The sequence below is a fragment of the Magnolia sinica genome, chromosome 3 (genome assembly GCF_029962835.1).
Source record: "Magnolia sinica isolate HGM2019 chromosome 3, MsV1, whole genome shotgun sequence".
Taxonomy (NCBI): Eukaryota; Viridiplantae; Streptophyta; class Magnoliopsida; order Magnoliales; family Magnoliaceae; genus Magnolia; species Magnolia sinica.
The window spans coordinates 59,176,417-59,248,505 of NC_080575.1; the positions used below are offsets into that span (position 1 = coordinate 59,176,417).

Consider the following 72,089-nt stretch of genomic DNA (forward strand, 5'->3'; position numbering starts at 1 on the left):
ATAGGGAATTCATGAACAAGGAAGCTGATGATGCGTGGGATTATTTTGATAAACTTGCTAAGAACGCGCAATCATGGGATACCTCGTCCAGAACCACTACTTCTAAGCCTAATCAATCAAAGGAAAGGGGAGGAATTTATGTTTTAAAAGAGAAAGATGATATAAATGTAAGAGTGGCCAATCTCACAAGAAAAATCAAGGCCATGGAACTTAAGAAGACATAACCTGTCAAACCTAATAAGGCTACGGAAGTTGTTTGCGATATTTGTGCTTGCAACATACATACAATCGAAAATTGTCCAACAATTCCTGCTTTTTAAGAAATATGGAATGAGCAATCAAATGCCATGAACAACTACTAAAGACCTTTCAGTGGACCCACCTCGAATACATATAATTCTAGTTGGAGGAATGGATAAACGACTAACCCACAAGAGGCCCTTACTTAACTCTTAAATCAAAAGAGGCCTCAGGAGATCCAGTTTTAAAACACATCCAAAACCAAGAGCTCTTCAATCAAGGCACATTATAAGCCTGTCAAGACCTTACCAATGGCATTTAACGGATTGAATCGCACTTAAATATTAGAGAGAAAGGGACTCTTCCAGCCCAACCTCTACCAAATTTAAAACCGCAATATGAAATTAGTGACCCAAGCTCTTCAAGACAAATAGAGCAAACTAAGTCTATCACCGCTCGTAGGAGTGGAATGACAATTGAAAAATCTATTCTGGTGAGGGCTAAAAAGCCTAAAGACCCGGAAGAAGATGAGAATGATAAACCTAGCATTGCTCCACAAGAGGAAGAACCAGAAAAAGTGTGTAAGCCTATTGAGCCATTCCGTCAGTAGTTGATTGCACCAAAACCTATAACTAACTCTCAGGATATTCTAGAGGTGTTTAAGCAGGTAAATGTCAATATTCCTTTACTAGATGCCATTAAAAAAATCCCTTCATATGCTAAAATTTAAAAAGATCTATGCACTACTAAAAGATGACAAAATATTTAAAAGAAAATCTTTTTGATAGAAAAAGTGAGTGCAATCCTCAAGCAAGATGTGCCACAAAAATATAAAGATCCCGGTAGCCCAACCATCACTTGTGTAATCAAGAACCACCAAATTGAAAACGCACTTCTTGACTTAGGGGCGAGTGTAAATCTGATCACTTCTTGACTTAGGTTTAAGTGAATTAAAAGCCACTCGAACCACATTACAACTTGCTAATCGATCGGTTCATGTACTGAGAGGGATGATTAAGGATGTGTTGGTCCAAGTTGATAAATTCTACTATCCAGTAGATTCTATTGTCCTGGACACTCAACCCATCATTGATGTGAGTACTTAAATACTCGTCATTCTTGCTCTCTCATTCCTTGCTACATTAAATGCCATCATTAATTGTAGGAATGAAATTATGAATTTATCTTTTGAAAATATAACATTGGAGCTTAATATATTTTTTAACATGAGTAAACAGCCAGAGGATGAGGACGATACCCATGACATTAATATGATTGATTCTTTCATGAAAGATAGAGCACTTTTGACTCTATACTCTGACACTTTAGAGATGTGCTTGGCCCACTCCCCTGATTTAGATGATGACATGATTAGGGAGATGGATGTCATGCTTGATGCTATGCTGGTACTTAAAGTTAACCGGTGGAGGCCACAATTTGAGAAATTGCCCCAAACCGATGTAATGCCTCTATCGTCTAGCCTCAAAGTACCGAAGCTTGAGCTAAAACCTCTACTCGCTGATCTTAAATATGTCTACTTAGATCAAGATGAGACATAACCAGTGGTGATTTCTTCCCACCTTGGTAAAGAATAAGAGAGTATGCTTATTTCTACTCTCCTTGAGCATAAAGGAGCCATTGGATGGTCGATTGTAGACCTCCAGGGAATTGATCATTTGATTTGTACTCACTATATTCATCTTAAGGATAATTTGTAGACCTCCCTACAACCACAACATCGATTAAATCAAACATGAAGGAAGTGGTTAAAGGCGAGGTACTTAAGTTGTTGGTTGTGGGTATCTTTACCCTACATCCGATAGTCAATGGGTGAGTCCAACTCAGGTGGTTCCTAAGAAGTCCGGAATCACCATCGTAGCCAATGCCGACAATGAACTCGTGCTAACTAGAGTAACTACTGATTGGAGAATGTACATTGCCTACAGGAACTTGAATATCGTCACAAGGAAGGACTGCTTTCCTTTGCCCTTCATTGATCAAAATTTAGAAAGGCAAGATGGTCAATCTTACTATTGCTTCCTTGACGGCTATTCGAGCTACAATCAGATTGAGATATCCCTTGAAGATCAAGAAAAGACTATGTTCACATGTCTCTTTAGCACATTTGTTACCGAAAGATGCCATTTGGACTATGTAATACCCCCATCACCTTTTAGCGATGCATGTTGAGCATATATTTTTGACGTAGTGGGGCAATATTTAGAGGTCTTCATGGACAACTTCTCTATTTTTGGTCTATCCTTCAACAAATGTTTGGAAAATCTTAAATGTTTGTTAAAGCAATGTGAGGAGAAGAACTTAGTTCTAAATTGGGAGAAATGTCATTTTATGGTTCCCATGGGAATAGTGCTTGGACATATAATTTCATTTAAGGGAATTGAGGTAGATGAGGTTAAAATTGACCTTATCTCTAACCTACCTCCACATAAGAGCATATGTGACATGCGATCCTTCTTAGGACACACTGGATTTTATAGACGATTCATAATGAAATTTAGCCATCTCTCTCATCTTTTATGTAATTTTCTTCAAAAGGATGCACCATATGAGTGGATTGAGCAATGCCAAGAAGCTTTCACTAAGCTCAAGGTTATGTTCACAACTGCTCTAATCATGCAGCCACCCAATTGGAGCATCCCTTTAAAGATTATGAGCGATGTCTGACTATGCTATTAGGGCGGTAATAGGCCAGAGAAAGAAGAAGAAGCCCTATGTAATTCAATATGCGAGTAGAAATCTAAATTCTGCCCAAGTGAACTACTTTACTACGGAGAAGGAGCTCTTAGTCGTAGTGCTCGCTTTTGACAAATTTGGGTCCTACTTGATCGGATCTAAGATCATCATTTACACTGATCATGTGGCACTGAAGTACCTTCTTTCTAAGAATGATGCTAAGCCCCGCTTGATAAGATGGATCATTCTACTTTAAGTGATCGACATAAAAATACGTGATAAAAAGAGAGTAAAGAATGTAGTGGTTGACCATCTCTCTAGGCCTGATCTTCCCAATTCCCTTTAACCAACTCTGATAAACGACATGTTCCCTGATGAACAATTGTTTAAACTCTCCCAATTACCTTGGTTTGCTGACATTTCGAATTATCTTGCCACAAGTTTCACGCCAGCTGTTCACAACCCCAAGGGTAGGGTTGCGATGCAGTAATAATCTCGGTGAGACCGAGGTCGAATCCACATGGACTAATCTCATGTGTATTTTGAAAGCAACCAGAAGTAGAACTAGAAAAAGATATGAATTTAAATTGGAAATAAAGGAAGTAATTATGAGGGATTTAATTAAAAACTTAAGAATTCAAAGGTTGGAACTAGGGTTTTCAAGGATCCACATGTAACAATCAAGGAGATCTATTACTTAATTCAAGGACATAATTGGATTCGAAGTCCTATCTTGTCCAGTTAGAAGATATAAAAATAAAGATCAAATCTGAATGTCCACTAACCTAATTCTCAATGGATGAGAGGTATGAGAATTGGAAGTGATTTCATCACCTAGCCATGCCTAGTAGATTATGGTAAACAACAGGATATACCAATCCCACAATCAAACATAGGAGAATTATGAAGATTAAAAAGGATTCCATTATCCAACCATGCTTAAGGGACGATGGTGAACAACATGATTTCCTAATTTCACAATCTTAAAGCATATAAAGGAAATACTCAAAGCTATTGCAGATCTATTGCAATTTAAGTCACAACAAATCATTAAAAATGAAAGTATTCCTTGAATATCAAATTAGAAGCAAAGAGAATTTAACATAAACATGAATCAAAGTAATAGAAACATCCCATTACACTACAAGCTTCACCTTTTAGCCCTATCTAAGAGGTTTAGCCAACCATAGACATGATTGGATCTAAAACCCTAGAAGAAAGCATGAAAAACTAAGGAAGAAAGAAGAAAAACGCTTGGCGACGGCTCTCCACCTTTGTGCTTTTCTCCTCCAAACCCTAGATAGATACTTAGGGATGCCCTGGGGACTCCTATTTATAGTTGAGCAATACCTCCTTTCGCATCGACTTGGAAAAATTTGGAAACCGCCTCATATTTATGTACTCTGCGTAACTTTGCGTAACTTCGCACAATTCGTTCGATGACATCGAACTGGCTTCGATGTCATCGAAGGTGCCTTGAACCCATGCTTTTTTTGCGTTGTTGTAACTTCATCCTAACTCTATATCCTTCTATGTCATCCAACCTACCTTCGAAGTCATCGAAGATGTCTTTGATGTCATTGAGCATTGTTCGAGGAATTGATAATGCGTCCAAAATAGTCCAGCGAGTTATTTCAATTTCTTTAATAAATTCAATGTCATTGAAGAGGCCTTCAATGTCATCGAGTAGGTCTTCGAGTCATCGAAAAAGTCCTCGAGTCCTTAAAAAATGTCTTCAATTTTTCTAGCGACCAACTCGATTTTCTTTCATAAATTCGATGTCATCGACCCGTGTTCGAGGTCATCAAATATGTCTTTGATGTCATCGAATGGTGATCGATGACACAATCAATTTGAATTCTGCACATGTTCTTTTGACTTCTTTCCTTCTCTACTTGGTTTTCTTGAATCTTGGGACCTTGAAATCTTCAATCTTTGTCTTCTAAGATCCATTCTTTGTCATGGAGATCTTTGAGCATCAAATCCATGCTTTTAGCACCTTTTTTAATCCAACCTCTTAAATTCACCTTGCAACACAAACATGAGTAAAATAGGACATTAAGCCGTATCATGTTCATAAAACCAAGATATACATGGGGGATAATATGCAATATTTAACCCTCAACACCAACATATTGGACTGCACAAGATAAGAGGAAATTCTTCACCAAGGTATGTAAGTTTTTTTGGGATGATCCTTATCTATTTAAATATTACCTGGACCAAAGTTTAAGGAGATGTGTGCCAGAGAATGAACATCAGAGTGTTATCTCCTTTTGTCCCTCTCAGGCCTGTGGGGGTCACTTTTCTGCTAAAAAGATCATGGTTAAAATTCTATAATGTGGCTTTTACTGACTCATTATGTTCAGAGATACTCATGAGTTTTGCAAAGCTTGTGAGCGTTGTTAAAAATTGGGAGGATTGACCCGTTGAAATATGATGTCACTAAACCTAATTCTTACCATTAAAGCATTCGATTGCCAGGGCATCAATTTCATGGGGCCATTCCCCCAATCATTTGGAAATATTTATATTTTATTAGCAGTAGACTATGTCACTAAGTGGGTCGAAGAGATCCCGTGTTGGAATAATGATTATAGAACGGTCATTAGATTCATAAAAGAAAATATCCTTTCTCGGTTCAGACAACCTCGAGCCATCATTAGTGATAGAGGATTACACTTTTGTAATAGGCCATTCGAGAACTTAATGAAGAAATATGACATCTCTCATAAAGTGAGCACTCCATAACACCCATAGACAAGTAGGCAAGCTGAGATCTCCATTAAGGAAATTAAATAAATTCTAAAAAAAAATAGTTAATCCTGATCTTAAGGATTTGTCAATTCACTTGATCGATGCTTTATGGGCTTACCGGACAGCTTCTAAGACCCCCATTGGAATGTCTCCCTTTAGACTCATCTATGAGAAAGCTTGTGAAAGGATGAGCCATAGATGTCCTAGAGGGGGGGTGAATAAGACTATACCAAATATTTTGATACAATGCGGAATAATAAAGCAATTAAACTGAATTGCTTAGAGTATTGAATTCTTGATATCAAATAGTTCGTAAGACAACCTTCATCTAAAAGATTTAGGCAGGACAACCTTATTTCACGACGTCTTTAAAATCAAAATATCAAACTTTAGCAAGAGCAAATGAAACACAAGATAAGCATATAAATAATAAAAGCAATCACCAAAATGCACAAAGGAATTATAGTGGTTCGGTATATAAATGCAAACCTACCCCACTCCTAAAATTACTACACTCGCAATTTTCGCTTTCACTATCTCAAGGTTTTCTCAGGATCACCTTAAGAACCTGATACAGTTATTGCGATTTTAAGAGGTATCACAACAGAACCTACTTTGTGATTTTCACGGAATCACCACAAAGAAACCCGTTAGATTTTTAGGTTATCTCAGAAAAACTCAAACTGAAATAAAAGTAAATCAATACTTATCTTTGATTGGCGAGTTGAAACCATAACTATAGCTTGAATGCAGCGATCTTCTTATTAGGATGTTGATGAAGTCGTGTATGAGTTCAATTGTAACACCCTGTGTTTTCAGGACCCAAGTATATGACTCGTTTCCTAAAAATCTTAGTGTTAACCTTAAAGGATGGTCAAATTTAAGTGTGTGTGTGTGTGTGTATATATATATATATATATATATATATATTTTCTTTCCTTTCATTCAGAGTTAACAGTTTAGCGTAGAATGGACAAATCAACATAAAGGAAAATTTTCATTTATATTTAGAATGTATAAGAGACTGCCCATAATGACTTATACAAACCAATGTCCCCATTCTTACAACTACTAAATGAAATAATATAGCATGTGAAACAAAGTAAATTACAACAATCTTGAGCTGTAAAATCACATAGCAACCCTTAGTAAATACAATCATGCACCCTTGTCGTTTAAAGCCTTCTCTTCATCAATATGAACCTGAAAATCACTTAAGCCACCTATGCTACCTATACGGTCATATATTTGATGGATGAGTGACCAAGTCTGAGTGAATTCCCCTTAAGATTACACACCGCCGCATTAGGTAAGAATATTTATAAAAACATAACAAGGCATACAAAACAATACATGATGCAATCTTATTAGATGCATGGATGCATGAATGCATTATCGCCTAGGGATGCTCATCCATGCGGACATTGGGCTCGTCACCCATGCAATCATCGACTTGAGGATGCCCATCCAGTCAGACTTGGGCTCGTCACCCCAAAATAGGCTGATAGTTGGTGGTCTGGGAGCTAGCGAAACGATACCCCGATAAGCCAAGGGCATGTGCTACAATATCTAGAATTAGCCACTTGTCATCGCCAATATGCTATGAATGCATGATTAGCCAACTCATTATTAGTCCAGTTATAATCAACCAATTTAAATAAGCTCAAGGTCACTACGGGGGCTTGTCAACAGCGTAGGCCGACAGCTCAGGCATAGTGTCCCATTCCATCATCCTTGGCCCATGAGGCTACCACTTTATAATGTTTAATGGAAACCCATCGGCTAGTGGCCAATCATATTCTAGAATATGGGGCTTACCATCATATGGTTGCATAAAATAATGCATTAAACCCATCTAGGACAAATACCAAAACAAGGTGCATAAGGCGAATATTAAAACCAAGCCACATAGGGCCATTATTAAAACTAAGCCACATAGGGCCATTATCAAAACCATGTGATAAAAGAACATCCTTAAAAACTGCTTAGACCTAGCAACCCATGGATGGTAGGCCCACATCGATATCCAGTTTAAACCATCATTCAAGTAACCACTAAATCGAAGGCCCATTATAAACACTATCAGTCAAGTTACATCCCAAGTATGGGTGTACATTTATAAGTGCGGGTTTCCCACTGATGTACCAGCTTAAGTCCCATAAGCAATCCACAAATAATCCACAAGCATGAAATAAATATATAGGATAAATATTTAGCATGTAATATAGCAATTTAATTCCAACCATTAACACATGAGATTCATAAGATGGAGATATCAATTATCACTTGAAATTAAAATAGAAACTATCACTTAAGCTAATGGGAAAATGGAAAGCTTAAGGGGAAGAATCATCACCTTTGAGCCTTATTTGCTTGTTAGCGTTGCCATAAGGTGTGCACGCTCCTAGGGTCGGGTCTTTTCCTAAAGTTTTCATTTATAGAGTTAGGTTCAAGTCTGTTTCAATCATAGAGTTATAGCCCACTTGGGTTTTGAGTTTTCCTTATTTTATTTTATTTTTGGGATCTCTTCCTACCATGAGCAGGAGAACTGATGGAAGAAGTGAATTTGAAATGGATGTCATTGTGGGCCCCATAAAGCTTTATATTGCAACTCCCTGTAATAGGCGTTGCTGAAAACCGTCTTCTCTTTATATATATATTAGCCTTAGGTATCCATTTTGCTGACACTAGCAACTCTTAGTAATTGAAACGAATATGTTGTTAGGTAGGTAGTCACAAGGGTGCTCATTGCTCACACTGTGACATAGTTGACAAGGAAGCCCAACATGCCTTTTTTCTCATGTTTTGTAAACATCACGTATAAGTAATGCACAAACTATCGAAACTTTGATTTTCAATGTGAAGATAAAATACTATCCAAATCATACTAATTGAATGATCAACTTTTGATGTTAAGATCTTCCATGTCCGACCAATTTAATGCTTGATGGCTGGGACAATGCGACTTACCTGACATCATGTACTATCACGCGTGTGTGTGAGTGGACCCAGAAAACCTTTAGGTCACAGGCTGAGTTGAATGGGAGTTCCAACGAATTTCCCGCTGATTCCTGTCTGTGTGTGCAAAGTCACATACCACGTGTGAGTGTAGCAATCTTAATGTGGTTGTTAATGGTGCAGGGCCATGGGCTGACCAGTCATGAAAGAAATTTGGTGATGTGGGTATTAATGGTATTTGTTGGTGGTAGGATTTTGGGATTGAGTCCGGACTTGACTCAGTCCAAAAACTCGTTCGAACGACAGAATTTAGCCTGCACCTAATGAAAGGGTTTTTCATCAACATTCAAATGGTTGGACTCACTTAGCCAATAGAGATGGGGCGTTTGAGCATTACCTGGGCCTTTCTATTTTCTCTCTTTTTATCCTTTTCGTTCGTTCTTCCTTTGCCAGAGACATCTAGAAGCGAGCCGAGTAAAACCAGGGTCCAACCATGTCGACCCGATGCAGCAGAACAATGGGGAAGATGACACCCATTAATGGCGTATTTGAAAACACCACTTCTTCCTTAAATCTACTTCCTTTAAACAGACCATATGGGTCCTAGAAGGCTTATGGATGGGCTCTTTTGAGGCTTTAAGAGGGTTTGGGTGGTGGGTTCGGATTTGGGAGAAAGGAGTGGCCGTTTTGGTTTTTGTTGTGGAGAAAAGAAGACCGAAGCCACTAGCTAGAATGGCCAGTTGAAAAGGCTCTGTTTGGGACGGCCCGGATGAGCTCTTACCTGCTCACGCAGATCGCTGAGCTGGAAGAAAATAGAACTTTCTGTTTTCGAAAAAATGATAGCGTAAACAGCCTTCATGCACTGGTGTTTGTGAGCACATGTGCGCACTTCATCGCATGTACCAACCATGGTTTTGGTCAGCCGTGGACGCTCTATTAGATGGGCAGTTTGGATCCCTCAACTGGGATGAGATGGTGGGCCACACATTGATCAAACGTGGAAGAAAAAACACAAATATACCGTTTTTGAACGGCAGCAGGCAGGAACATCTCCCATTTTTGGCAATTATCGGGTCAACATGGTTTGACCGTGTTGACGGATATGGTGCACACTGGGTGCGCACCTTCTATGTGTGCATGCTGCCCTAAAAAGGGGCCCACCAATGTGGTTGGACAATCAATGCCATCCATTTGATCGGTAAGGGTTCCTTATGACCCTAGATCAAGTATCAGTCCAACTCTCAATGTCAGTGGGCCCTATAACTTGATTTAGGGTCCTACTTGGGGATTTTAAAAAGGCCGAGCTATATGTCCTAGAGGGGGGGGGGGGGTGAATAGGACTATGCCAAATAAAAATTAATAAGAGGAATATAAATAATAGATAACCAAAAAGAATGCAAATAATAAAAGGAAATAACAACCTCAAAAATCAAGTATTGAGAGGTTAATACAAACTTGGTTCTAAGGACAACCTAACACCAAAAACCAATGGCTTATGGCAGGACAACCTTACTAGAACGTGGGTGAGTATCAAAAACTTAAACTCAAGAGGATATGAAAGAAATAGAAACTAATCTATTACAACATTCACCACACAATGCTGAAATATAAAGATTACAACATTTACATCCACAAATACATCCCACAATCTTAAATCATAAAAGATAAAGAAATAAATCACACATCCACTAAACATAAAGAATTATAGTGGTTCGCCTGTGTGTACACCAACTGTTAAACAACAGCCACACAACTACACTCCTAATATCATCTCCCTCAGGATATTAGTGTTCACTAATCAAAATAGGTTTTTCAAGGTTCACCTAAAACCTTCACAATTGTGTCTTTAGATGGGCTTACACAATTAAAAAAAACCCCTTGCTTTGAGATTTTCTGGATCACCTCAGACAAAACTAAAATAGAGATTTTCTGAAACAATCTCACAAACCAAAAAGGAATTGAATTACACAAAAAGAAAAATACTTATCTGTATGAAGATTCTAAAGCAGCCCAGTAAAACCAACTTGATGACGATATAGATGTTCAACGTTCATTCTTACAAGTGTATAGGGTTCTAAGTCTAGATGATTTTTAATTAAATCAGCAAGGGCTTTGTATTAATTTTGATCTCAAGAAAGGGTAAATCAAATATCCCTTTTCAATATAAGAATGGAATAGAGATTCAAAATTAAATTACAAGAGCTACTATAAAGAATCTTAAATATGCAAAAATAGCTTAGATGTACTCAAAATTATCTCAGAGTGAATTATAAGAATTGAATAGATGTAACATTTTAAAAAAAAATCCATACAATGACCCGAGTACCACCTCAGGCAGAAATCGTTAAGGATCGAATCCTTTAGAAATTAGACAAAAATTAATCAAGTACTAAACTAAATTAATCGGTGAGTTAATTCGAATCACTTTCTATACGAACTGCAAGGCCCAAAACCAATAGAATTGCTAGCTCTACATTACTTAAAAACCTAGGAACAATCGCAAAACCCAGTTGCTCTTGGGAGTATCTTGAAACTCCGTATCGGACCTGGACCACGCGTTGAAAGTCCAATTACCACGAAGCTATACAGTTATAACTGCCTTATTGGGCTTGACAACCATCTTAGGAATCAAGTCCAAATAGCATCTAGAAATGCACAACTTGAGCCCGGAGCGAAGTGTGTGAGAAACGCGAATATCTTTAGAAAATGAACTAAAACTTAAGTAAATTGGGCCGTTCGCTTGTAGGCTGAATTTAAGATTTCAGGCCATCAGATTCTGACCCAACTACACCCTTGGATCAAGGAAATTTCCCAACACATATCAGTGTACTTGTGGCCCTGATCGAGTGACGATGGCCGTTGAACTGAAACTGGTCCTCCACGGTCCATCTACAAATCTGATCAGACCGAAACTTTAACCTAGTTTAGATCCATGGTTAGGGAACCTTGTCCAGACCGTATATAGGAAATGGACCTCTAGATGAGCTCTGTTGGTCCAAAACAGCCACTCTTTGGCTATAACCTAATTATACCATGGCCCAGGGGCCATTGACATCAGTTATAGGCCTATATAAAACCCTTAACCCACCCCTCTCTCATTCCATACGAAATTCCAAAACCCTAAGAGAGAGAAAAGAGAAAAGAGAAGGAAAAAAGTAAGGAGAAGAGAGAGAGAGTGAGAGATAGTTGCTGGGATCCGATCCCACCGCTCCACGTGCCAAATCATCCTACCTGTATCGCTATACCGGCGATTTTGACTCCACTTTTTGGTAAGGAATCCTAACCCTAATCTGCTTTAGGTATCCAAATAGGTAGATCGGTGAAATAGCTAACCTATTTCATGATTTAAGTAGCAATTGTGCTGTAGACAAAGGCGTAGTGTTCGAACTGAGTTCGATAAGAGTTTACTGATGGAAGGTGCGGACTGCAAATATTTAGGTTATGGTTTTCAAGGCTTTCAATGTCAGTAATGATTTATGACTGACTTGATTGCTATCACATATGCTTAGATGTGATGTTTTTCGCATATTGCATGTATATATGAACTTGTTGAAATCAATGCATTCCATGTGTTTGTTGAAAAGTTTGTATGAATATGGAATTATAATTTGTGCTTGCCATGATTGTTGTTTGGGAATACATATTGTTGTACATGTGGCAACTCTCTTATGAAAGGATTTACTATAATATACGTTATAACTAATTTATTACATGTATGTTGATATGTGTAGTCTAAGTGTTTGATAAAATGCCTGAATGAGAAAATGCTTGTTGAAATGTATTTAATGAGGGTGTTGAGATTGGATTCTCAATTACCTTATCTATTTCTACAATTTCCTTTATGTAACCTCTCTTACTACTATGTGATTTATGGATGAAATGCCTATGTATAATAACATGTGCACTATATGTTTATTAAAAGGCTCAAATGAGATTTATGTTTAAATTGGTTGTCACATGCTGCTTGGACTATCACATATGAATGCCTATTATGTTTGAGTACGGTTGGGACTAATACGTAGTCCAGGCAATCGGTAATGGTTTACGATCAATGGCCGAACTAGTTTCACCATGACGGATACGTTCGATAAATCCAAGTCGTACAATGATTATCGACAGTGGTTAGGCCACAAGGAGTGCGTGTGAGCTCCATGTCAATTAATTCAATGTATGCTCATACCAGTCGAGCTTGTCAAGTAACCCGATTGGCCTAATGTATGTTCACCATGTATGGACGCTACTGTTTGAATCTAAGGTACCACTTACCATTGAAAAACCCGTTTAACCTTGGTACCACGATCTGCTAAGACTTATGAGTCAAGCATGGTGGTTTGGGACACCATGGTCGAGATGTTAGCTTACGCTGGGGTGATGAGCCTCCCCGTAGTGTCCAGTGAGCAAACCAAACTTGTGAGCCGAATACGGTGGTATGGGATACTGTATTCGAGCTGTCGGCCTACACTAAGGTGACGAGCCTTTCTTGTATTAACCTCGAGTATAAAACATGCCTACGATCAGGTGACGAGCCCCTCGTAGTGACCTCGAGTGTGAATTAAGCCTACGCTGAGGTGACGAGCCTTCCGTAGCAACCTATAGTGTAAACTCGCAAACTTGCCTATCGTATGTGATTAACTAGGATTAACGACCCTAGATGGATTATTGTTTGGGTAAGTGATTAAAGGGAAGTACCTTAGCTTTCCGAATCTACTGTATTAATAGGTCTAATTAAGAACTTGGCTAACACGACCATGCACCACATTGCATGTGCCTTTGGTGCGGGTGTTGAGCACAGTGGGAGTTTAGCATGCGTGACCATGAGATCATGTCGCAGAGGGAGTGCAGGCGAGGGCATGCATCATTAATACATATCTTCCTTGCATTAACCAGAGTACTTAGGAATGCTTGTTGTACTACTTTATCATTACTGCTTGATTGAATTGATAACATGTTAACCTTTGCCTTATAGCTCCACTGAGTTGATCACTCACTCCCACTCTGGGATGGTGTTTTAAAACACCAACCACATTCTGTTGTAGTTTCGGATGATGGCGAGGCTTACGAGTTAGAGCCGACCTTTTATGACAATGAGGAGTTCTCCTACTTGCAACTCTCTGGTTGGTCTATGTAAACCTGGAGTTGCGTCACCGAGGCTACAGGGATATGGATTTGATGACATTACACTTTATCATTTTGTATATTTTGGAACTATACATGTAATTATTCAGCCTGGTGACATGATCATACTCTGGGGTTTATATCTGCTTACACGCTTTATATATCTATCACAGTCTTCTGCTTACTTAATTTAATCACCTTTGGAGTATGATATGTTGATTTGGTATAATCCCACTCATGTTTAATGCACAAATATGGACAACATTTAATCATCATTATCTATGTTGCATAAGTGATGCGTTGGAACTCGAGAGTTGAGCACAATTTATAGGTGAAAAATCAGTTCGCACGACTGGCCTTTGGTTAGCTACGACTGGCCTTATCCAAATAGATTTTTAAAAATTCTAACGTGATAAGATTTTTCAGCTACACGACTGGCCTTATGGGTCCCATGACTGGTCGAGTGGCCTGCTCAACTGGTCGTGGACACCACACGACTGGTTGTGTGAGTCGAGATTACTCACTGGAAAACGAGACAAGTATTCCACGACTAGTCAAGCACTATTCACACGACTGGTCGATCAGTTTCCAGGACTGGTTGTAGACCAACAAAAAATTCTGAAAATTCATACAAATCCTGGACAGGTAGAGGAAATACTAGGACTGGTCGAGCCAGTGCTAGGGCTAGTCGAAAGAACAGAATTTTACACTTATAAAATGACCAAAATGACCGACCGAAAGTATGAAATGATCTAATCATGATATAAGGTCAAACTAGGTCAATCATACCTTACTTGTGAGATAGAACATATGAACACTTAATCTATTAATCACTTCAGTAGCTTTAATTCTTATGATCTTCAAAGCTTGAATCTGACATACCAAACATAATCTTCAACTAGGTCTTGAGTTCTAGGACTTTTCTGGTTCCAGATCTTGAATCGCAATGTTCTTGAAAACTCTGTCTTCACTCAATATATGAAAGTCTTCACTTTCATCCAGTTTGAAGATCTCGGTAAGTTCGTTGTAGATATCGGAAAGATAGATTCAGCACGAACAAAATGAACGTCGAAGATTCAATGTGAACAGATGCACAAACTTGATACAAATCAAGATACAAACTTGAATTGGTTTGTCACACCAAAATTTGACAATACTTAGGGTTTATCAACATAGCAATTTCAGATTCCCATCGATCTACTGGTCGGATCTTCTTGAAATCGAACATCAACGGTTAAAAGGTCCTAGTGGATCATTTGAAAGTCTCTTATGATATATTGTTAACCGTATATTAATATTAATATTACTTTTTTTTACCATTACTACTTATTACTATCATCATTTATTTCTTTATCATTATTATTTTTTTACCACATACGGCTGCATTTTTAATCATGTTGTGTGTCCCACTCTGTAGGTAATTAAGATTACCCATCTTATGATTTTATAGTATTTAAACATTAGTTTTTATTATTATCATAGTTGTTATTCGTTATATCTATATATATTTAAGATGTGGGATCTTCTTTCTATACATCATTTGATTTCATTTCTTAGGGTTAGGATTGCCCAGCATAAAAGTGGGGTCACTCCTTGTGATCATCAAATCTTAAATTCTCGACATACTGCTAATTCCCTTAATTCGACGGTTAGATCGCTTAATCTAAGGATGGAGGTTACTTTCATCGGTCTTAATGGTCGTAAAGTTATCTAGATGAAGATTCATGGTTGAATTGGTGGCCCGATGGTTTGATTGTGATGACCAAGTGGCAGATCTGTAAGTTGGATGTTGTGGATCCAACGAATGGTGGATCTGATGATCTAAGGCCTACGATTGATAATACATGGCTTAATCTGTCTAACAAGGTAGGGTTAGACCAACGTCACCATTAAGATCAATGTCACCTTTTGGATGCTATGATGGTTCATTCTTGAGAAACAACGGTCGGATGACTTGATATATGAATGAAGATCGTCTTAAATGGTCTAGATGGATAGATTGAGGACCACTGGACGATGATGTGTAAGATGAGTCACGCATGATCCCATGCACGTGTGCTTAAATTACATTTTCAAGGTAACGCCCGAGTAGTGGAAAGTACGGGGCGCTACAAACTACCCCCCTTAAAGAGAATTTCACCCCCGAAATTCAGCACTCTCCTTATGAATATGGACAACAATCTATCTTACAACGTCCGTATGCACGCGCTAGTTCTTCATACTCAAAAAGCGCTCATGACTTACTACTTGGGCAAGGGTCATTACAACCCCCCTTAAAGAAAAATAAATAAAGTTCTACTTCATCATTTAATGATATATGTACCTGTAAGTGCTATGTTTTCCACCTCCTATGATTGTCAAATTTTGTAGTGCCAAAACCTCTTGGAATCCATGTCTTGTGTAGCGCTTCTACATATTCAAGACTTGCATCTCATATACAAGAACAAAGGTCTTTACTTTAAGATCTTCAAAAGCAAGATTACATATTCATGTTTATGTTCAAGTACAACACCAAGTGTGAATTCAATCATTCAAGCTTGAAAAGTCTCAAGTTCAAGCTTCATCATCTCAACCTTCGTGATCTTCAAAGAACAACTATCAACTGAAGCAAAAGAAGATTCAATGTTCATACATCATGTACAAGGTATGAATGACCCTAGATTGACCATAGGATAGGTCATTTTGAATACATAATTTAAATTGGGTCACTTTATAAGTGCATTGACTGTTTCTCGACTAGTCTTAGACTATGTTCAAATAGTCCTAGCATTGGCTCGACCAGTCTAAGAATTCCTTGACCAGTCTTAAGTTTGTTACTAATTTTTGAAAATTCTTGTTATTTCCTTGACCAGTCCTGGAGACTGCTCGATCAATTGTATGAACGGTGCTCGACCAGTCCTGTAAGCTCAACTCAAAGTCCAGCAACTAAATTGAGTCCCACATGACCAGTCGTGGACAGGACTCGACCGGTCGTGGAGGCCACTCGACCGGTCGAGCAGGCCTTTTGACCAGTCATGGAATGGCCTTATCTTATCACACCCAAATTTTTAAAAGTTTGTTTGTCCTTCAACCAGTCGTACCAACCACAGGACCAGTCGAAGATGTGATTTCTGCACTTATAAATAGAGCACGATTTTTAGAGTTTGATATTAAATTCAAGTAAAATCAATATACTGCTCTGAGAGATAAGTTAGTGATATTCTTAAGCTATTTAGTGTTCATTTCATATTTGAAAAGGTCGAGCTAGGTCCTAGAGGGGAGGGGGGGGGGGGGGTGAATAGGACTATGCCAAATTAAAATGATAACAGTAGAATTTAGACAATTAATGGAAAGATAACACTTTTAAACAATCCACAATACAGAAATGTAAAGAAACCTTAAAATTCTAGTATTGAGAGGTTGATACAAATGTTGTTCTAAGGATAACCTTACACCATAAAAACCAAGGGTTTATGGCAAGACAACCTTACTAGAATGGTTTGCGTATCAAGAACTCAAACTGAAGAGGAATAAATGAAGGAAATAGCTAGAAAGGAAATCTACGCTATTACAACATTCCCCACAATGTTGAAATGTAAAGATTACAACATTCACATCCACAAATACATCCCACAATCTTGAATGATAAAAGATATAGAAAATAAACCACACATCCACAAAACATAAAGAATTATAGTGGTTCACCTATGTGTACACCAACTGTTAAACAACAGCCAGATAGCTACTCCACTCTTAATATCCTCACACAGTGGATATTAGCATTCACTATAAAAATAGGTTTTTCCAGGTTCACCTAAAACCCTCATAATTGTGTCTTTCAAATGGGCTTACACAATTCAAAAACCCCACACTCTGAGTTTTCTGGATTACCTCAGATAACCAAACGAATGAGATTTTTCTGGCTCAATCTCAAAAGAAACCAAAACAAAGGAAATTACAATAATGTAAAATACCTAAATATTCGCCTTTTGTTGCAGCCCGGAAGAACCAAATTGGAGTAGAAGTTTGAATATAGAAGTTCAATGTCCACACATTCTTATGAAATGGTTCTAGGTTTTAAATTGATTTTAAATTAAATCAAGTTGGGCTAGCTCTATTTGATTTTGATTCCAAGAAGTGGAATTCTTCAATCCCTCTTTTAAATCAGATTGGAATGCAGAATACCAAATCAAATATAAAAAGCTAATAAAAGAGAATATTAAATATGCACAATATAGCTTAAGAAGTTTACAAACTTATCTCTCAGAGTGATGTCTTGATTAAACTTGAATTGAATGAATAACTCTGAAATTCGTGCTCTATTTATAGGTGAAGAAATTGCGTTCATGACTAGTCCTGTGGACACTACGACTGGTCTTAGGACCAGCGAATTTTTGAAATTTAGAGCACGATAGGATAAAGCCGTTCCACAACTAGTAGTAGGCCATTCACGATTGGTCGTGGGACCTCCACGACTGGTCATGACCTGTCCACGACTGGTCATGTGGATCCAGAAACAGTTGCTGGAGTTTGAGTCGTGGCTGCAAGATTGGTCGTTAACGAGTTGTGCACTGTTCACACGACCGGTCGAGCGGTCTCAAGGACTGGTCGTGGCTTAACAAAAAAATTTTGAAAATTTTCAACAAACTTAGGACTGGTTGAGCTAGTGCTAGGACTAGTCGAACAGAGTCTAGGACTAGTCGAAGAACAGTCCATTCACTTATAAATAAATCAATTGAATTATATATTCAAAATGACCTACCCTAAGGTCAATATAAGGTCTTTCATACCTTAACCATGACATATGAACATTGAACCTTCTTTTCTTCAGATGATAGGTAATCTTTGAAGTTCATGAAGCTTGAGATCTCGACACATGATGAAGCTTGTACTTGAGATCTTTTGAAGCTTGAATTTGTAGTGCATGAGTTGTAGTTCACCTTAAGTCTTAAGTATGAACAGTTGACTTGTCTTTCGATGTCGCTTTAAAACATTGAACTTTAAAGCTTAAAGGAGTGAATAATATACTTGATCTTACATTTCTTGAAGTAGATATTTGTTCTTGACTTAAAGCATTGTCCTTCTACATGTGATGCATTGCCTTAAACAGATATATCAATGTGCTACACAAGACACAGATTGTGGTTTTGGCACTCTAAAATTTGACAATCAAAGGAGCAAGAAACCATAACACTAACAATCTCCCCCTTTGTCAAATTTGTGACAAAACACATTCCATTAAAAATAAGAGAAACATTACATGCTCAATAAAGAATCATGCACCATATGTATACAAGCAAGTATAATGCACCAGTTACAATAACCAGAACACAGTTATCATGAAATATTCAAAACACCTTCTTACTTACTCCCCCTGAGTAGCACACATAAAAAATAATCCATTTTCATATCCATAAGCAATCATAACAAAATATTCTCCCCCTTTTTGTCATAATATGACAAAGGAAGAAACTAAGATATGGAAGAGGAAAATAAAAGAAGAATAAGGGAGCAAACTAGGCAAGATAAAAGCAAATAATGTTCACATAAAAGTAACCAACATGAACCAAGTTCATCCAAAGTCAGTCTCACAAACTGAAAGAAAGTAAAGTATCATAAGAGTTATTACATGCCATATGAGAAAACACTTAATCAGATCTAGAAGTGGGAGCAGGAATAGATGGATCAATTTAATGTAAACCCTTGTTAATGTGCCTCATATATTTGTGCATATAAACAAATTGAGAATCCTAGGTTACACGAATCTGAGCCACCTGTTCCTCAAGAGTATGCAACCTCTTAGCAAAATCAGAAGGCTGATAGTCAGGGTCAGCTTCAAAATCTGATTCAATCTCATTAAATATATCATCCATGTTTATATTATCTGGCAGTTAATCGCCTTCTTCTTCATTCACTGCTTCAGCTCCACCACCCACATCCACTTGGCCATCAGCCAAACCTCAAATTCATCTTGTTAATATTGGAGTGGTTGAAAATAAGGTGATAATTAAGAGCCTCTCCAACAGGCATAGTTACTAACATATGAGTGGCTAACACAGTCATAAGATATGCAAAGGGGATATCACTGTGTCCAGAATGGATACAGAATTATATGATGGAATGACAGATTAAAGAAGGAAGACAGACATTTGTACCAGAGATGATGGAATGCAAAATCCGAACCATAAAAGAGGTGAGTTCGATTTTGTTCCCATAACGAGGATACAGATTTGAAATAAATATCCTGTGAAGAACCCAGTATCTGGGTAACAAGTACTTTGAAGCGAGTGCATTCCCATTTTGACTCCATTGTGCATTTATGTTGCATAATGCTCTAGTAAGCATGTGTTTTTCTGATTTAGATGGTTTCTTAACTAGAGTACTAAGAGGAATACCTTCATCATTCACAGGTATGTCCATTAAGCCAGAAATCAAATGCCGATCAACTTCAAATGGATCTTCCCTAGTTGCTATTATAAACGTTAAATTTTCAGTTGAAAAATCAGAAATGCAAGCAAACATAGCCTGCGCAATAGACCGGTATGCCAGCCCACCCCAATGTAGAATGTTAGCCCATCCTATAGATTGGAGAAGCGGTGTTGAGGGTCAAATATGGCATAGTAGACCCCATTTATTACATGGATTTACGAACATGGTATTGTTTAACGGCTCAATTTAATCGTGTTTGTGATGCAAGGTGTATTTACGACCTTAGATTGAAATAGGGTGCTAAAAGCATGGATTTAATACTCTGATGTCACCAAGGCAAGGGATGGACCCCAGAGGACCAAGATTGATGGATTTAAATGCTAGAGATCCGAGAAAATAAAGAAACTGAAGCTCAAATGGCCTGAAAACCGTCCAGAATGCAAGATCATAGGGTTCCCACCATCCGTTTGGTTCGAAACTTCATATATGGCATGAAAACTATAAATTAACTGTACACGTGAAATTTCAGCCATTGGATCCTTGTTAAAGTATCCTGACGGACAGATCAGCCCTAAAATCCTGATTTGGGGCCCGCCTGGTATCTGGAAATACTTCAATTTTGGTCTCAACCCTTTAAATCATATGACAGAACGAATGGACAAAGCAGATTTCACGCATGCATCACTGACGGATCCACACACGCGATGCATGTATATGATGTGTATATGGCTGGACGCACACCATAACTCAAGAAATCGGTTAGCGTGCGCTGACCGATATTTCTTTAAAGAAATTTCTAATTCTAACAGAGCCTTCACCGCCGATTGCCATTTTTGGATAGTGGGGCCCACCCCTCATACATCTCGATGATCGGATCGGTCCATTCACTCCAGAGGGTGGGTATTACCCTCGCCCAGGTGTCTCTTTTTCACCATGCAAGCTAGTGCAAGATCTTATCCGTTAAACGCAGGATGGACGACAAAGTAAAAGATCGTGTGGGCCACACCTATTTCACTCCAAAAGCACTCCTTCCTAGATTATTTTTCATCCTGAAACCATTGGATGGAGTGGATTTTCCACTTGACTTCAATAAATGGGCCATCACACTTCACAGAGTTGACGCGCGTCGACTCTGTTTCGCAACAGAGGCTGCGATCCTTTCTTGTGGGCCACCATGGTCCATGATCCAGATAATCGGGCCTATCCATCATGCTTAAAAGGGTTTTATAAACATTTCCTAGGTGTCAGAATCAAAGAATGAAGCGAAGGACGGCTTTTGATCTTCCAAACACAGAATAGACGGTGTAATGAAATAATATGTGGGCCACCACGGTTTTTATCCAAAACTGATCAGATATGAATGGTTTTTCGTGCTCCATCCAATGGACGGAGTGGATTCCTCTGGAAATCCCGATCGTAGGCCCACCAACTATCGCATAGTTGTGGTTTACGCAGCAGGTGCGATCCGGAAGAAGCTGGCAACACCGCAGGCCGTTCGGTGATCAAGATCCGAATCGTGGCCATGATCCAGACTGTTCAAAGCCACCCCAGGGGACCACCGATCAAGCTCAAGGAGCCTGAATGGCTCCGATCTAGCATATGAGATGTTCATGGGCCGAACGCAACGCACTTAACGTTGCTGCGTAAAGGAAACAGCTGTGTAAAGCAGGCTTGCACACCGACTCCAGCACTTTTTGTAAGTGCATAGGTTCTCCAACCGACCTCCTTGCTCTATAAAAGGAAAAGAAAAAGACAGAGGAAGGATTCAATTCGCAGCCGGGATTCAGACGTAACAGAGAGAGAGACAGGGAGTAGTTTTTGTTTACTTATTTTATTTATAGTTTTTTTATCATGGTTTTCCAGAGATCTGGTCCAATCATGTTAGGCTAGACCACTTAGCTAGGGCTAAGCGGTGAAGCTTGTAGGAGATGGGTGACTCTATTTTATGCCTTTAATTTAATTTATGAACTGAATTTGATATTAGTTTGATTATTAAGGGAATGTTTTAAGTTTTTAATGGTCTGTTGTGACTAAAATTACAATGGGTCTGTGATAGCTTGAGCATGTTCCTTTTCTTATTTTGTTTATGACGTCAGGAAGCCTTGTTGTTCGCCATCGTCTCCTGGGCATGGTTGGATGTTGGTACCCTTCCTAACCTTCATATCATGTTGTTTGGTTGGTAATTAGTTTAATTCTGTTGTTTACTTTGTCTCCTGAGCATGGTTTGGTGATGGAATCCATTCTAATTCATATAACTTTCATCTTTTTAAAAACTATATCAAAGGAAGTTCAGTCTAATTTTCATGGTTACATCCTTCAACTGGATGAAGATGGACTCTAAGTCCAGTTGAGTTTCTGATGCAGGCATAAGATCTCCCTGATCTCTACAAGTGGATCCTCTGAATCCCTAGTTTCCTTTCCCTGAATTCTTTAAAATTTTAGATAATTATTTCGTCATTATTTATCAAATTACATTCGATTTAGATTTCATCTTAGTCTAGTTCTAGTTCTACTTAGTTTCAGATAATGTACAGGTTTCAGTCCCTTGGGATTCGACCTTGGTCTCACCGAGTTTATTACTACATCACAACCCTATACTTGGGGAGTGAACAAGTTTTTGGCGCCGTTGCCGGGGATTGACGGTTACGTTTTTCTAAGATTAACTAGTTTTAGGATTAGTTTAAGATTAGGATTTTTCTAACTTTAGGTTTAGATTTTTTGATTTCTAGAAACTAACCTATTTTCCTGTTTTGTAGGATCCTGACATAAACTTCTAAATTGGTAATCCCTTTCTAATTCCTCTACTTTTTCTATTTTTAGAATTAGGGTTTGAGTTTTAGAAATTTTCTAATTTTAGTATTTTTCTATTTTTAGGAACTAGTTTATTTTTAGAAACTTTTTAATTTTAGATTTAGATTTTCTATTTTAGAAACTTTCTAATTCTGGGTCTTCTTTTTAGAAACTAACTTAGCTTCTAGGTTTAGGGAACTTTCCTTTTTAGAAACTAACTTTCTATTTCAATTGTAGAAACTAATCTCTTTTGTTTTCTTTTGCAGGATCTTAACATAGGAACTTCTCATTTGGTACCATCTTTCTAACTTCTCCTCTTACTTTCTGTACTTTTCTAATTTTAGATTTAGATTCTTCTTTTAAGTAACTTCCTATTTTCTAGTTTTAGAAAATTTTCCCTTTTTTAGAAACTAACTTTCCTATTTTGTAGGCTTATAAGATAGAAATTTCTAATTTGGTAAGCTCCTTTTCTACTTTCTATTTTTCAGATCTCTTTTAGTAACGTACTTTCTAGTTTAGGACTTTCCTAATTTATTTTAGAAATTTCCACTTTCCTTTAGGAATTTCTTCTTTTAGAAACTAGTTTACTTCTATCTTTCTTTTTAAGGATTTTCTAATTTTAGATATTCTCTTTAGAAACTGACTTGTTTTGTTTTCTTTTGCAGGTTTTTAACTTAGGGACTCCAATTTGGTAACTTTTTTCCAATCCTCTCTTTTTTTTCTAGATTTTTATTTCCTTTCTTAGGATTAGGTTTCGAATTTGATTGAGGGCTGCAAGTGTTTCATGCCCAAGTGGCCCGTGACAACACTCGACGTCTCTTGACTGAAGGAGGATTGGTTGAGGGGTTAACTATCCATCGCAGGACTAGACACCACTCGAAATCCCTTGAGTTAATTGAAGTGATGGCTGAAAACCAACCTCTTCTACCTCAACCTAGTGTGGAGGACATTCAGGATGAGAATGAGGTGCATCAAGCACCCCCGCCTCGTACTTTACGAGATTATTTACAACCAGCGGGGGTGAGTATGCCCTCATGCATGATTTTTCCTGAAAATACAGGATATATGGACATCAAGCCAAGGGTTATCCAACTCCTTCCTAAGTTCCATGAGCTTAAATCTGAAGAACCATACTACATTTGAAAGAGTTTGATGAGATCATAGCCACTTTATATTTTCAAAGTGTGTCTGAGGACACAGTCAGGCTGAAACTCTTTCCTTTTTCCTTGAAGGAGAAGGCTAAGACGTGGTTACATTCACTGCGTCCTAGATCCATTGGCACATGGAATGATATGCAGAGGGAATTTATAAACAAATTTTTTCCACATCATAAAACGATTACCCTTAGAAAAGCAATCATGAACTTCACCCAAAAGGAGGATGAAACATTTTACCAATGTTGGGAAAGGTTCAAGGATTTGGTCAGTTCATGCCCACAACACGGCTTTGAAACGTGGCGCATTATAAATTTTTTCTATGATGGACAGACATCTTCCATGTGCCAAATGGTCGAGATAATGTGTAATGGAGAATTCATTAATAAAAATGTCGACGAGGTATGGGTTTACCTCGATAGTCTTACTGAAAAAACACAATCATGGGACTTTTACCCAAAATCGAACACCTCGTCTAGGCCGACTCAATCTAAGGAGAAAGGTGGATTGTATCTCTTGAAAGAAGAGGATGATCTCAAGTATAAAGTGACTATGCTCATAAGAAAATTTGAGGCCATGGAAGGAAAGAAGGATAAGGTTAATGAAAGTGTTTATGGCATCTGTGATTGCAACATTCATACAATAAAAAATTATCCTACGATACCCGCCTTTCGAGAAGTGTTGAATGAACAATCCAATGCCGTAAATACTTATCAAAGACCTTTCAATGGACCGACCTCTAATACGTACAATCCTGGTTGGAAAAATCATCTAAACTTTAGTTGGAGAAATGGACAAACTGCTACCCCTTAAAGTTTCTTCAATCAAAATCCAAATCAGGGGAAACCTCAAGAAGAACCGGTTCAAAATTCCATGCAAGAGCTGACCCAGGCAATGCGAGATTTTATGCAAAAGATAGATTCATGTATGACGGTTATAGAAAAGGGGATGCTTCCTGCACAACCGCTCCCTAATCCTAAACCGCAATACGAGATAAGTAATCCTAACTCTTCAAATCAAATGGAGCATGCTAAATCCATCACCACTCTTAGGAGTGGGAAGATCATTGATAAAACCCTTCCGGTTAGGCCCAAAAAGCCTCAAGAACTAGAAGAGGACAACAATGATGGATCTAGTGAGGCCCCACAAAAATTAGAACCGAAACTTATAGAAAAGCCAGTTGCTCCATTTCCCCAACGGTTGGTCGCACCAAAACCTCTCTCTAACTCTCAGGATATCCTAGAGGTGTTGAAACAAGTGAAAGTCAACATTCCTTTACTTGATGTCGTAAAACAGATACCTTCATATGCTAAATTTCTGAAAGACTTATGCACGACCAAACGACGGCAGAGTATTCAAAAGAAGATCATCTTGATTGAGAAAGTGAGTGCCATCCTAAAGCAAGACATGCCACAGAAATTCAAAGATCCCGGTAGCTCAACCATATCATGTGTAATCAGGGACCATCGAATTGATCATGCACTTCTTAACTTAGGAGCGAGTGTCAATCTGATTCCCTACTCGGTATACAGACAGTTAGGTTTAGGGGAATTAAAACCCACTCTAACCACACTACAACTAGTTGATCGCTCTGTTTGTGTACCAAGAGGGATAATTGAGGATATATTAGTCCAAGTTGATAGATTTTACTACCCTGTAGATTTTATCATCCTGGACACCGAACCCATCAATAATATGAGCACACAGATTCCCGTCATTCTTAGTCGCCCATTCCTTGCTACTTCAAATGAAATTATCAATTGCAGGAAGGTGTCATGACTATGTCTCTTGGGAATATGACATTGGAGTCAAAAATCTTTTTTAATAACGGCAGAAACTCAGAGGATGATGACGATTTTCATGACATTAACATGATTGACTCTTTAGTGGAAGATACGACACCTTTGACCTTATCCTCTGACCCTCTAGAGACGTGCCTGGCCCACTTCCATGATTTTGATGATGACATGATTAGGGAGACATGTGCCTTGCTTGATACTGCACCGGTACTTGAAGTTAACCGGTGGAGGCCACAATTTGAAGGGTTGCCTTAAACTGATGTAGTGCCTCTACCGTCTAACCTCAAGCCGCCGAAGCTTGACCTAAAACCTTTACTCTCTGATTTGAAATATGTCTATTTAGGTCAAGATAAGACATACCCGGTGGTGATCTCTGCCCACCTGGAGAAAGAACAGGAGAGTATGCTTATATCTACTCTCTTTGAGCATAAGGGAGCCCTTGGATGGATGATAGCGGACCTCAAGGGAATCGACCCCTTGATTTGTACTCACCGCATATATCTTGAGGGTAATGCGAAGACCGCTCAGCAATCACAACGTAGACTAAATCCAAACATGAGGGAAGTGGTTAAGGCCGAGGTTCTTAAACTATTGGATGTGGGTATCATATACCCCATATCCGATAGTCAATGGGTGAGTCCAACCTAGGTGGTTCCTAAGAAGTCCGGGATCACCATCATAGCCAATGCCAATAATGAACTCGTGCCAACTAGAGTTACTACTGGTTGGAGAATATGCATTAACTATAGGAAGCTAAATACCGTCACGAGGAAGGATCACTTTCCTTTGCCCTTCATTGATCAAATCTTGAAAAGGCTAGCTGGTCATTCTTATTACTGTTTCCTTGACGGGTATTCGGGCTACAATCAGATTGAAATCGCCCCTGAGGACCAGGAAAAGACCACATTTACATGTCCCTACGACACCTTTGCCTGCAGAAGGATGCCATTCGGATTATGTAATGCCCCTGCCACCTTTCAGCGATGTATGATGAGTATCTTTTCTGACATGGTGGGGAATATCTAGAGTTCTTCATGGACGATTTCTCTGTTTTCAGTTCATCTTTCAGCGAGTGTTTAGAGAGTCTTAAATGTGTGCTGAAAAGATGTGAAGAAAAGAACTTGGTACTTAATTGGGAGAAGTGCCATTTCATGGTTCATAAGGGAATTGTCCTTGGACATATTATCTCGTCCAAAGGAATCGAGGTGGATAAGGCAAAAATCGATCTTATCTCTAACCTACCTCCACCCAAGAACATTAGAGACGTGCGATCCTTCTTAGGACACGCAGGATTTTACAGGCGATTCATAAAGGACTTTAGTCTCATCTCTCGTCCTTTATGTAATCTACTTCAAAAGGATGCACCATACGAGTGGACTGAGCCATGTCAGGAAGCTTTCACTAAGCTTAAGGGCATGTTGACTAGTGCACCCATCATACAACCACCCGACTGGGGCATTCCTTTTGAACTTATGTGCGACGTGTCTGATTATGCTCTTGGGGCGGTTCTAGGCCAGCGAAAAGATAAGAAACCCTACGTTATTCATTATGCGAGTAAGACTCTAAATCCTGCCCAAGTGAACTACTCGACTATGGAAAAGGAACTCTTGGCCGTAGTGTTCGCTTTGGACAAATTTCGGTCCTACTTGATTGGATCCAAGATCATTATTTACACTGATCACGTGGTGCTCAAGTATCTTCTGTCTAAGAATGATGCTAAGCCTCGCCTGATACGATGGATCCTCTTACTCCAGGAATTTGACCTAGAAATAAAAGATAAAAAGGGAGTAGAGAACGTAGTGGCTGACCATCTTTCTCGCCTTAATCCCTCTGATTCCCTTGAAACGACACATATCAATGACATGTTCCCTGATGAACAATTGTTCAGAGTCTTCCATTCACCTTGGTTCGCTTATATTGCTAATTATCTTGCCACAGGTTCCATATCGACACATTGGACTGCGCAAGATAATAAGAAATTTTTCACCGAGGTGCTCAACTTTTTCTAGGATGATCCATATTTATTTAAATATTGCCCAGACCAAATCTTAAGGAGATGTGTGCCAGACATTGAGCATCAGAGTGTCATCTCTTTCTGTCATTCACAGGCCTGTGGTGGTCACTTTTTTGTCAAAAAGGCCATAGCTAAGATTTTGCAGTGTGGCTTTTACTAGCCCACTATGTTCAGGGACACTCATGAATTTTGCAAAGCTTGTGAGCGTTGTCAGAAATTGGGAGCATTATCCCGTCGAAATATGATGCCCTTGAATCCCATTCTTATCATCAAGGCATTTGATTGCTGGGGCATTGATTTCATGGGACCATTCCCCCAATCTTTTGGAAATCTATATATTTTGCTTGCTGTAGACTATGTCACTAAATGGGTTGAAGTGATTCCGTGTTGGAATAATGACCATCGCACGGTCATTAAATTCCTAAAAGAGAACATCCTTTCCCAATTCGGAACGCCTGGAGCTATCATTAGTGATGGGGGCTCACACTTTTGTAATAGAGTATTCGAAAGCTTAATGAAGAAATACGGTATCTCTCACAAGGTGAGCACCCCATACCATTCACAGACAAGTGGACAAGCTGAGATTTCCAATAGGGAGATCAAACATATCCTACAAAAAATGGTTAACCCTGATCGTAAGGATTGGTCAACCCGATTGACCGATGCCTTATGGGCATACCGTACTGCGTTTAAAACCCCTATTGGAATGTCTCCCTTTAGACTTGTCTATGGGAAGGCTTGTCACTTGCCTGTGGAGTTGGAACATAAAGCGTACTGGGTGATCAAAAATCTAAATTTCAATCTGAACAATGCTGGCTCGCTACGCAAACTTCAGTTGAATGAACTTGAAGAAATTCGGAACGATGCATATAAGAACTCGAGAATTTACAAGGACAAAATGAAGGCGTTTCATGACCAACATATTCTACGAAAATCATTCACACCTGGTCAGAAAGTCCTTTTGTATAATTCTCGATTACATCTCTTTCCAGGTAAGCTTCGATCTCGTTGGACTGACCCTTACATTGTGGTCACTGCGTATCCTCATGGGGCCGTTGAGATAAGTGATCCTGACAATGGCAAGGAGTTTAAAGTAAATGGACATCGCTTAAAGCCATTTGTCAAGAAATTTGATTCAGAGGACATGTCCATACCTCTGACTGATCCTGTTTACCAGGATTGATCTCCTAGTCTGATGAAGGTATAGGTAGGTTTCCTGTTTTCATAGGACTAGGGTAGTTTACTTTATGCTATTCTAGGTTAATTTGTTTTCTACATTGTTTTAGGATAGTTTTCTTTTATTGGTTTCTCTCTTGTGCTGACTTGCTTTCATGCGGAGATCTTTGTGTAAAAACTTCTTGAATCCCTCGTCCAGGTACAATCTTTCCATCACTTCTCATTTACTTTCATTGTCTCATGTACATTGCGAGCATATCTTTTACATTGAGGACAATGTAGACTTTAGGTTGGGGGTGGGAGATTGGGTCTCCTAATCGGTGTTTTCTTGGTCTTAAGCGTGAAAATTGTGAAATTTTTTAAATTTTTCTAGAATTTCGTATGAATTCGAAGTGATTTGATGGCCATCTTGGATTTAGAATTACAAGATAAGTGATGTTGGAAATTTATGACTCTTGGATTCAGCTATTTGTTAGATTTCACAGTTAAGTTCGAACTATTAATCCATGGTTAGAGGTTTTAAATATTGATTGAGTCATGATTTCACAAAACACATCTCGCTTGCACATCAAGGGTTCAGTTTGATATTAAAGGATTAACTTGGTGATCACTAAGCTTGAAAGGAACCAACCTGAGAAATTGAAAGGATTGGGCGAATGGTCTACACTATAGGTTTGCTCCCTATAGGTGTAGATTTAATTCCCCATGGATGATATGTGAAAAAAGTTGGGTGTACAGACCTATAAGTGAGGATTTGATTCCCATTCTTGGAGTTACTTTTACTAGAAAAATCAAAAGCTAAAAAAATAAAAAGATGATCTGTGAGGCAAGTTTTGGTTTAAGTTTTGGTTATCATGAATTATCTTGTTGTTTACCAATGATATCCTGAAATAAAGAAGTGAATTTTAATGATGATAAGCCGAGATTACAGTATACACTCATGGAACTCAATGTTTAGAATTTTTTTAATTGATGGAGTAATATTTTGAACTTGATTATGAAGTTTACCATGCGCTTGAGTCTAGGAGAAAGTAATACCTAACATTCATGAATCTTAGAATTCACGTATCTGGATTATTCTGTAAAAATCACTTGAGTTTATAGAAATTATTCTGTAATTCTCAACTTATTTTTCGCATACTTTGCTCGGGACTAGCAAGATGCTGGTTGGGGGTTGTGTTGAGAGTCAAATATTGCATAGTTGACCCCATTTATTTCATGGATTTACGAACATGGTATTGTTTAACGGCTCAATTTAATTGTGTTTGTGATGTAAGGTGTATTTACGACCTTAGCCTGAAACAGGCTGCTAAAAGCATGGATTTAACACGCTGATGTCACCAAGGCAAGGGACGGACCCCAGAGGACCAAGATTGACGGATTTAAATGCTAGAGATCCGAGAAAATCAAGAAACTGAAGCTCAAATGGCCTGAAAACCGTCCAGAATGCAAGATCATAGGGCTCCCACCATCCGTTTGGTTTGAAACTTCATATATGGCATGAAAACTATAAATTAACTGTACACGTGAAATTTCAGCCATTGGATCCTTCTTAAAGTATCACGACGGATAGATCAGCCCTAAAATCCTGATTTGGGGCTCGCCTGGTATCTGGAAATACTTTAATTTTGGTCTCAACCCTTTAAATCATATGATAGAACGGATGGACGAAGCAGATTTCACACATGCATCACTGACGGATCCACACACGCGATGCGTGTATATGGTGTGTATATGGCTGGACGCACACCATAACTCAAGAAATCGGTCAGCGTGCGCTGACCGATATTTCTTTAAAGAAATTTCTAATTCTAATAGAGCCTTCACCGCCGATTGTCGTTTTTGGATAGTGGGGCCCACCCCTCATACATCTCGATGATCCGATCGGTCCATTCACTCCAGAGGGTGGGTATTACCCTCACCCAGGTGTCTCTTTTTCACCATGTAAGCTAGTGCAAGATCCTAGCCATTAAACGTAGGATGGACTACAAAGTAAAAGATCATGTGGGCCACACCTATTTCACTCCAAAAGCACTCCTTCCCAGATTATTTTTCATCTTGAAACCATTGGACGGAGTGGATTTTCCACTTGACTTCAATAAATGGGCCATCACACTTCACAGAGTCGACGTGCATCGACTCTGTTTCGCAACAGAGGCTGTGGTCCTTTCTTGTGGGCCACCATGGTCCATGATCCAGATAATTGGGACCGTCCATCATGCTTAAAAGGGTTCTATAAACATTTCCTAGGTGTTAGAATCACAGAATGAAGCGAAGGATGGCTTTTGATCTTCCAAACACAGAATAGACGGTGTAATGAAATAATATGTGGGCCACCACGGTTTTGATCCAAAACTGATCAGATGTGAATGGTTTTTCGTGCTCCATCCAATGGACGGAGTGGATTCCTCTGGAAATCCTGATCGTAGACCCACCAACTATCACATAGTTGCGGTTTACGCAGTAGGTGCGATCCGGAAGAAGCTGGCAACACCGCAGGCCGTTCGGTGATCAAGATCCGAATCGTGGCCATGATTCGGACTGTTCAAAGCCACCCCAGGGGACCACCGATCAAGCTCAAGGAGCCTGAATGGCTCGGATCTAGCATATGAGACGTTCATGGGCCGAAGGCAACGAACGCACTTAATGTTGCTGCGTAAAGGAAACAGCTGCATAAAGCAGGCTTGCGCACTGACTCTAGCACTTTCTGTAAGTGCGTAGGTTCTCCAACCGACCTCCTTGATCTATAAAAGGAAAAGAAAAAGATAGAGGAAGGATTCAATTCACAGCCGGGATTCGGACGTAACAGAGAGAGAGACAAGGAGTAGTTTTTGTTTACTTGTTTTATTTGTAGTTTTTTTTATCATGGTTTTCCAGAGATCTGGTCCAATCATGTTAGGCTAGACCTCTTAGCTAGGGCTAAGAGGTGAAGCTTGTAGGAGATGGGAGACTCTATTTTATGCCTTTAATTTAATTTATGAACTGAATTTGATATTAGTTCGATTATTAAGGGAATATTTTTAGTTTTTAATGGTCTGTTGTGACTAAAATTACAATGGGTCTGCGATAGCTTGAGCATGTTCCTTTTCTTATTTTGATTATGACATCAGGAAGCCCTGTTGTTCGCCATCGTTTCCTGGGCATGGTTGGATGTCGATACCCTTCCTAACCTTCATATCATGTTGTTTGGTTAGTAATTAGTTTAATTCTGTTATTTACTTTGTCTCCTGGGCATGGTTTGGTGATGAAATCCATTCTAATTCATATAACTTTCATCTTTTTAAAAACTATATCAAAGGAAGTTCAGTCTAATTTTCATGGTTACATCCTTCAACTGGATGAAGATGGACTCTAAGTCCAGTTGAGTTTCTGATGCAGGCATAAGATCTCCCTGATCTCTACAAGTGGATCCTCTGAATCCCTAGTTTCCTTTCCCTGAATTCTTTAAAATTTTAGATAATTATTTCATCATTATTCATCAAATTACATTCGATTTAGATTTCATCTTAGTCTAGTTCTAGTTCTACTTAGTTTCAGATAACGTACAGGTTTCAGTCGCTTGGGATTCGACCTCGGTCTCACCGAGTTTATTACTACATCACAACCCTATACTTGGGGAGTGAACAAGCGTGAGGAGATTAAAAGGAGCAATATGTTCAACATGCATAGGTCGCTCAACTATTACATTGCGTAATCTCAAATCCCACACATAGGGAGGATCATCTTCGGGTGATCGAAGGTGGCGCCTTGTGATAGGTGATGATCTGGATGTTGAAGGACCACGAGTGTTTTTCTTTCTACCTCTAGCATCCATTTGCAACTTGGAATACAAGAAATTAAGAGGTTACAAAAGATGTAGAATGGGTTTTCTCAAAATCAGAATTTGGAGAAGAAAACCCCAAAAACTTCAAGGAAACAAGAAATAAGCCACTCCAAGTAAGAAAATGGAGTGATATGCACTTGAATCTACAAGAAAAATGGAATTCACGAACTAACCTTGAAGAATAAAAAAGTTGGGTATGATCGGTCGAGCTTAAACTCGTTGAAGAGGAAAAGCAAATGAGGAAGAACAGGGTTTTTTCCCAAATTAAAAGCACTAGATGAGATACACGACTGGTCGAGTATGTCCTCGCCGGTCGTGCCACAATTGGTTGAGTACGTCCTCAACTGGTCATGTAAACCCAAAAATATGCAATTTTCATATAAATTTGAAATTTAAACAAATAAATTAATAAATATATATACTATGATACATAATAATCAATTCAAATTACACATACCAAGATCAAATTTCAATTTATTAAACCTGCTTTTATCAAGCGGTTTACTGAAAATATCAGCAAGTTGAGTCTCGGTAGGAATGTATTACAATGAAATAGTCTTTTCTTCTACTAATTCACGAATGTAGTGATATCTAATGTCAATGTACTTGGTTTGTGAATGCTGGATTGGATTTTTAGATATATTAATTGCACTGAAATTATTACAATATAAAACCATTGAATCTTGTGCAATTTCGTAATCGCTTAACATTCTATTCATCCATACAAGCTGAGTACTTGCATTTTCAGCTATGATGTATTTAGCCTTAGCAGTTGAGAGCAATATGGAACTTTGCTTCTTGCTAAACCAAGAAACTAAACAGTTTCTAATATAGAAACAACCACCACTGGTTGATTTTCTATCATCGATATTACCAACCCAATCAACATCTGTGTAACCAGCCAATTGAACACTAGTATCATGTGGATACCAGAGACCTAAATTTGTTGTGCTAGCGACATATCGCATAATCCGCTTAACAGCAGTTAATTGTGACTCTTTTGGGTAAGATTGATATCTAGCACAAATTCCAATGCTAAAAGCAATATTGGGTCTACTTACAGTTAAATAAAGTAAACTGCCAATCATACTATGATCTAATTTAGGATCCACACTTTTACCTATAGAGTCTTTTGAGAGTCTTAATGTTGTACTCATAGGAGTATCAAAATTTTTACCATTCTCAAATTTGAACTTTTTAACTAAGTTCAGAGCATATTTGGTTTGAGAAATAAAGATACCTTCAGGTTGCTGTTTAACTTGGAACCCTAAGAAATAATTCAATTCCCCAACCATGCTCATTTCGAACTTAGATTTCATAAGATCTGCAAACTCAACAGTCAAGTTAGTATAGGTAGATCCATAAATAGTATTATTAACATAGATTTGCAATAATAAGATATGATCGTTATGTTTCTTAACAAAAAGAGTCTTATCAACACTTCCCATTTGAAAATTATAACTTAGTAGAAACTTAGTCAATTTTTTGTAACATGCCCTGAGAGCTTGTTTCAAACCATAGAGAGCCTTTTTTAAGCGATAAACATGATCAATGTTCTTAGGGTCTTCAAAACCTGTTGGTTGTTTAACATACACTTCTTCATGCATATCACCATTTAAAAAGGCACTCTTTACATCCATTTGATATATTTTGAACTTTCTAAAGCATGCAATGGATATAAATAGTCTGATTGATTCAAGATGAGCTACTGGAGCAAAGGTTTCATCATCATCGATTTCTTCAATTTGAGTGTACCCTTGTACAACCAGTCTAGCCTTGTTTCGAATTATATTACCAAGTTCGTCAGACTTATTTTTGAAAATCCACTTAGTTCTGATAATATGTTTATCTTTAGGTCTAGGAATAAGATACCAAACATCATTTCTAATAAATTGATTAAGCTCTTCTTGCATTGCAACTATTCAATTTTTGTCAGTAAGAGCTTCTTTTACGTTAGCCGGTTTGATCTGAGATGTAAAGCACATGTAATTACACATATTTTCTAGTTATCTATGAGTGCGCACACCAGTGAGAGGGTTTCCAAGAATCTGAGTGGTTTGATGATCTTTAACAGTCCTCAGTTCAGAGTTCTTTTGACTTGATGAAATTTCTGGTTTGTTAATTAGAAGAGCTTCATCATTATCTGAACTTGAGGTAGGTGTATTCAAGAGATCATCAATGACCACATTGATGGACTCTTGAATTACACCGGTCCTCTTATTCAGTACTCGATACGCTCAACTGTTTAAAGCATATCCTAAAAAGATCCCTTCATCACTTTTGGTGTCAAACTTGCCCAGATTTTTATGGTCATGTAAAATGTAGCACTTGCTGCCAAAAACTCGAAAGTATTTGACAGTAGGCTTCTTATCAAACCACATTTCATAAGCAGTTTTATTATTTGACCTACTTGTATAAACCCGATTGATTATATAGCAGGCAGTATTTACAGCTTCAACCCAAAGATTTCTAGGGAGCTTCATACTATTTAACATTACATTTGCCATTTCTTGAAGCACTCTATTTTTTCTTTCAACAATTCCATTTTGTTATGATGTTTTGGGCACAGAGAATTCATGTGATATCCCCTAATCGCTATAGAATTTCTCAAAACTGCTATTCTCAAATTTTGATCCATGATCACTACGAATCTTACAGACTTGAGAACCTTTTTCCATTTGGATCCGTTTGAGAACTTTTTTTTTTTACTTCATCAAGGGTTTCTGATTTATCCCTTAAGAAGGCCACCCAAGTGAATATGATAACATCATCCATGATTACCAGTATGTATTTTTTGCCACCTCGACTCTCCGTCCTCGTTGGTCCTATAAGATCCATTTGGAGAAGTTCGAGCAGTTTGGATGTGGCATTGGAGTCCACCCTTTTGTGAGCACTCCTAGTTTGTTTGCCAATCTGGCATTCGCCACATATTTTTTCTACTTTCTGTAATTTAGTTAGACCTCTTATCAGTTCTCTGTTGCTCAATTTATACAAATTTTTATAGTGTACATGTCCAAGGCGTTATGCCATAATTCAGTCTCATCAGTATGGACCATGTAACACGATTGATTAGATGAGCTAGAATCACTTACAATGTAGTAGTTTTCAGAAGTTCTATGACCAGTTAATATTACAGAACCCTTCTTATTTAAAATTTCACAACCTTGGTTAGTAAATTTTACACTATGATTGTTATCGCATATTTAAGATATGCTTAACAGGTTGTGTTTTAACCCTTCAACATATAAAATATTCTCCAATGAGGGGAGGTTAAAGAGTTGAACTGTACCTTGGCCAATAATCTTGTAGTTGCTACCATCACCAAATGTGACTAATCCATCATCCATATCTTTAAGATTGGTGAATAGACCTTTGTTACTAGTCATATGCCTGGAACAACCATTGTCTAGGTACCACTTTGAATAGCTTGTAGCTTTGAAAGCCGTGTGGGCAACTAAGCAAGTAACCTTAGGAACCCATTTCATTATAGTTTTGAGTTTAGAAGTATAGTTGGTCTTCTTATTTTTGTAGTTGTTGTAAGAATGACTGACTGAGTTAGATTTTAGGAGCTCCTTAAGTAAATCAAGTATTTTCTCAGCTAAAGGATTTCGGTTCTGATTTTTGTAATTAATATGGTTGTATTTAGGTTTTAAAGATTGAAAAGCTTTAGCATTTTTAGAAAATTTTGATTTGAACTATTTCCTTTTGAGTTTGAAGACTCCTTTCACAAACTTAGGAGGAGTATTCTTCTGTTTAGGAGGAATATTTCTGTTGTAGCCCAAACCGGATTAGTTGCCACATTTTCTTGATCCAGACAAAGCTTTTCTAACTTTGGATCACCTTGGGCATACCTCCATGTATCCTTTAAACTCAAAAGTGAAGAGACTTCAAGTTTAAGTTTTTCATTTTCATATTTAAGATTTTCAATAAGGGTGGTTTTGAAATCTAAATCGCGTTTTGATTTTTCAAAACAATCTAAAATGTGGGATTTTTCTAAAATAAGAGCATCAAAATTTTCTTAAAGCTTTAAAAACTTTTCTTTTTGAAGTTTTAGTTTAACAACAATTTTATAACTTTCCTTGTAAAGGGCATTATAAGCATCTTGAAGGTCATCTTCATCTTCATGATCACTATTCAGATTTTCTTCACTAGTTGAATCATCATTATCTGAAAAAGTGAACTTGGCTAGAGTCATAAGGGTTTTAACTTCATTGCCTTAGAATCTTCTGATTCAGAAGAGGCTTCAGAGTCAGAGGATTCATCCCAAGTAGCCAACATACCCTTCTTTTTGAGTTTGTCCTTTTTAGGACACTTGTTTGCTAAATGCCCAAATTCATGGTAGTTGTAACATTAACTGTCTTTTAATGATTTTCAAGTTTTAGATTTAGATCTTTTCTTATCATTAGATTTTTGAAAATCAACTCTCTTTTTACTTTTAAAAATTTTGTAAAACTTTTTAGCTAAAAGGGTCATATCATCTTCAGAATTTTCTAAATCAGAATTTTCTTGAGAAATACATTTAGAAGATTTAAGAGCGATGGATTTTTCTTTAGGAGCTTTAAAGTTTAACTCATAGGTCTGTAATGATCCAACTAATTGTTCTACCCTCATATTATCCGTATCGCGAAGTTCCTAGATCGTAGTTACCTTAGAATTAAACCGTTCAGGAAGTGAGCGTGGTATCTTTGCACAGACTTTACTTTCTAGGATTTCATCACCAAGACCCCATATAGAGTTCACAATGTCATTTAATCCTGTATAGAAGTCCATGAACATTTCATTTTCTTCCATATGTATTTCCTCAAATTTGGTTGTGAGGATTTGGACTTTAGATTTCTTGATAATTGTTGTGCCCTCGTGTGTCATTTCTAAAATATCCCAGGCTTGCTTTGCAGTATCATAGGATATAATTCTTTTGAATTCATCCGGTGATAGTGTACAAGTTATGACATTTAAAGCCTTTGCATTGACACTATTTTCATTTTTCTGAAGTGTGGTCTAAGTAAAATAAGGTGTTACTTTCATAGATTTGGATCCATCGATACCAGTTACTTCAGTGGTAGGAGGGGTCCATTCAGTCACTGTGGCTTGCCACACACTCTCATCCATGGATTTTAAGAAAATCCTCATTCTGGCTTTCCAATAGGCATAATTGGTGCCATCAAATGGTGGAGGCCTAGTGAGAGAAAGGCTATCAAAATTTGACATCTTATAATTAGCTCAGGAAATAAATCCAAAAATAATATAACAATTAAAACGAGCTATTAGGCCTTGATTCCACTTGAAAAGGCTGAGCTAGAGTCCTATAGGGGGGGGGGGGGGGGTGAATAGGTCTATGTCAAAATAAAATGATAATAGCGAAATTTAAACAATTAAAGGAAAGATAACACTTTTAAATAATCCACAATACGGAAATGTAAAGCAACCTCAAAATTCTAGTATTGAGAAAGACAACCTTACACCATAAAAACCAAGGGTTTATAGTAGGACAACCTTACTAGAACGGTTTACCAAGAACTCAAACTGAAGATGAATAAACAAAGGAAATAGCTAGAAAGGAAATCTACACTATTACAACATTCCCCACAATGCTGAAATGTAAAGATTACAACATTCACATCCACAAATACATCCCGCAATCTTGAATGATAAAAGATATAGAAAATAAACCACACATCCACAAAACACAAAGAATTATAGTGGTTCGCCTGTGTGTACACCAATTGTTAAACAATAGCCACATAGCTACTCCACTCCCAATATCCTCACACAGTGGATATTAGCGTTCATTATAAAAATAGGTTTTTCTAGGTTCACCTAAAATTCTCACAATTGTGTCTTTCAAATGGGCTTACACAATTCAAAAACCCCATACTCTGAGTTTTCTGGATCGCCTCAGATAACCAAACGAATGAGATTTTTCTAGCTCAATCTTAAAAGAAACCAAAACAAAGGAAATTACAATAATGTAAAATACCTGGATATTCTCCTTTTGTTGCAGCCCGGAAGAACCAAATCAAAGTAAAAGTTCGAATATAGAAATTCAATGTCCACACTCTCTTATGAAATGGTTCTAAGTTCTAAATTGATTTTAAGTTAAATCAAGTTAGGCTAGCTCTATTTGATTTTGATTCCAAGAAGTGGAATTCTTCAATCCCTCTTTCAAATCAGATTGGAATGCAGAATACCAAATCAAATATAAAAAGCTAATAAAAGAGAATATTAAATATGCACAATATAGCTTAAGAAGTTTACAAACTTATCTCTTAGAGTGATGTCTTGATTATACTTGAATTGAATGAATAACTCTGAAATTCGTGCTCTATTTATAGGTGAAGAAATTACGTTCACGACTGGTCCTGTGGATACTACGACTGGTCGTAGGACCAACGGATTTTTGAAATTTAGAGCGCGATAGGATAAAGCCGTTCCACAACTAGTTGTGGGACGTCCACGACTGGTCGTAACCTGTCCACGACTAGTCGTGTGGAACCAGAAACAGTTGCTGGAGTTTGAGTGGTGGCTGCAGGACTGGTCGTGAATGAGTCATGCACTGTTCTCACGACCGGTCGAGCAGTCTCCAAGACTGGTCGTGGCTTAACAAAAAAATTCTGAATTTTTTCAACAAACTTAGGACTAGTCTTGAAATTTCTTAGACTGGTCGAGCTAGTGTTAGGACTAGTCGAACAGAGTCAAGGACTAGTCGAAGAACAGTCCATTCACTTATAAATAAATCAATTGAATTATCTATTCAAAATGACCTACCCTGAGGTCAATCTAAGGTCTTTCATACCTTAACCGTGACATATGAACATTGAACCTTCTTTTCTTCAGATGATAGGTAATTTTTGAAGTTCATGAAACTTGAGATCTCGACGCATGATAAAGCTTGTACTTGAGATCTTTTGAAGCTTGAATTTGTAGTACATGAGTTGTAGTTCACCTTGAGTCTTGAGTATGAACAGTTGACTTATCTTTCGATGTCACTTTAAAACATTGAACTTTGAAGCTTAAAGGAGTGAACAATGTACTTGATCATGCATTTCTTGAAGTAGATCTTTGTTCTTGACTTGAAGGATTGTCCTTGTACATGTGATGCATTGCCTTGAACAGATATATCAATGTGTTACACAAGACATAGATTATGGTTTTGACACTATAAAATTTGACAATCAAAGGAGCAAGAAACCATAGCACTGACAATATTCTCTTTAATTAGCTTTCTTTGTATTTGATTTTGAGTTTCTACATTCCAATCATATTTGAAGAAGGGATTGAAATTTTCCCATTTCTTAGAATCAAAATCAAATCGAGCTAGCCCAACTTGATTTAATTTAAAAATCATTTAGAACCTAGAACCATTTCATAAGTGAGTGTGGACATTGAACTTTTACGTTGAACTTCTACTCCGATTTGGTTCTACCGGGTTGCATCAAAGGAGAATATCCAGATAAGTTTATTTACTTTTCTATAAATTTCTGTTTTGGTTTTTGAGATTGTGCTAGGAAAATCTCTGTTTTGGCTTATCTGAGGTGATCCAGAAAACTCAGAGTATGGGATTTTTGAATTGTGTAAACCCACTTGAAAGACACAATTGTGAGGGTTTTTGGTGAACCTTGAAAAACCTATTTCATAGTGAACACTAATATCCACTGTGTGAGGATATTAGGAGTGGAGTAGTTGTGTGGCTGTCTTTCTAAACAGTTGGTGTACACACAAGCGAACCACTATAACTTCTGGTCTTGTGGTGATTGATTGTTTATTTCATTTTGTGGATGTTATAATTTCCCTTTATGCATTTGTGGAGAATGATGTAATTTCTTTTATGCAAGTGTGGGAATGTTGTAATAGCTTAGTTATTTTCTTTGCTATTTATTTCTTTATTCCTCTATATCAATTTGAGTTTTTGATACACAGACCGTTCTAGGAATTAGGTTGTCCTACCATAGACCTTTGGTTTTTGGTGTAAGGTTGTCCTTAGAACAACTTCTATATCAACCGTACAATACTTGTACATTTGAGGTTGTTATTCATTTCAGCATTGTGGAATAGTTTATGTGCTATCTCTATTTATTTATTTAAATTCTGCTGTTAATTTTTTAATTTGGCATAGTCCTATTCACCCCCCCTCTAGGACTTTTAGCTCGGCCTTTTCAAGTGGTATCAAAGCCTAATAGCTCTCTTTTAATTATTCTTTTAGGATTTATTTCCTAAGCTAATCGATATGAACTATTTGAGATGTCAAATTTTGATAGCCTTTCAGTCACTAGGCCTCCACCATTTGATGGCTCCAATTATGCTTATTGGAAAGCCAGAATGAGGATTTTCTTAAAATCCATGGATGAGAGCATGTGGCAAGCTACAGTGACTAATTGAACCCCTCCTACCATTGAAGTAACTGGTACTGACGGATCTAAAACATTAAGAGTTTCACCTTATTTTTCTTGGACCACTCTTTAGAAAAGTGAGAGTAGTGCCAATGCAAAGGCTTTAAATGCCATAATTTGGGCATTATCACCAGATGAATTCAAAAGAATTATATCTTTTGATACTGCAAAGCAAGCCTGGGATATTTTAGAAATGACACACGAGGGAACAACAATTGTTAAGAAATCTAAAGTCCAAATCCTCACAACTAAATTTGAGGAAATGCGTATAGAAGAAAATGAAACCTTCATAGACTTCTATACAAGATTGAATGACATTATGAACTCTATGTGGGGTCTCGGTGATAGAATCCCTGATAGTAAATCTGTGCAAAGATACTACACTCACTCCCTGAACGGTTCAATTCAAAGGTGACTGCGATCCAAGAACTTCGTGATACGGATAATATGAGGGTAGAAGAATTAGTTGGCTCATTACAAACTTATGAGTTAACTTTTAAAGCTCCTAAAGGTAAATCCATCGCCCTTAAATCTTCTAAATGTATTTCTTAAGAAAACAGTAATAATTTTGATTTAGAAAATTCTGAAGATGATATAACCCTTTTAGCAAAAAAGTTTTATAAGATTTTTAAAAGTAAACAGAGGGTAGATTTGAAAAAATCTAATGAAAAGAAAAAAACTAAATCTAAAAATTGAAATCTTTAAAAGACAATCAGTGTTACAGCTGCCATTAATATGGGCATTTAGCGAACAAGTGTCCTAAAAAGGACAAACTTAGAAAGAAAGGTATGTTGGCTACTTGGGATGAATCTTCCGGCTCTGAAGCCTCTTCTAAATCAGAAAATTCTAAAACCGAGTCGGGTAATGAAGTTAAAGCCCTTATGACTCTAGCTAAGTTCAAATTTTCAGATAACGATGATTTAACTAGTGAAGAAAATCTAAATAGTGATCATGAAATTGAAGAAGATCTTGAAGATGCTTATAATGCCCTATACAAGGAAAGTTGTAAAATTGTTGTAAAACTAAAACTTCAAAAAGAAAAGTTTTCAAAACTTTTTTTTTTTTTGATAATCTTGTTTTAGAAAAATCTCATATTTCAGACTGTTTTGAAAAAGCTAAGTGTGACTTAGATTTCAAAACCTCCCAAGTTAAAAACTTAAAATCTGAAAATGAAAAGCTAAAACTTGAAGTCTCTTCACTTTTGAGTTTAAAAAACACATGGAGGTATGCCCAAGGTGATCCAAATTTAGAAAAACTCTTATCCGGATCCAGAAAATGTGGCGATTGACTCGGATTGGGCTACGACAAAAGTATTCCTCCTAAACATAAGAATACTCCACCCAAATTTGTGAAAGGGGAGTCTTCAAACTCAAAAGGGAAAAGCCTAAATCAAAACTATTCTAAAAATGCTAAGATTTTTCAATCCTTAAAACCTAAAAGTAACCATATCATCTATAAAAATCAGAATCGTAATCCTTTAGCCGAGAAAATTGTTGATTTACTTAAGGAGCTCTTAAAATCTAACTCAGTAGGTTGGTCTTATAACAACTACAAACATAAGAAGACCAAATATACTCCTAAACCCAAGATTGTAATGAAATGGGTTCCTAAGGTTACTTGCTTGGTTGCCCATACCGCTTTCAAAGCTTCGAGCCATTCAAAGTGGTACGTAGACAGTGGTTGCTCTAGGCTCCTGATAGGCGATAAAGGTCTATTCACCAATCTTAAAGATATGATTAATGGTTCAGTCATATTCGGTGATGGTAACAACTGCAGGATTGTTGGCCAAGGTACGGTTCAATTCTTTAACCTCCCTTTATTTGAGAATGTTTTATATGTAGAAGGGTTAAAACACAACTTATTAAGTATCTCTCAAATATGCGATAATAATCATAGTGTAAAATTTACTAAGGATGTGAAATTGTAAATAAAAATGGTTCTGTAATATTAACTGGTCATAAAACATCTGAAAACTGCTATATTGTGAGTGATTTAAGCTCATTTAATCTATCGTGCTACATGGTCAATACCAATGAGATAGAATTATGGCATAAGCACCTCAGACATGTACACTACCGCAACTTGTATGGATTGAGCAAAAGAGAGTTGGTAAGAGGTTTACCCAAAATACAAAAGTAGATAAAATTTATGGTGAATGCCAAATTGGCAAACAAACCAGGAGTACTCACAAAAAGGTGAACTACAATGCCATATCTAAACTACTTGAACTTCTCTACATGTATCTCATTGGACCAACTAGAACGGAGAGTCAAGGTGGTAAGAAGTACATACTGATAATTGTTGATGACTTTACCACATATACTTGGTTAGTCTTCTTAAGGATAAATCAGAAACTCTCGATGAAGTAAAAAGGGTACTTAAACGTATCCAAACAGAAAAAGGTTCTTAAGTCTATAAGATCCTTAGTGATCATGGATCAGAATTTGAGAATAGCAGTTTTGAGAAGTTTTGTAGTGATCAGGAAATATCACATGAATTCTCTGTGCCCAAAACACCTCAACAAAATGGTATAGTAGAAAGAAAAAATAAAGTGCTTCAAGAAATGGCAAATGTAATATTAAATAGTATGAAGCTCCCTAAAAGCTTTGGGCTAAAGCCATAAATACTGCTTGTTATATAATTAATCATGTTTATACTAGAAAATCAAATGGTAAAACGGCTTATGGAATGTTGTTTGATAAGAAGCCTACTATCAAATACTTTCAAGTTTTTGGCAGCAAGTGCTACATTTTATGTGACCGAGAAAATCTGGATAAGTTTAACACCAAAAGTGATGAAGGGATATTTTTAGGGTATGCTCTGAATAGTCGAGCATATCGGGTTCTTAATAAGAGGACCGGTGTAATTCAAGAGTCCATTAATGTGGTTATTGACGATCACTTGAATATACCTATCTCAAGTTCAGAAAATGATGAAGTCCTTCTAATTGATAAACTAGATACTTCATTAAGTCAAAATAACTCTGAATTGAGGACATTAAAGACCATCCAACTAATCAGATTCTTGGAAACCCTCTCACTGGTGTGCGCACTTGTAAACAACTAGAAGATATGTGTAATTACGTATGCTTTACATCTTAGATAGAACCGGTTAACGTAAAAAAAGCCCTTTCTGATGAAAACTGGATTGTTGCGATGCAAGAAGAGCTCAATCAATTTGTCAGAAATGATGTTTGGTACTTAGTTCCAAGATCGAAAGATAAACATATTATCGGAACAAAATGGATTTTTAAAAATAAGTCTGATGAACTTGGTAATATTATTAGAAATAAGTCTAGGTTGGTTGTACAGGGGTACACTCAAATTGAAGGCATCGATTATGATGAGACCTTTCCCCCATTAGCTTGTCTTGAATCATTCAGACTATTTATATCCATTACGTGCTTTAGAAAGTTCAAAATATACCAAATGGATATAAAGAATGCATTTTTAAATGGCGATTTGCATGAAGAAGTGTATGTTAAACAACCAACGGGTTTTGAAGACCCTAAGAATGCTGATCATGTATATCGCTTGAAAAAAGCACTCTACAGTTTGAAACAAGTTCCCAGGGCATGGTACGAAAAGTTGACTAAGTTTCTAATAAGTCATAATTTTCTAATGAGAAGTGTTGATAAGACTTTGTTTATTAAGAAACATAATGATCACATTTTAATAGTACAAATTTATGTTGATGATATTATTTATGGATCTACCTACGCTAACATGACTGCTGAGTTTGCAGATCTTATGAAGTTTAAGTTCAAAATGTGCATGGTTTGAGAATTAAATTATTTTCTAGGGTTGCAAGTTAAATAGTAACCTAATGGTTTCTTTATCTCTCAAACCAAATATGCTCTGAGCTTAATTAAAAAAATTTGGATTTGAGAGTGGAAAACATTTTGATACTCCTATGAGTACTAAGTTAAAACTCTCAAAGGACTCTGCAGGTAAGAGTGTAGATCCTAAATTATATCGCAGTATGATTGGAAGTTTGCTTTATTTAACTACAAGTAGACCTGATATTGCATTTAGCGTAGGAATTTGCGCTAGATATCATTCTGACCCTAAAGAGTCACATTTAACTACTGTTAAGTAGATTATGTGATATGTTGCAAGTTCAGCAAATCTGGGTCTTTAGTATCCACATAATACTAGTGTGCAATTAGCTAGTTACACAGATGCTAATTGGGCTAGTAACATTGATGATAAGAAATCAACCAGTGATAGTTGTTTCTATATTGGGAACTGTTTAGTTTCTTGGTTAAGTAAGAAATAAAGTTCCGTATCACTCTCAACTGCTGAGGCTAAATACATTGTGGCAGGTAATGCATGTACTCAGCTTGTATGGATGAAAAGGATGCTAAGCAATTACAGAATTGTGCAACATTCTATGGTTTTATATTGTGATAATTCCAGTGCAATTAATATCTCCAAAAATCAAATCCGGCATTCACGAACCAAGCACATTGACATTAGATATTATTACATTTGTGAATTAGTGGACGAAAAGACAATTTCTTTAGAATATATTCCAACCGAGACTTAACTTGCTGACATATTCACAAAACCGCTCGACAAAAGCAGGTTTGCAAAATTAAAATTTGATCTTGGTATGTGCAATGTGAATTGATTATTCATGTTTTTTCGTATCATATTGTATATATTTGTTATTGTAAATTTTTAAATTTCAAATTTTATGAAAATTGCACATTTTGGGTTGTTCACGACCAGTCGAGTACATACTCAACCAGTCGTGGCACGACCAGTCGAGCATGTACTTGACTAGCCGTGAACCGCGGGTTTGGTGCTTTATTTGGGGGAAAAATCACTATTTCCTCATTTTGGGTGTCTTCTCTAATGGCTCCTAGGTCAACCGGTTGAACCCATCATCTATTTCTTCAGGTTAGTTCTTTGTTTTCGTTTTCCTTGTATATTCAAGCTCTTAGAACTCCCTTTTAATCATTTGTGTGGTTTATTTGTTGATTAATAGTCATTTTTGAGGTTTTCTTTTCAAAAATCTGATCTATTGAAAACCCACTCTACCTCTTTTGCAATCTCCATTTTTGTTAATATCCTTGTTGCAAATGGAAGGTAGAACTAGAAAGAAAGCATCTCATGGTCCCTCAACTTCTAGGTCAACTCCTATCACAGTGCGCCACCTTCGATCGCCCGAAGATGATCCCTCTTATGTGCGGTATATTCGGTTGCGCAATGTTATAGTAGAAAAACTTGTGAATGTTGATCATTTGGCTCCGTATGATATTCTTCCTCTTCTTCAGTCTGTAGGATGGGATAACAATTTACATTGGGATGAGACGGCATACCGGTCCATTGCACAAGCTATGTATGTATGTATTACTGATTTTTCTGCTAAAAATCTGACATTTACTATTACAATTAGAGAAGGTCCAGTTGATGTGGATCGTCACCTTTTCTCTGGATTAATGGATTTACCTGTCAATGATGAAGGTATTCCCATTAGCACTCTAGTGGCAAAACCATCTGAAACTGAGAAGCGAATGCTTACTAGAGATTTGTGCAATATAGATGTGAAATGGAATACTGCTGGAAATGCGCTTGCCTCAAAGTATTTGTTACCTAGATACAGAGTCCTTCATAAGATATTCATTTCGAATGTCTATCATCGTTCTGGTAACAAAATCGAACTCACTACGTTCATGGTTTGCATTCTTCATTTCATCATCTTTGGAACCTCTATATGTCTTCCTTCCTTGATCTGTCATTACATCTTTCAGTTCCGTCTCCATCTAGGACACAGTGACATTCCCTTCGCTTATCTTATGACTATGTTGGCCACCCATAGTTTAGTGGCTATGCCTGTTGAAGAAGCTCCAATTCACCACCTACCATTCAACAACTCCAATATTAACAAAATGAATCTGAAGTTGGCCCCTGGCCAAGTCAATGTGGGTGTTGGTGGAGCTGATGACGCAAATGAAGAGGAGGGTGATTTACCTCCAGATGACATCAATATGGATGATATTTTTGATGAGATCGAATCCGATTCAGTAGGTGACCCTGGTTATTAGCCATCTGACTTTGATGCACGTTTGCGCTCACTTGAGTAGAAGGTAGGAAATATGAATGTGTCCCATAACTTGCAATTTAAATATATGCGCAAATATCTTAGGTGCCTTAACAAGGGACTTCATCAACTTGATCCCACCATACCTGCTCCTTTGGGTTCTGATTAGTATTTGCTTATGTGGTTTGTAATAACTTTTAAGTTACTTGGATTTTATGTGGTTGAACATGGTTGATCATGCTTGAACAATGCTTATTTATGGATTTAATATCTTGACTATCTTGTTCATTTATTCCTTATTACTCTTCTTCTTCTTCTTCCTTATTTATTTACTTCCATTATCATTTATTGGTTCCTTCCTTTGTCATATTGTGACAAAAACGGGGAGAATTTTATCATGTTTATGATATGTGTGATATGTGGATTGTGAATGTGGATTGTGAATTTTGGAGGTAGCCATCCACATTTTTTTGTAAGGGGGAGTAAGGGGGAGTATTGTTGGGGGAGTAGATGCGATTTGTTTTGACCTGTTTATAACTGGTGCATGATTCTTTATTGTGCATATTATGCCTATTTTTAACTGTGTTTTGTCACTAATCTGACAAAGGGGGAGATTGTAAGTGCTATGTTTTCCAGCTCCTATGATTGTCAAATTTTGTAGTGCCAAAACCTCTTGGAATCCGTGTCTTGTGTAACGCTTCTCCATATTCAAGACTGTGCATCTCATATACAAGAACAAAGGCCTTTACTTCAAGAGCTTCAAAAGCAAGATTACATATTCATGTTCATGTTCAAGTACAACACCAAGTGTGAATTCAATCATTCAAGCTTCAAAAGTCTCAAGTTCAAGCTTCATCATCTCAAGCTTCGTGATCTTCAAAGAACAACTATCAACTGAAGTAAAAGAAGATTCAATGTTCCTACATCATGTACGAGATATGAATGACTCTAGATTGACCATAGGATAGGTCATTTTGAATACATAATTTAAATTGGGTCACTTTATAAGTGCATTGACTGTTTCTCGACTAGTCTTAGGCTATGTTCAACTAGTACTAGCACTGGCTCGACCACTCCAAGAATTCCTCGACCAATCCTAAGTTTGTTATTAATTTTCAAAAATTCTTGTTATTTCCTCGACCATTCCTAAAGACTGCTCGACCGGTCGTATGAACAATGCTCGACCAGTCCTGCAGGCTCGACTCAAAGTCCAGCAACTAAATTAAGTCCCACATGACCAGTCGTGGACAGGACTCGACTGGTCGTGGAGGCCACTCGACCGGTCGAGTAGGCCTTTCGACTAGTCATGGAACGGCCTTATCTTATCACGCCCAAATTTTTAAAAGTTTGTTGGTCTTTCGAACAGTCGTACCGACCTCAGGACCAGTCGAAGATGTGATTTCTGCACTTATAAATAGAGCATGATTTTTAGAGTTTGATATTCAATTCAAGCAAAATCAATACGCTGCTCTGAGAGATAAGTTAGTGATATTCTTAAGCTATTTAGTGTTCATTTTATATTCTCTTTAATTAGCTTTCTTTGTATTTGATTTTGAGTTTCTACATTCCAATCATATTTTAAGAAGGGATTGAAATTTTCCCATTTCTTAGAATCGAAATCAAATCGAGCTAGCCCAACTTGATTTAATTTAAAAATCATTTAGAACCTAGAACCATTTCATAAGTGAGTGTGGACATTAAACTTCTACGTTGAACTTCTACTCCGATTTAGTTCTACCGGGCTGCATCAAAGGAGAATATCTAGATAAGTTTATTTACTTTTCTATAAATTTCTATTTTGGTTTTTGAGATTGTGCCTAGAAAATCTTTGTTTTGGTTTATCTGAGGTGATCCAGAAAACTCAGAGTGTGGGGTTTTTGAAATGTGTAAGCCCACTTGAAAGACAATTGTGAGGGTTTTAGGTGAACTTTGAAAAACCTATTTCATAGTAAACGCTAATATCCACTGTGTGAGGATATTAGGAGTGGAGTAGTTGTGTGGCTGTTTTTCTAAACAGTTGGTGTACACACAAGCGAACCACTATAACTTCTGGTCTTGTGGTGATTGATTGTTTATTTCATTTTATGGATGTTGTAATTTCCCTTTATGCATTTGTGGAGAATGTTGTAATTTTTTTTATGCAAGTGTGGGAATGTTGTAATAGCTTAGTTATTTCCTTTGCTATTTATTTCTTTATTCCTCTGTATCAGTTTGAGTTTTTAATACATAAACCGTTCTAGGAATTAGGTTGTCCTACCATAAACCTTTGGTTTTTGGTGTAAGGTTGTCCTTAGAACAACTTTTGTATCAACCTCACAATACTTGTACATTTGAGGTTGTTATTCATTTCAGCATTGTGGAATAGTTTATGTGCTATCTCTATTTATTTGTTTAAATTTTTCTGTTAATTTTTTAATTTGGCATAGTCCTATTCACCCCCCCCCCCTTTTAGGACTTTTAGCTTGGCCTTTTCAGTACCTATTATTAATATTCCGAGCGGCTTAATTATCTTAAATACATATCCTATGTCTACGTATGAAATTCCTAATGAGTTTTATTTGAGTTCTCACAACCCTTACGTTCCTCGTCTAACAATTCAACTTAGGCATTTAAGTTCCACTTAGGGTTGGTGACCATTCCAATATCAACCAAATTTAACAAATTATTTACACTCCTACCAACATCAGGATTTCCTATAGTGTTCACTAAGATTACAAGTTTACCTAAGTGGAAACTAATAGTAATATTGTATCTTTCTCTTTATTTTCCTTTTACTTCTAAAGATAGTTCCCAGTTGTCTAAAGTACAATACAATTTCTATTTTTCAGTGTTCAGGCTAACACGCAAAGATGGTCAAAGTAGGTTTGAGCTCGATACATCGATCTTCTGTCTGCGCAAAACAAAGGATTTTGGTATCAACTCATAATCCTGTTAAATCTTGATCCTATGCTTGTTAGGGCATTGAGACCATTGAGATTTCCTAGGACTTAGAACTTGAACCAAACCATGTAAACTTAGCTTAAATATGGTTCCATCCACTCGTGATCCTAATTACTCTGGACTCATGGGAAATATCATGCAATCTTATATCCTCCCAAAGGACGAGTCTATGTGGCCCATTATGCTTTCCTTGTGCACTTTGGCCATCTAGGCACAACACAAAATTTCCAGGACTAGGGTCTTCCATGTGAAATCTGAGTTGTTGCTAAATCTATTTAGGATTTCAAATCTAGCTCCAATATGCTTATGCTAGGGTTGCAATTCTACCCAAAATTTTATAACTTTGCTTCTAATCATTTCTAAGTACTGGAATTCACGAGAGGCATTGCTCCTAGCTAAAGAGATGTATTAAGGAATTCAAGTTACAATTTCTACATATAATTCTTAAGTTTAGGAAGTGTTTAAATTTTCTCTAAGATACATTATGGTGGGTAAGGAATTCCTTATGAAGTCTACGCTCGCTTCATATGTTAAATATTATGACGACATTATTTCTAACTAATGAAATTTTTTAAAAGAGTTCAACATTAGGGTCTCTAAGAATTGTATCTTGGGAGTTAAGTTTATCTTATGAGTTAAGTTTAGGAAATGTTTCCACTTAGTCTTATGTACATTGCAATGATATTTGTCCACCCACACATTTAGGTTTAGTTTCCAAGTTTAAGCAGCTGCTCTAGTAATTTATAGGGGAACCAAAGTTCTTATTCTTGAATTCAAATGGCTCACCCCAAAATTTCAAAGGGGGCTCAAGTTTTGGATATCTATGTTCTCAAATCCTTCCTAATTCCAAAGGAATTTCATATAAGTCTAAAGTCCAAAAGTTTATCTTAAAATTTTCAAGGGAACCTAAAGTTTGAAGTATCTATGTTCTCAAATTTTTTTTTGAAGGGATCTTTTCCTAAGTTTCAAATGACTTATTCTAATAATCTCTAAGGGAACCTAAGTTTGGGTCCCTACATTCTCAATGATTCTCTTAAATCTAAGGGAATTTCTCTTAGGTTCAAATTTCTAATTTCAACAGCCTAACTTGAGAGATTTATGGCTTGTATAAGATCATTTCCCAAGGCTTAGTTTGTCCAAACTATATGCTCTGATACCAACTGTAACGCCCCCTGTTTTCAGGACCCGATTATATGACTCGTTTCCCAAAAACCCAAGTGTTAACCTTAAGGGATGGTCAAATTTGAGTGTTTGTATATATATTCCTTTCATTCAGAGTTAGCAGTTTAGCTTAGAATGGACAAATCAACATAAAGGAAAATTTTCATTTATATTTAGAATGTACAAGAGACTGCCCATAATGACTTATACAAACCAATGTCCCCATTCTTAAAACTACTAAATGAAATAATATAACATGTGAAACAAAGTAAATTATAACAATCTTGGTCTATAAAATCACGTAGCAACCCTTAACAAATATAATCATGCACCCTTGTTGTTTATAGCCTACTCCTCATAAATATGAACCTGAAAATCACTTAAGCGACCTGTGCTACCTATACGGTTATATATTTGATGGATGAGTGACCAACTCAGTGTGAATTCCCCTCAAGATTACACATCACCGCATTAGGTAAGCATAGTTATAAAAACATAACAAGGCGTACAAAATAATACATGATGCAATCTCATTAGATGCATGGATGCGTGAATGCATCATCGCCCCGGGGATGCTCATCCATGCAGATATTGGGCTCGTCACCCATGCAATCATCGACCCGGGAATGCTCATCCAGTCGGACTTGGGCTCGTCACCGAAAATAGGCCAATAGTCGGTGGTCTGGGAGCCAGAAAAACGATACCCCGATAAGCCTAGGGCATGTACTACAACATCTAGAATTAGCCACATGTCATCGCGCAATATGCTATGAATGCATGATTAGCCAACCCATTATTAGTCCAGTTACAATCAGCCAATTTAAATATGCTCAAGGTCACTACAGGGGCTCGTCACCAGCGTAGGCTAACAGCTCAGGCATAGTGTCCCACTCCACCATCCCTGGCCCATGAGGTTACCACTTTAGGATGTTTAATGAAAACCTGTTGGCTAGTGGCCAATCATATTCCAGTATATGGGGCTTACCAACGTATGGTTGCACAAAATAACACATTGAACCCATTTAGGGTAAATACCAAAATAAGGCACATACAGTGAATATCAAAACCAAGCCACATGGGGCCATTATTAAAACTAAGCCACATAGGGCAATTATTAAAACTAAGCCACATGGGGCCATTATCAAAACCATGCAATAAAAGACCATCCTTAAAAACTGCTTAGAACTAGCAACCCATGGATAGTAGGCCCACATCGATATCCAGTTTAAGCCATCATTCAAGTAACCACTAGATTGAAGGCCCATTATATATGCTATCAGTTAAGTTACATCCCAAGTATGGGTGTACATTTATAAGTGGGGGTTTCCCACTGATGTACCGGTTTAAGTCCCATAAGCAGTTCACAAATAATCCACAAGTATGAAATAAACATGCAGGATAAATATTAAGCATGTAATTGTTGAGACACAAAAATATTCCATTGCATTGGTCAAAGAATTCCATGGTGCAGAACTTTTCCAGGGTCACTCACTCCGTATTTTGGTAAAAATCAACACCCGGGGGTATTTTGGTAAAAAATAGCACTCGGGGGTATTTTGGTAAAAATCAACACCTGGGAGTATTTTAGGTATTTTGGTAAAAATCAGTATCCGGGGGTATTTTAGGTATTTTGGTAAAAATTAGCATCTGGGGGTATTTTGGTAAAAATTATCATCCAGTGGTTTTTTAGATATTTTGGTAAAAGGGAGTGAGTGAGGGTATTTTGGTAAAAAAAAGGAGTGGATGGGTATTGCCTTGTATAAAGGGAGAAGTGGTTGTACACCACCATTTAAAGGAGAGCTTGGTGGACACCATTGATTAAGAGAGGAAGATGGACATTATGTGAAGGGAGAAGTGGTGGTGATCACCACTATGTAAGAGAGAGAGAGAGACCTATAAATACCCCTCCCCATGCTTCATTTGAGAGGTTGGTCAATTGGTAGGTTGGGACACAAGAGGAATGAAGAGATGTGAAGAGAAGAAAGGCAATGGAGGAGTCCATTGCGCTAGCCCACGCAATGGAGAAGTACATTGCGCCAGCCCGCGCAATGAAGAAATACATTGCACCAGTCCATGCAATCAATGTGGAGGAAATCCCCTTTGCGCCACTTTGCATGGGGTTTTGTCCAAGTGTAAAGCCTCTACGCTAATTTTCAAGGGGCATTGTCTTGAAGAAAGTCCCTTTGCATGGTCGCATGCAAGCCCTTTGAAGAAAACTCTTTGCATGGTTGCGCGCAAACTCCTTAAAGCTAGGCTTCCAATGCCACTTTGCATGGAGAGATGTCTTAAAGCTAGGCTTCCAATGCCACTTTCCATGGGACCTTGTTTAAATACAAAGTTCATATGCCATTATTTGTGAAGGTGCTGCGCGGGTGCGCACAACTAAAGGAGAGAATGACTCTTACATGTCTTAAGAGATGGCTTTATGTGCCACTTCCTAAGGAGCATTTTTCTTAAGATATGGCTTGTGCGCCACTTCATGAGGAACATATGTCTTAAAGCTCTCCTCCAACACCACTTCATATGGATGCTTGTCTTAACACTTGGCTTTTGTTGTCTTAAAGCCTTCCCCATGCGCCACCTCTTGTGGAGGATGTCCTAAGGTTTGGCTTCCAACGCCACTTCCCATGGAGGGTTGTCTTGAAGACAGGCTTATGTTGTCCTAAAGCCTCCTTGGTGTGCCACTTTCCATGTGGACTTTGTCTTAATGGAAGCCTTTTGTCCCAAGGTAAACCTCATGCATCCCATATTCCTTGTCTAAGCCTGTATACTCCTACCTTCAGACAGATGGCCCCCACACCTTCAGAAGTTGAGTATTAAGGAATTCACAGAGAAGAGAAAGAAAGTAGCGTACAATGATCGCTCCACATTTTAAGGGATGATCGCTCCACATTTCAAGGGATGATCGCTCTGCACTTCAAGGGATGATCGCTCCACATTTCAAGGGATGATCGCTACTCCACATTTCAAGGGACGGTTGCTCCACATTTCAAGGAAGATTCAAGGAAGAATGAACGGAAGGATGATCAGAACTGATCTCAACGGTCAGATCAAGGTTTTCAAGCCAGCACAACCTTTTCACCTTGGCGAGGAACACCCAAAGCGTTGAAATGCTGCTAAAATTTCCATCAGACTGTCTTATCTTTCATTCATTACTTTAATTGATTGTACTCTGTTTTCAGAATCAAGGGAATCCAAGGATGTAAATGAAATCAGAATAAATGTGATCATTGTTCCCTCATCAAATTCGTTGTTATCATTGAATAATTCCCCCAAATCGAACACATTTGTTTCTTGTTCGAAATAGTAATATAGAATTTAATTCCAACCATTAACACATGAGATTCATAAGATGGAGATATCAATTATCAATCAAAATTAAAATAGAAACTATTAGTTAAGCTAATGGGAAAATGGAAAGCTTAATGGGAAGAATCATCACCTTTGAGCCTTGTTTGCTTATTACGTTGCCGTAAGGTGTGCACGCTCCTAGGGCCTGGTTTTTTCCTAAAGTTTTCAATTATAGAGCTAGGTTTAAGTCTGTTTCAATCATAGTGTTATGGCCCACTTGGGTTTTGAGTTTTCCTTATTTTATTTTATTTTTGGGATCTCTTCCTACTATGAGCATGAGAACTGATGGAAGAAGTGAATTTGAAATGGACGTCGTTGTGGGCCCCATAAAGCTTTATGTTGCAACTCCCTGTAATAGGCGTTGCTGAAAACTGTCTTCTCTTTATATATATATCAACCTTAGTATCCATTTTGCTGACATTAGCAACTCTCAGTAATTGAAACAAATATGTTGTTAGGTAGGCAGTGCATAATGATCACACTTCTTCTTTGGTCCACCAGTCACAAGGGTGCTCACTGCTCGCACTATGACATAGTTGACAAGGAAGCCCAACATGCCTTTTATCTTATGTTTTATAAACATCATGTACAAGTAATGCACAAACTATCGAAACTTTGATTTTCAATGTGAAGATAAAATACTATCCAAATCATACTAATTGAATGATCAACTTTCAGTGTGAAGATCTTCCAGGTCCGACCAATTTGATGGTTGATAGATGGGATAATGCGACTTTCCTGCCATCATGTACTATCACGCGTGTGTGCGAGTGGACCTAGAAAACCTTTAGGTTGTAGGCTGAGTTGAATGGGAGTTCCAACGAATTTCTGCTGATTCCTATCTATGTGTGCAAAGTCACATACTACGTGTGAGTGTAGCAATCTTAATGTGGGTTTTTAAGGGTGTAGGGCCATACGCAGACCAGTCATGAAAGAAATTTGGTGATGTGGGTATTAATGGTATTTGTTGGTGGTAGGATTTTGGGACTGATTTCGGACTTGATTTAGTCCAAAAACTCGTTGGAATGACTGAATTTGGTCTGCACCTAATGAAAGGGTTTTTCATTAACATATAAATGGTTGGACTCACTTAACCAACAGAGATAGGGCGTTTGAGCATTACCTAGGCCTTTTTCTTTTCTCTCTTTCTATCCTTTTCCTTCTTCCTTTGCCCAAGACATCCATAAGCAAGCCGAGTGCAACTAGGGTCGAACCACGTCGACCCGGTGCAGTAAAACAATGGGGAAGATGACACCCATTAATGGTGTATTTAAAAGCACCACTTTTCCTTCAATCTACTTCCTTCAGACAAACCGTATGGGTCCTAGAAGGATTATGGATGGGCTCTTTTGAAGCTCTAAGAGGGTTTGAGTGGTGGGTTCGAATTTGGGAGGAAGGAGTGGCCATTTTGGTTTTTGTTGTGGAGAAAATGTAAGACTCGAGGCCCCGACATCTGGTTCATACACTGGATAGCCATTAACTGTAGGTCCATTGGCCTTGAGAATATTTTGACTTGATCAAAATGTTGTTCTATTATCGAGCCGCAAGCCACATTTCAACCCGATGTCTGAATTTTAATATATAGACTTAAAATTTAACATTCTGAGAAATGACAACTATGTCCTTATTTTATCTGGCGGTTGGCCATCATCAACTTGAAATGACACCTGGATTGTAAGTTATGAATAGATATGCACATATATATTTTGATAAAATAACCCAAATGACCTCGATTTTTTTTTTAAAAATCCTTGGAATTTTTATGTCAAATCACTTAAATAACATTTTTTTATTGTTACCATCTGCTTAAACTTCTCAAAATTATCATAAAACACCTCCCAATTCTTCTTTTAGACGAAATCTAGATTTAAGACCATTTTCAAGTTCATAAACATAAAAACTCTCTTTCAACAACCCGTTTTCATCACTCTCTTCTAGCTTAAGTTTGAAGTTAAGAAGAAGAAGAAGAAGAAAAGGAAGCAAAAGCCGAGTTTGAAATCCAATCCTCTGATTGTTACAGGTGAGTGCATAGATTAGGAGCACGCATATATGTGCATTAGATCATTTGAAATCCCTATAGAAGAATAGATGTTTTTGATTTAGGGTTAGGTTATTGCTGGATTTTCTGATGTAGTTGGTTAGGTTATTGTTGGATTTTCCTTGAAAGCCCTATAGAAGACTAGATTTTCATTTAGTTGGTTAGGTTATTGCTGGATTTTCCTTGAAAGCCCTATAGAAGAATAGATTTTCTGATTTAGTTGGTTAAGTTATTGCTGATTTTTCTGATTTAGTTGGTTAGGTTATTGCTAGATTTTCGGAAGGTTATTGCTGGATTTTTTAATTTAGTTGGTTAGGTTATTAATGGAAGATTGGATGATAGAGATGATTTAAGTTTGTTTAAGTTCATACGTATTTCCATCGGTTTATCTCTTTGTCCCTTACAAAGTCCGCCTGCTACTTGTTTGACAAAGCGTTTGAAAGAATATTCCTTCCTCCTTTTGGTTAGTTAACTCTTGAGCAAAAGCATGCTTGTGGCATGAAGTCTTATAGGGGAATGAATCCCAGATTAGATTTAGATTGGCTAAGTCATGTGCATATCATATGCATGGTTCATAGTTTTTGTATTATTGTATGATTGAGAGTGAATGATTCATATCATGGTATGGTGATCATAGTGGGTTGTGTTGCGACACAGGATGTGTCTGTGATTAGTATGTGAACCGTCTAGATATAGGATGCATTACATGAACCCCTATGAGGAACTTAAATTCATGAGGAGACCATATGAGGAAGGTCGTCCTATGCTTGCCTTAAAAAAACATGATATATATTGTGCTTGTGTGTGGACATATGCATACGTTGATTGTAAATGTAATGAAACATACTTTGTTATGACTTAAGTTGGACACCACGCCGAAAATGTGTAGATCGACAAGACATGATTAGAGGGTCCCTGGGTGAAAGTCCCTAAACCCTGATTGGTACCATTGGGAGCAACTAATGCTTAGACCGGGTAGAAGAACGGAGTGCTAGAATGCTGAAATACCAAACTAAGCGGCGACTCCCACCGACACGTGTCGATTGGTTGACAGGTTTGACTTGACCTGCTTATGGGCAAGCAAAGATAAGTTGTGTATGACGAGCTCATAAATTGTTCACTATCATTTTACTAGGCAACTTATGAGTTCTCACTGTTAGGCAGATAGTGAGGTTCAACACCAGTGGGTTAGACTAGTTCGGCCCAAGAATTATGTAGTCCCACCTCTTTAGTTGACCACGGTGGAAAAGCCTGTGCAAGTGGGTGGCAATCATATGCGAGTCCCACCTCTATTTCAAACCTTGGTGATCCAATTGGGAAATGTGGAAAATGTGGAACATGAAAAGTGGCATCATGCATTGTATCTTTCTTTTATTGTTATCGGCCCAGTAGGTCTGTGCATGATATGAGCATGACATGAAACATGCATTTTCACTGCACGCACACACTTACTAGGCTTAGTAGCTCAAGGTTTCTTTTCTATTTTTTGTACAGGTAAGAGTAGGGAGCTGAAGGAGTAGAGATTACAGATTCCGGTTGTCCTTTTTGTATTGTACATATCAGTGTATATATTTTTTTGTAGTATCCTGTATATGTACAGCAGGTATAGTAAATATGACATGGTTTATGTTTTAGTTTTGCCTTGATGTGCTCAGTTGTACACAGTAACACATGATGAATAGAAATTTTGTGAAATGATATGTATGTGTCTTCTTTACTTTCAGAAATCCTCCTTGTGGAGCCCCGCTTATGGGACTTAGTATGCGATAGTTGGAATCCCCAAAATCAGAGTTTTATGAAGGCTGTCAACCAAAATTTGGTGTATAGTAATCATGAATTACTGATACTAGATTTAGGGATGTGACAGAAGATGATATCAGAGCATAATCTGAGAAATATTTGCATAAATCATATATTGTATTTACTAGACATTGTTGTGTTAGAGTTGTTAGGTTCTTGCTTTATGAAGTAGAGTTGTATGGTTATTTAGTATTGTGTATATTGTATAGGTTTACTTGTTCTTTTTAGGCTAATTCGATGTTTTGTCTATAGGATGCCGCCTGGAAAGAATTCTGTTTGGACTCCTCTAGTGCAACCCAAGTCTAAACAGACTCCTCTAGTGCAACCCAAGTCTAAGTCAAAATCTACGTCAAAATCTGTTCTAGACCCAGTTATACATGTTCCTACAGCACAACTTCAACAAATACTGTAGACTATGTCAACTATAACGACTAATCAAAAGCAGCGATTTAGTTATACTCCTGAGACATCAATGCAGGAGCGGGCCAGTGCTCTTTTTATGGATTTTAGACATCTAGATCCATCTTATTTTTCTGGTAAGCTAGACCCTATGGCAGCCGAGTTATGGAAGTCGGAATTAGAGAAACTTTTTCAAGTTATGGGTTGTACTTCTAAGCAATGTGTTACCTTAATGACGTATCAGTTGCAAGGAGAGGTAGAACAATGGTGGAAGTCAGTTGTTCGTTCAGCAGATCCAAAATTTGTGTGGATATGGGAAGCATTTAAAGACTAGTTCGATCGTAAGTTTTTCCCCGTAGCTGTTTGTCGTCAGAAAGAACATGAATTTGATTCTTTAGTTCGGGGTGAGATGTCTGTTGCTGACTACGAGGCTCGTTTTATAGAATTATCTCATTTTGCTCCACATTTAGTAGCCAATGATGATTTGAAGGTGATGAAATTTGAGGATGGTTTACATCCTCATTTGTGATCTTGAGTTAGAGGGTTTGAGTTGCCGACCCTTGAGGGAGTAGTAGTGAAGGCACAAAATTTTTAGTCTGATTAGAACTAACAACAAAGTACTCATCCATCTACTTCAATCAGTAAAGGAAGAGGAGATTTATTTCAGAGAGTGGTAGTAGTTTTCAGTCCTTTTCACCCCTAAAGAGGCCTGCAGTTAGATATGATAATGCAGCCAGACCTGATGTTAGATCCCCAGTAACACAGTCTGTTCCTCAGTGACAGTTTTTCGAAGCCTGTTATAATTGTGTTGGTGTAGGGCACCGTAAAAAGGATTGTCCCAATCCGCAGAAACAGCAGCCATATTAACCACCTAGACATCAGCAGCCCCAGTAGCAAAGGCCACCATATAAGTCACAATATAGGTCCCAACAACAACAGTCTCAGTAACAGTCATAGCAGTAGCAAGGTAGACAACCCTTATCCCTTCAGATGCAACCTAGTGTTTATGTAATCCAGCAGAGAGATTCTCAGACTAAGGGAGGAGTCATAAAAGGTATACTTGTAGTATCATCCCTTTTAGAACGCGTCCTTTTTTATTCTTGCACATCACATTCATTTATAGCAGATAGTTTTTGTCAGTCGTTGGATTTGCCGAGAACATCGATGACCAAGGGATTAGATCTCTTGACTCCTTTAGGGAAACAAATGGTGTTGAGTTCTATATGTCAGGATTATCCTGTTTACATAGAAGAGTATGCCCTTCCAATCAATTTTTATGTTTTGGTGTTGTTAGAGTATGTTGTGATTTTGGGAATGGACTGGTTATCCAAGTACCATGCAGTGTTGGACTATATAGCTAAGACAGTCACCTTTTCTATACCTGACCAACCTCGATTTCAGTTTGTGGCTGATCCTAGAGATAATTTTATAGAGACTTTGATGTCCTTTATTCATAAAGAGTCCAAAGGTGTATGTATTGAATAGTTGTCGGTAGTACGTGATTTTCCAGATGTTTTTCAGAAAATTTTAGGTTTGCTACCCATTAGACATATAGAGTTTTGAATAGATCTTATCCTCGGCACTGCCCCTATATCCAGAGCCCCTTATCATATGGCATCATTAGAGTTGCATGAGTTGCAAAGACAGATAGATGAATTACATTGTTTGGAGTTTATTCACCCGAGTACTTCACCTTGGGGAGTGCCGATACTTTTTGTAAAAAAGAAGGATGGTTCTTTATGGTTGTGTGTCGATTATAGAGGGCTTAATAAGGTTACGATTAGAAACAAGTATCCGCTCCTAAGAATAGATAATTTATTCGATCAGTTGAGTGGTACATAGTATTTCTCGAAGTTAGATTTATGATTTGGGTATCATCAGATTCATGTTCGGGAGGAGGATATCCGAAGATAGCTTTTGTGACTCGTTATGGACAGTTTGAATTTCAGGTTATGTCATTTGGTCTGATTAATGCACCTACAGTATTTATACAGTTGATGAATGAGGTATTCCGTCCTTATTTGGACCAGTTTCTTGTTGTTTTTATTGATGATATTTTAATATATTCAAAGATAAGGGAAGATCATGAGTGTCATTTAAAGATGACGTTGCAAACCCTTCGTGCCCACCAGCTATATGCTAAGCTGGAAAAATGTGAGTTTTGGCAGGAAGAAGTAAAATTTTTGGGGCACACAATTTCGAAGAATGGAGTTTTAGTTGATACAATTAAGGTTGAAGCAGTTTTGCAATGGAAATAGCCGAAGAATGCATCTGAGATTCAGAGTTTCTTAGGTCTAGTAGGGTATTACCGATGTTTTGTTAAAGGATTTTCTCATATAGCTGCCCCACTGACTCGATTGACTCAAAAGTATGCAATGTTTGTTTGGAGTGGAGCCTGTGAGCAGGCATTCGCGGAACTAAAAACTCGTCTTACGACGGCACCGATTTTCACACTTCTATCTGGGAGTGAGGGATTTGTTGTTTATACAGATGCCTCGCTTATAAGTTTGGGGTGTGTCCTAATGCAACAGGGCAAGGTAGTAGCATATGCACCTCGCCAACTTAGGCCTCATGAGCAGAATTATCCCACACATGACCTAGAGTTAGCAGCGGTAGTTTTTGCCCTAAAAGTATGGAGGCTTTACTTCTATGGGGTTAGATTCGAACTTTTTTCAGATCATAAGAGCCCGAAATATCTCTTTTCACAAGTTGAGTTAAATATGAGGCAGAGACGTTGGATTGAATTGATGAAGGACTATAATTTTGATCCTCAGTACCACCCAAGAAAAGCTAATGTGGTGGCGGATGCTTTAAGTCATCAGCCACAGGCCCAAGTGGCATAATTGATGATGCGAGAGTAAAAAATGGTTGAAGATATAGCTGAAATTGATTTTGAGATGACTCTATAGTCCTCGATTGTTCAATTAGTAAACTTGATGTTCAACCTTCTTTGATATCTCAAGTAATAGAAGCCCAACGGTTTGATCAATGGGCGTTGTTTTGTAAAGATGTGATAATAGGGAAAAGTCAACCGGAGTGGCAGATAGGTTTGGATGGTGGACTTCAGTTTCAAGGTATATTATATGTTCCAGATATATCAGAATTGAAGAAGGCCCTTATGGATGAGGCACATCGCACTAAGTTTACTATCCACCCAGGATCTACGAAGATGTATAAGGACATAAAAAAACAATTTTGGTGGACTAGAATGAAACGTGAAGTTGCTAGGCATGTGTCAGAGTGTGACATTTGCAAACGAGTAAAGGCAGAGCACCAAAAGCCTGCAGGAGAATTGCAACCTTTAGAGATACCAGTATGGAAGTGGGAACATGTAACTATGGATTTCATTGTGGGTTTACGAGGAACGTTACGTCGACATGATGCTATATGGGTTATTATAGACCATTTAACAAAGATAGCCCACTTTTTTCCTATTTGTATTTCTTGGTCTAAAGATCGGCTCGCAACTTTGTTTATAAACGATATTGTTAGATTACATGGTGTACCTATTTCGATTATATCTGACCGAGATCTGAGGTTTACATCAAATTTTTGGAAGAGTTTTCAAAAAGCAATGGGGACTACTTTAAGATTTGGCACAACATACCATCCACAAACATATGGGCAGTCTGAAAGAGTTAACCAGATTCTTGCGGACATGCTCAGATCATGTGCATTAGATTTCTCTGGTAGTTGGGACGACCACTTGCCGTTAGTAGAATTTACGTATAATAATAATTTTCAGGTGACTATTGGCATGACTCCCTATGAGGCGTTATATGGTAGACCTTGTAGGTCCCCAAGTTGTTGGACTGAGATTGGTGAGCGATGTCTTTTAGGTCCTGATGTTGTGTGGAAAACGTTTGAAAAGATTGATTTTATTTGACAGCGTATGCTTATAACTCAGAGTCGGCAGAAGAGTTTTGTAGATCGCCAATGTAGACCCTTAGAGTTTGTCGAGGGAGACTGTGTATATCTCTGAATTTCACCAGTGAAAGGTGTAGTATGATTTGGTGTTAAGGGAAAGTAAACCCCAAGGTTGTAGGGCCCTTTGATAATGTTGAACAAGTTGGCACTGTAGCTTATCGTCTCACTTTGCCACCCCAATTATCTGGAGTTCATAATATTTTTCACATCTTGATGCTTCGTAAATGTGATTCAAAGATAATAGCACCTGCTATTGACTGGTAATCCTTAACAGTTCGGGAAGATGCATCCTATATTGAGCAGCCAATTTGTATCGTGGATAGAAAAGAACAAGTTCTTCGCACTAAAGTCATCCCGAAGCAACCTAGGAACGGGAAGCAGAGATACGCAGTCTTTACCCTTATCTATTTGACTCCTAGGTACATATAAATATGATATGGTTATTATTGTATTGTACTGTTATATTCAAATATGTTTTGAAATTTTGAGGACAAAATTTTTCTGAGGGGACAGTTGTAAGACCCGAGGCCTCGACATCTGGTTCATACACTGGATAACTACTAACTGTAGATCCATTGGCCCTGAGAATATTTTGACTTGGTCAAAATGTTGTTCTATTATCGAGCCATAAGCCGGATTTCAACCCGATGTCCGAATTTTAATATACGGACTTAAAATTAAACAATCTGAGAAATGACAGCTATGTTCTTATTTTATTTGATGGTGGGCCATCATCAAGTTTTCAAAATCTGTTAGGTTAGAGAGCCTAACCGTTGTGACCGTAGTCGAGTTACGGAATTACTGGCGAAAGCGGCATGTCAATATGACACCTGGATTGTTAGTTATGAATAGATATGCACATATATATTTTGATAAAATAACTCAAATGACCTCAATTTTTTTTTAAATCATTTGAATGTTTTATGTCAAATCACTTAAATAACATTTTTTTATTGTTACCATCAGCTTAAACTTCTCAAAATTATCATAAAACACCTCTCAATTCTTCTTTTAAACAAAAGCCAATTTTAAGACGATTTTCAAGTCCACAAACATAAAAACCCTCTTTCAACAACCCATTTCCAGCACTCACTTCTAGCTTAAGTTTGAAGTTGAGAAGAAGAAGAAGAAGAAGAAAAGGAAGTAGAAGCCGAGTTTGAAATCCAATCCTCTGATTGTTATAGGTGAGTGCATAGATTAGGAGCACGCATATATGTGCATTAGATTATTTGAAAGCCCTATAGAAGAATAGATGTTTTTAATTTAGGGTTAGATTATTGCTGTATTTTCTGATGTAGTTGGTTAGGTTATTGCTGGATTTTCCTAGAAAGCTCTATAGAAGACTAGATTTTCATTTAGTTGGTTAGGTTATTACTAGATTTTCCTTGAAAGCCCTATAAAAGAATAGATTTTCTGATTTAGTTAGTTAGGTTATTGCTAGTTTTTCTGATTTAGTTGGTTAGGTTATTGTTGGTTTTTTTGGTTTAGTTGGTTAGGTTATTGCTGGATTTTCTGATTTAGTTAGTTAGGTTATTAATGGAAGATTGGATGATAGAGATGACTTAGGTTTATTTAAATTCATACGTATTTCCATCGATTTCTCTCTTTGTCCCTTACAAAGTCAGCCCGCTACCTATCTGACAAAACATTTTAAAGAATATTCCTTCCTCCTTTTGATGTAGTTAACTCTTGAGAAAAAGCATGCTTGTGCCATAAAGTCTTATAGCAGAATGAATCCCGAATTGGCTAAGTCATGTGCATATCATATGAATGGTTCATAGTTGTTGTATCATTGTATGAATGAGAGTGAATGATTCATATCATGGTATGGTGATCACAGTGGGTTGTGTTGCGACACACGATGTGTCTATAATTAGTATGTGAACCATCTAGATACAGGATGCATTACATGAGACCCCTATGAGGAGCTTAAATTCATGAGGAGACCATATGAGAAAGATCGTCCTATCCTTGCCTTGAAAAACATGATATATTGTGCTTGTGTGTGGACATATACATACGGTGATTGTAAATGCGATGAAACATACTTTGTTATGACTTGAGTTGGACACCACACCGGAAATGTGTAGTTCAATAGGACATGATTAGAGGGTCCCTGGGTGAAAGTCCCTAAACCCCGATTGGTACCATTGGGAGTAACCGACGCTTAGACCGGGTAGAAGAACAGAGCGCTGGAATGTCGAAATACAAAAGTAAGCGGCGACTCCCACCGACACGTATCGATTGGTTGAGAGGTTTGACCTGACCTGCTTATGGGTAAGCAAAGATAGGTTGTGTGAGACGAGCTCGTAAATTATCCGCTATCGTTTTGTAAGGCAACTTAAGACTTCTCGCTGTTATGCAGATAGTGAGGTTTAACACAAGTGGGTTAGACTAGTTCGGCCCAAGAATTATGTAGTCCCACCTCTGTAATTGACCACGGTGAAAAAGCCTATACAAGTAGGTAGCAATCATATGCGAGTCCTACCTTTGTTTCAGACCCTGGTGATCTAATTGGGAAATGTGAAAATTTTGGAACATGGAAAGTGGCATCATGCAATGTATCTTTCTTTTATTGTTATCAGCCCAGTAGGCCTGTGCATGATATGAGCATGACATGAAACATGCATTTTCACTGCACATACGCACTCAGTGGGCTTAGTAGCTCAAGGTTTCCTTTTTATTTTTTTATAGGTAAGAGTAGGGAGCTGAAGGAGTAGAGATTACAGACTCCAATTGTCCTTTTTGTCTTCTACATATTAGCGTATATATATTTTTGTAGTACCCTGTATATAGTAAATATGACATGGTTTATGTTTTGGTTTTGCCTTAATGTGCTTAGTTATACACAGTAACACATGATGAATATGATGAAATTTTGAGAAATGATACGTATGTGTCATCTTTACTTTCAGAAATCCTCCTTGTGGAGCCCCGCTTTGGGACTTAGTATGCGATAGTTGGAAGCCCCGAAATTGGAGTTCTATGGAGGCAGTTAACCAAAATTTAGTGTATAGTAATCACGAATTATTGACACTAGATTTAGGGACGTGACAGAAAAGAAGACCGAAGCCATTGGCTGGAATGGACGGTTGAAAAGGCTCTGTTTAGGACGGCCTGGATGAGCTCTTGCTTACTCACGCGGATCGCTGAGCTGGAAGAAAAACAAAACTTTCTGTTTTTGGAAAAATGACAGCGCAAACAGTCTTCTTGCCCTAGTATTTGTGAGCACATATGCGCACTTCATCAGGTGGACCAACCATGGTTTTGGTCAGCCGTATATGCTCTATTAGATGGGCGGTTTAGATCCCTTAACTGGGATGAGATGGTGGGCCACACATTGATCAAACGTGGAAGAAAAAACACAAATATACCATTTTTGAACGGCAACAGGCGGGAACATCTCCCATATTTGGCAATTGTTGGGTCAGCACGGTTTGACCATGTTGACGGATATGGTGCACACTAGGTGCGCACCTTCTATGTGTGCATGCTGCCCTAAAAAGGGGCCCACCGAGGTGGTTGGACAATTAATGATGTCCATTTGATCGGTAAGGGTTCCTTATGACCCTGGATCAAGTATCAATCCAACTCTCAATTTTAGTGGGCCCTACAACTTGATTTAGGGTCCTACTTAGGGATTCCCGTCGATCTACTGGTTGGATCTTCCCGAAATTAAACGTCAATGGTTAAAAGGTCCTAGTGGATCGTTTGAATGTCTCTTATGATATATAGCTAACTGTATACTAATATTATTTTTATTACCGTTACTACTTATTACTATCATCATTTATTTCTGTATCATTATTTTTTTTCCACATACGAGTGCATTTTTTATCGTATTGTGGGTTCCACTCTGTAGGTAATTAGGATTACCTATCTTATGATTTTATAGTATTTAAACATTAGTTTTTATTATTATCGTAGTTGTTATTCGTTATATATATTTAAGATGTGGGATCTTCTTTCTATGCATCATTTGATTTCATTTCTTAGGGTTATGATTGCCCAACATAAAAGTGGGGTCACTCCATGTGATCATCAAATCTTAAATTCTCGACATACTGCTAATTCCCTTAATTCGATAGTTGGATCACTTAATCTAAGGATGGAGGTTACTTTTGCCCGTCTTAATGGTCGTAAAGTCATTTAGATGAAGATTCATGGTTGAATTGGTGGCCCGATGGTTTGATTGTGAAGACCAAGTGGCCGATCTGTAAGTTGGAGTTGTGGATCTAATGATCTAAGGCTTACGATTGATAATGCATGGCTCAATCTGTCTAATAAGGTAGGGTTAGACCTATGTTGCTATTAAGATCAATGTCACCTTTTGGATGCTATGATGGTTCTTTCTTGAGAGCCAACGGTTGGATGACTTGATATATGAATGAAGATCATCTTAAATGGTCTATATGGATAGATCGAGGACCACTGGATGATGATGTGTAAGATGAGTCACGCATGATCCCATGCATGTGTGCTTAAATTACATTTTCAAGGTAACGCCTGAGTACTGGAAAGTACGGGCGTTACATCAACCCAAAAGAATATAGGGATTTATAAAGTATTCAATATAAAACAAGTACCCTAGGTGCTGCAAATTCAATTCTCTAGATCTTAAGTAGAGTTTGGATTACTCTATTATAAACAGTTAAAGCAACATGAGAAAGAGAATTAAAAAAAGCTAAAACAGAAGATTAAAATTACGCTAAAAAAGCTTAAGAGGAGCCTAGCTTTCTCACTTGAAAAGATGAACTTTATCTCTAACTTTTGTTATGTAAATGAATGAGAGAAGCCTTTTATTTATAGCGAAAGGATTTGGAAATTTGGCTGGCCCAAGTGTCGGTTCGACTAGCCGAATTCCAACGATTTCGTTCCAACGGATCTTTGGATTTTGCGGGATAAGATCTTTCAAAAATTCGGCTGGCCTAAGCCCAAGTTCGGCTAGCTGAACCTCCAGTTCGGTTGGCTGACCAAAGGGTTCAGCTGGCCCAATATGCCTGAAATCTGAAAACATGCCTTTTTTGGAAACTTAACCGAACAAGTCTGGGCTGGCAGAACCCAAGGTCGGGATGGCTGAACATGCCACGGAAAATCTTGTTCAATCGGTAAACTTGCCTGAAACCAGTAGGGTTAGCCGAAGACAGTTAGGCTGGCCGAACCAAATGTCGGGCTGGCCTAACTTGAGTGTATTTTAACCTAAAATATGATCATTAAGATGTCATGAAAAATACACCTAACCTAAGGTTAATTTAAGGTTATACCATCTGATGGTTGACTCATACGGAGTGTTCCGATCTTCGAACCATATACTTTCATAACTTGAGATGTTGAGTCTTCCCTGAGACGCTTGATTGAGTCGATGATATATCTTCATTAGTTGTCAAAGAGAATCTTCTTGAGAGCTTGTGATCCTTTCAGGAGTATGAAATTTGATAACTAAATTGTGCTTGAGTATAAGCACTTACAATCTCCCTCTTTGTTAATTTCATGACAAAACTCACCCATACAAGCATACAACTCATCACAACATATTATAACATCTCAATAACACATTATATACATATGATCTATGATTCAAAGAAACATTTGTACACCACCAGAGATATCTTGGAAGTTGTTACTCCCCATTAGATCATACATACGGAAACTCCCCTTGAACACTTAGTCACATATATCACATGCAGCAAAAATATATATAATCTTATAGAATTTATGCATGCAAGTGTAGCTGCTTATATGCTATTCAATGTGAGAGGTGTAGGTGCTCATATGTTATTCAATGTGAGAGAGATGTGTGCTCATGATCATATCCACATATATCCATAGTTTTTCTCCCCCTTTTTGTTAGAAGTTGACAAAGGAAGAAAATAAATAAAGCATTCAAGTAGATAATTAAGGATAATAACATACAACATAAAAATATATTAGATATCATCTAGATGTAAGGGTAAGAAAGAGTTATCATCTTAGTGCAAATAATCCAAAAAGAGAGAATTAAAGTTATTACAAACCATAATAAAATTTATCAATCAAAGCTAGAAGAGGATGGTGCTGGCATATCAGGATCATTGATCTTCAGACTCCTACTAAAATGATGAAAGTACACTTTCATTTACTTCATTTGTTGTTTCTGATTCTGAAGCAATGCTTCCTGTGAAACATGCAAATTGTCCACCTTCTTCTCTAAGCTCTCCAACCTCTCAGAAAATTGTGAAGGCTGGAAGTCTGAATCATTTGTATCTCCTGATTCTTCCAAATCAGCAAAAATCCCGTCCATGTTGACATTATCTTTAGGAACTTCTTCCTGATCACCTCACTATTCTGGTCTCAATTCAAGTTTCATAATATTTAAGTTTGCATTTTCGAATGGAAGCTTGGACTCCAGTGCTTCAATTGCGGGAATTTAGACATTGTACCGTAAAGCAATGGAAGTCATAAGGAATGCAAATGGAATGGACCCATGATGTGGATGGTGACGATACTGAATAATCAAGTACGAAATCAACGATGGAAGATAAATGCAAATACTGGATATAACTGAGTGCATAATGCTCTCATATAAGGAGTAAGATCGGTCTTATTCCCAGCCCTTGGATAAATATTAGAAGTAAAGATGCGATAAAGAATGCAATATTTTAGAAGAAGATTATATGTGGGGAGAGAGTTACCGGTACGCCATTGAACGTTAAAACCACATTACACCCTGGTGATGGAATTTATTTCTGAAGTATACATGTTTTCAAAAAGATTCGGAATAGGAATTCCATCTTCCGCCATATCAATGCCTATAATAGATGATATGATGGATGGTGTAATGGTAACAGTTTCATCCAAAAATTGAATAGAAAGTGTTAATGCTTCAGTAGAAAAGTCACTGATGGATGCGTACATTCCTTGAGTAATTGACTGGTAAGTCACTTCACCCCAATCAAAAATTTTCTTCCATCCAACCTTAGAGAGAATTTCAAAAAGACCAAATTGAGCAATGTGATTGACATTGACAGTTCACTCAATGATTTTACTCCGAGTATGAAAATCCTGTACATTCTTCGAGTCATCCTCTAGTGTGTGAATGGTGCGTACAACCCAAGTAGCAAAGTAGGATGAGGAATCGGACTGAGTAAGTCAAGTGGTATGGTTATACCAATGTTCCATGAAAGAAAATGATTAAAGAGTATTAAGAAATTACCAAGAAATAGGTGGGTTAGACCAAATCAAATTTTTAAACAAAACCCATAAAAAAAATAAAGCTCTCGATTCAAATAAAATGATGGAATCTCAAATAAATCACAATTATGAACTTAAATCTAAAAGAAAATTATAAAAGAACCACATACTAGGAGTTTAGAATGATGGGTTGGTCGAAGGAAGCACCGGCGAGCTGAGGAAGATGAAGTGGAAATGGGGGTTTTGAGATTTTTCACCCTATTTACCCAAATCGCACTTGGTTCGGCTACCCCGATGCAGTGCTCGGCTTGCCGAACCGGTCTGTCAGCTATGGGTTGGCCGAAAAAATCCAAAAAAATAATAATTTGATATTACTTTTTATATTATCCTTTTAATGCAACAAAAAATAAAAGATAATAAAAATAAATTACAATGAAGAATGATTAATTAAGAAATACAACATAATCCAATATCATTTTTCAAATTAAGGAATCTGACACTATCAAGAGGTTTTGTCAGAATGTCTGCAAGCTATTTTTCAGTATTGATATATTCAAGCATGACAATCTTGCTTTCAACTAATTCTCGGATATAATGATATCGAATATTAATGTGCTTAGTTTGAGAATGTTGAATGATATTTTTAGATATGTTTATGGCACTGGTATTGTTGTAGTATAAATTCATGATATCTTGATCAATACTATAGTCTGTTAACATACATTTCATCCACATTAATTGCGTGCATGCATTTCTTGCTGCAATATACTAAGCTTTTGCATTAGATAATTGTTGAGTGTGAAATATTACATATTTCTCCCACCTTGCTTTTATAAACATGATAGTGCTTAATCGATTTAATTATGCATGTTTTCATGTGTGAGGTGATTTCATGAGCTTAAAGTGAAATTGATGCCAAAAGGAAGATTTATGCTCAAAATATTACTAAATGAAGATTTGGAGATTTAGAAGTCATTAATGAAGAATTAACATGCCAAAAATCCAAGAAAACAAAGTAAGGAATAAAGAGAATTAAAGATTTGAAGTGAAGAAAAGGAATCCTGAAATTGTCCGGAAAATAATCATATTCCTGAAATTATCTTGAAAAAGCATATTTTAAAACTCTGAGTCTATTTTGAAAAACTGTGAGAGTGTATAAATTTGAGGCGGTTTAAACTCTGAGCCTATTTTGGAAAACTGCTTAAAGTGCGTAAATTTGAGGCAGTTTCTAGATTTTTTCTAACTCAGTGCGAAAGTTGGAGTTTCAAAACTATAAATAGGACTCCCTAAGATGCTCCAAAGCATTTTTTAGGGTTTAGAAATGTCTTAAGAAGCATACACAAGGGTGGAGCAGCTGCAAAAGAGTTTTTTTTCCTTCCCTAATTTATTTTTCACGTTTTGTTTAAGAGATTTGGTTTTAATCATGTCTATAGTTGGCTAAACCTCTTAGCTAGGGCTAAGAGGTGAAGCTTGTACCGTGTTTGGATGTTTATTTTTCTTTGATTCTTATTCTTATTGAACTTCATTGATATCTAGTTTGATATTAAGGGAATATTTTTAGTTTTCTATGATTTATTGTGACTCAAATTACAATAGATGTTGTGATAGCTTTGAATATCTTCTTTTCATGTTTTGAGATAGTGAGATTGGTAAATCCCGTTGTTCACCATCATCTCCTGGGCATGGTAAGGTGATGGAATCCCTTCCAATCATCACAATTCTCCTCTATTGAGAATTAGGTCAATGAAAAGTTTATATTTGATTTAAATTGCTTTATCTTCCAATTGGATATGATAGGACTCCAATTCCAATTGCGTTCATCGAATCAAGGTAGCATTTTGATATCTACAATTCGATCCTTAGCACCTTAGTTCTCACCTTTAAATTCATAAGTTTTAATCAACATTATTTAGCATTACTATCAATTATTTAGATTTCAA

General features: G+C 37.5%; 1 non-coding gene across 1 annotated transcript; it reads right to left on the reverse strand.

The window, feature by feature from the left end:
• Positions 1-24,302: 24,302 nt before the first annotated feature.
• LOC131241676 (small nucleolar RNA R71) lies at positions 24,303-24,409 on the reverse strand. Its single transcript, XR_009169233.1, has one exon. It is a non-coding gene; the product is annotated as a small nucleolar RNA R71 (small nucleolar RNA).
• Between the last annotated feature and the right edge of the window lie 47,680 nt (positions 24,410-72,089).